General features: G+C 39.1%; 1 protein-coding gene across 3 annotated transcripts; it reads right to left on the reverse strand.

Moving 5' to 3' along the window:
* Window positions 1-4,334: 4,334 nt before the first annotated feature.
* TMEM156 (transmembrane protein 156) lies at window positions 4,335-44,936 on the reverse strand. Of its 3 annotated transcripts, XM_070791304.1 has the most exons (8): window positions 44,725-44,865; window positions 32,855-32,962; window positions 29,566-29,835; window positions 26,623-26,883; window positions 23,302-23,421; window positions 20,625-20,708; window positions 7,212-7,317; window positions 4,335-4,916 (listed from the first exon to the last, which is right to left on the reverse strand). In XM_070791304.1, exons 2-8 carry the CDS (start codon window positions 32,913-32,915, stop codon window positions 4,904-4,906), a joined length of 915 nt encoding a protein of 304 aa, XP_070647405.1. In that variant the 5' UTR covers window positions 32,916-32,962; window positions 44,725-44,865; the 3' UTR covers window positions 4,335-4,903. The 3 variants fall into 3 exon arrangements, with proteins under 3 accessions (XP_070647405.1, XP_019818152.1, XP_019818151.1); XM_019962593.2 differs by lacking the exon at window positions 32,855-32,962 and having other exon boundaries at window positions 7,212-7,314; window positions 44,725-44,936; XM_019962592.2 differs by lacking the exon at window positions 32,855-32,962 and having other exon boundaries at window positions 44,725-44,927.
* Between the last annotated feature and the right edge of the window lie 6,959 nt (window positions 44,937-51,895).

Below are 51,895 nucleotides of genomic sequence, written 5' to 3' on the forward strand. Positions count from 1 at the left end.
GTATGAGATGGGTCAAGGTCAGAAGTGGAACCAGTGGAAAAGTGGGGTGTGCTAAAAGTCAGGCTCAGTGGTGTAGATTGGAAGCCTGGAGTCACACCAGACACCCAGGAACACGGGTTCATTTTTTTTGGAGCCAAGTGCGCAGGGAGCGGAGCAGAACTGGCTGGCTGAAGGAGAGACAGGCAGGACCAACAAGCCCAGGGACATTCCATCAGAAGACTCCTTCAAGGTCAGGTTTACCCAGGCTCCTCTTACTCCCAGGAGAGAGGACACTGGAGCTCTGGGCGGGAGCCGTTTTCTCAGGCACCCCCAAGTGTCTTGCGCCCTTCATCCCATCTTCACCCTGCAGTGTGAGTCCTGGGGGCAGCCCCAGCTTTGCAGCCCACCAGACCTCAACTGGAGCTAGATATTAGTCCAGAGATGACACGCTAACTGGTTATCTTCCTGGAGGTAATGACACCTTGAGAGCTATTGTGAGGAGGAAATGAGTATACATGGCATGTGCCTGGTGTATAAGAAAGCTCAAGAAATAGTTCTTCATCCAACAAATATTTATTAAGCACCTACTTGTGAGCCGAGCGTTCTATCAGCTGCCAGGGATAGTATGATGAACAGAACCAGTCTAGGCAGGGAGACAGACCTTTGTTAATAATCATGAAAATAATTGTAAATGACAGATATGAAAAGGGCATGAGGGCTGAGCAAGCATAGATTTATTGAGGGATTAGGAAAACTCATCTTTCAGACCCTGCTCAGAAGTGGGCTTCCGGAGAAGCCTACCAGATCACCCTCAACTGGCAATGATTCTATCCACCTGTGAATTCTCAGCAGGAAGCATGCAGCCTATGGACACATCTGACCATGGCACCTAGTATTAGTGGCATGCATCTCCTGTCTCCTTCACATCATAGCCTGTGGGCAGACAGCAGGCCATCTACATCTTTCAGTGCTTCACAGTTTCAGTTAAAGTCTATTATTTTAATAAATAAGGGAAATCAGCTTTTAAAAGCTGCCACAATGTAACACAATTCGAAGCTTGATTTATGCTTTTTCTATGCCAAGTTCCCATTGATTTCCAAGTCATTTGTCAGAATATAGTAGGTGATATGCAAGGAAACAATAATTTGGCTTCTCAGAAATCATATAATGTCCATACCTCAGAGAGTGTGACACCCCTAAATTCCTGCTGAAGTATTCCAGATCTGAGCCTGACTCACCTATTAATCAGGGAAATACAAGCAAGAAAAAGTATGATTAGTAGAATTCCATTTGCCAAATCCTCAATCTCTAAATTTTACAATTAGAACCTCAGTTTGTGAGCTAACAACAACAAAATATAGAGTACAAAAAAAAACACCACCTTTATGTGCTGAAACATTCATTCCTGTTAGATTGCTTAATCAGACTCTGCAGTTAAACTCTGAAAATCTACTCAGATAAGCAATTTTAGCCATATATTGACATTAAGAGATTAAGTTCCACCTTAACTCTCTGAAGATATGTTTCTTTCCTACATTCTTTTTTATTTCCTTTCCATTATGGTTTATCTCACGATACTGAGTGTAGTTGACTGAACTACCCAGTGGGACCTTATTGCTTATCCATTCTATATGTAATAGTTTGCACCTACTAACTCCAACCAACCAGTCCATCCTAAAGGAGATCAGTCCTGGGTGTTCATTGGAAGGACTGATGCTGAAGCTGAAACTCCAATACTTTGGCCACCTCATGTGAAGAGTTGACTCATTGGAAAAGACTGATGCAGGGAGAGATTGGGGGCAGGAGGAGAAGGGGATGACAGACAATGAGATGGCTGGATGGCATCACTGACTCGATGGACATGAGTTTGGGTAAACTCCAGGAGTTGGTGATGGACAGGGAGGCCTGGCATGCTGCGATTCATGGGGTCACAAAGAGTTGGACACGACTGAGTGACTGAACTGAACTAACTCCAAATTCCCAGCCCATCCCTCCCTACTTCCTCCCCTTTGTCACAAGACTTGTCACAAGTCTGTTCTCTCTGTCTCTTTTTGTTTTGCAGATAAATTCATTTGTGTCATATTTTAGATTCCACATATTATTGCTGTTGTTCAGTTGCTAAGTTGTTTCCAACTCATGGATAGCAGCATGTCAGGCTTCCCTGTCGTTCACCATCTCCTGGAGTTTGCTCAAACTCATGTACATTGAATTGATGGTGCCATCCAACCTTCTCATCCTCTGTTGTCCCCTTTTCCTCTTGCTTTCAATCCTTCCCAGCATCAGGGTCTTTCCCAATGAGTCGGCTCTTTGCATCAAATGGCCAAAATATTGGAGCTTCAGCTTCAGTATCAGTCCTTCCAAGGAATATTCAGAGTTGATTTCCTTTAGGATTGACTGGCTTGATTTCCTTGCTAACCAAGGGACTCTCAAGAGTCTTCAGCACCACAGTTCCAAAGTAAGGATGATATATGGTATTTGTCTTTCTCTGACTTCACTTAGTATGATAATCTCCAGGCCCATCCATGTTGCTGCAAATGGCAATATTTCATTCTTTCTTATGGCTGAGTAGAATTCTATTGTATATATACAGCACATCTTCTTTATCCATTCATCTGTTGATGGACATTTTGGTTGTTTCCATGTCTTGGCAATTGTGAGTAGAGCTGCTATGAACATTGCGGGTGCATGTATCATTTTGAATTGTAGTTTTGTCTGGGTATATGCCCAGGAGTGGGATTTCTGGGTCATATGGGTAGTTCTATTTTTAGTTATTTGAGGACTCTCCATACTGTTTTCCACAATGGCTGCACCAATTTACATTCTTACCAACACTGTAGGAGGATTCCTTTTTCTCTACACTTTCTCCAGCCTTTATGGTTTGTAGACTTTTTAATTATGGCCATTCTGACTAGTGTGAGGAGATACCTCATTGTAGTTTTGATTTACATTTCTCTAATAATTAGAAATGTTGAGCATCTTTTCGTGTGCCGCCGAAGAATTGATGCTTTTGAAGTGTGGTGTTGGAGAAGACTCTTGAGAGTCCCTTGAACTGCAAGGGGATCCAACCAGTCCATTCTAAAGAAGATCAGCCCTGGGATTTCTTTGGAAGGAATGATGCTAAAGCTGAAACTCCAGTACTTTGGCCACCTCATGCGAAGAGTTGACTCATTGGAAAAGACTGATGCTGGGAGGGATTGGGGGCAGGAGGAGAAGGGGACGACAGAGGATGAGATGGCTGGATAGTATCACTGACTCGATGGACATGAGTCTGAGTGAACTCTGGGAGTTGGTGATGGACAGGGAGGCTTGGCGTGCTGCGATTCATGGGGTTGCAAAGAGTTGGACATGACTGAGCAACTGAACTGAACTGAATGCCTTCTTTGGAGAAATGTCTACCTTCTGCTCATTTTTTGATTGGGTTGTTTGTTTTTCTATTGTTGAGTTGTATGAGCTGTTTGTATATTTTGGAAATTAAGCCCTTGTTGGTCACATAATTTTCAAAAATTAATATTTTCTCCTATTCCATTGGTTGTCTTTTCATTTTGTTTATGGCTTCTTTGCCGTGCCAAAGCTTGTAAGTTTGATTAGGTCCCATTTATTTATTTTTGCTTTTATTTCTATTGCTTTAGGAGACCAACCTAAGAAAACATTGGTACAATTTATGTCAGAGAATGTTTTGCCCATGTTCTCCTCTAGGAACTTTATGGTGTCATATATTATGTTTAAGTCTTTAAGCCATTTTGAGGTTATTTTTGTGTATGGTGTGAGGGTGTGTTCTAACTTCATTGATTTTCATGCAGCTGTCCAACTTTCCCAGCATCACGTGCTGAAGAGACTGTCTTTTTCCCATTGTGTATTCTTGCTTCCTTCATTGAAGATTAATTGACCATAGCTGCGTGAGTTTACTTCCGGGCTCTCTATTCTGCTCCATTGATCCATATGTCTGCTTTGGTGCCAGTACTGGTACCACACTGTTTTGATCACTGTAGCTTTATAGTGTTGTCTGAAGTCTGGGAGGGTTATGCCTCCTGCTTTTTTTCTGGTTTTGCTTTGTTTTTCCCCCTGAGGGTTGCTTTGGCAATTCTGGGTCTTTTATGGTTCCATGTAAATTTAAGGATTATTTGTTCTAGTTCTGTGAAAAATGTCATGAGAAATTTGATAGGGATCACATTAAATCTGTAGACTGCTCTGAGTAGTAAGGCCATTTTAATTCTTTGGAAGATATTTTCCTATTTTTCAAAGTTAAGAACTGTCCTTTTGTTTATATGTAATTTTAGTGTAATTAATATTTATAATAACTTGACATTAGTGATAGCTATAAAAAGATGACTACCAAAAGAAACAAAGGAAACATGTTGTTATTAGATTTAAATATTCATATATTTCACTTAAATTCATTTTATTTTGGTATCTTTGAACTTTTTAAACATCTCAGTGCCGAAAAGAGGCAAGATTTACAGATGCAAGCAAATGTATAAACAACCAACCCAGAACTTCTTAAGCAATTTGTAAAATAGGAACAATCCATCTGTTTAAGAAAACACATTAAATCAGGATCTGCAATGTGGGATGGTGAGAGAAAGCATTTTCATCCTCAACCTTGTTTTTGGTATCTCAAAATCAAATTTGGGGGCTACTGTAAGCTGTATAATGGTAGATAAACAAAGGAAGTAAGTGTTCTCTTTCCATGGGTTTCATCAGCTTGTTTCTCATGACTCATAGTTCCTTTCTGAAAAAACTCTCTTTCCTTTGATCTCCTGGGTAAAATGAGTGCTATTGAGTTAGTTCCTATCAACCAGTCAGCATTTCTACTGGTTCCTATAGTGCAGCCTCAGCTGTACCAAATATTTACCAGTTAACTCATTCCCAGAATAGAGTTATGAGTACTCTTCAGAAGGCTTCAGTCCAAATTGCCCAGAGGAGTTCATAAGGATAGTCTGAAGATTTAAGAAACAAAGGCAAATATTATTCACACAAAAATACTGTTGACCTGAAAATAATTAGTGGAAAAAATTTTAAAGCCATTTATTAAAACTATGTCTTATAAGAACACAAGAAAACTTCCTAAAGTCACTGATTAAAGGCTCTTTCCAATTCTTTGTTATACCACGGAGCCTCCTTTATGGCCCCAAGAAGACAGTGTGGTTAGTGGTAATAAACTTCTCAGCCTAGGAGCCAGGAAACCTAGGGTCTCTTCCAGCCTCTGCCACTATATTTTTGGGGCTTATTTTCCACTTCTATAAAATAAAAATGCAAGTGTTTATGCACTACTAGAGAAACACAGAAGTTGGAATTTATCCATTCACTTGACAAATACTCACTGGACATCGGTTAAATACTAGGCAACATGTGAAAGGGTCTCCCCTTTATGCTCCCCAAGTTCCTGTGAGGGCCTCTATCACGTTACTTGACACTCTATTGGAATTAGGGATTCCCTCATCTAATTCTTCCACTGACTGCTGTTATTTTGCCAATGAGTAGCAGAATTTTGGAGAAGGAAATGGCAACCCACTCCAGTGTTCTTGCCTGGAGAATCCCAGGGATGGAGGAGCCTTGTGGGCTGCCGTCTTTGGGGTCACAGAGTTGGACACGACTGAAGTGACTTAGCAGCAGCAGCAGAATTTTTGGCACACAGTAGGTACTCTAAAAGTATTTGGTGAGTGAACAAAGGAGAGTCTTCCTTCATATGCAAGGCTGAATATCCCAGAATGAGGACCTCAATGAGAAATATCAAGCATAACAGCCAGTAACATTTCATTAAAACATTATGACACTATCGTCTCCCTAGGAATTTTGCCCTAAGACCCAAGCAGGCAGACCTGACTCTCTCTAGTCCTGAAGACAGAGGGATCCTTGGCACTTAGTTTCCAGTTTGGCGCACTGAGCCACCTATGCTGGATCCCCTTGGTTGACTCTCCCGATCTGCTCTCCCTTTTGTCCACCTTGCTTGGTGCTTGGGAGACCAGCCCATATGAACTGTCTCAATCTAGCTCCAGAGTCCCCCGGCTCTGGTTGGGTTTGGCCAGTGGAGAGTACTCGACATTGAGAAGAAAGAACAGTCAAATCGGGCTATTAATTCTCTCTCCTCAGGGCAACCACAGGCTGTTGTGTCCATGACCAAAAGCCACCGCTCCTATCAGGCAGTCCTGCGCACGTATTCTTTCTGCGTGTGTACGTGTGTCCCTCTCTCCCTGTCCCTCTGAGTTCCTTGTCTCTTTGGTCTTAGGGACAGTAGCAGTGCCCCACTGTCACGAGTCCTAGGCTGCCACACTGTCCTGTTCTGGTTTTCCCACATGCTGACTTAAAAGGCCCTTTATGAAACTCTCCCCAAATTATTCAATATGAGTATATCATCCATTTCCTGCCAGGACCCAGGTATTATAAACTAAGCATCATAAAAGAATACTAAGAAATGCTAGTTTCCCATTTTGTCCCAATTTTTATACCTCTTACAATGGTCATCAATAGTGCCTTTCACAAAATAGCTACTTAATAAATATTTGCTGAATGAAAGAAAAAGATTTCTAGGACACTTCTGATCACAGTTTTGTATTCAAATGCATGGAAATCAATGTGCATTCATCCAGGTTAATAAAATACAAACTTTAGGGAAATTTTTATTTCAGTAGTTGAGGGTCAATGAGTAGTTCTACTTTACAAATTTACATTCTCTCTTTTCTCATGTTCTGAGTGAAACAGTGAAGCCTGCTGGACTTCTGACTCAGTCCCAGGGAACCATGCCAAGAGATGAGCTGACATCTCAGGGCACATGTTGTTCAACAGACTAAGAGATTAGTTTACTGGTCCTTACTAGACCTTGGAGGAAATAGTGATTTTATTTCATGCTATCTAATTCATATGAACCAATTTTGAAAGTTCATCACATTCTATCTCCTATGTGCTACATGCATGGTAAGCCACTTCAGTCATGTCAGACTCAGTGACCCTACGGACTGTAGCCTGCCAGACTCCTCTGTCCATGGGATTCTTCAGGTAAAAATACTGGAGTGGGTTGCCATTTCCTCCTCCAGGGGATCTTCCCAGCAATTGAACCCGTGTCTCTTATGTCTCCTGCATTGGCAGGAGGCTTCTTTACCACTGGCGCCACCTGGGAAGCCCTCTATCTGCTACATCCAGACAGGAATGCAATTTGAAGTTAACTATACCTCTTTGGATCTATTCGAGTTTATAATAAATAGCCAAATCATGGATAAAACTGAAGCATCACTCACCGTGTATGTTGATCTTGCTGAGGCACCGCGGAAGTAACTTCTAGTTCTGGTATTGGAGGAAGCACGTCCTTGACTGGAGTCATCGGCAGCCTCTTTGTGGTCTCTGCTACTTAATAAAGAGAGCTGTTCTAGTCTTTATTTAGTCAACAGCAATGCAAAAGCAGACACAGTATATTCTACTGTAGTAAGAGAACTATGCCCTGGGTCTAAATAGGATTTTGGCAGTTTCTACCACTCACTCAATTTCCTGTCTGCAGCTCTGACACTTTTCACCCATTTCTCTCAACTTTGTATCTTCCCTTTCATTCCTCCTCTCCCACCGCCTTCTGGGCACAAGATCCGAAGTATAGTGAAGGAAGAGCAAAGTAAAGAAAAAAACTTAAAGTACAACATCAAGTAGCAAGAAAAAATTTTGGTTTAGAAAGTACAAACATTTCCCTCTATCGTATATTGTTTAAATATGTCCCTAAGAAGAATATTAATGACATCCTTGATTTCAGGGACAATTTTACCAAAAAGCAAATTTACAGATAATGATAAAGTCTAGCCTGCTCTGCTATGACTCTGTGACTTTATGTCCGACTCTTAGCAATCCCATGGACTGCAGCCTACCAGGCTCCTCTGTCCATGGGAGTTTTCAGGCAAGAGTACTGAAATGGGTTGCCATTGCCTTCTCTGTACATTCTTTTACACATGGTCAAATTTATTAGTGATTTCGCTGAGTTTTGTGTCATGATTAGTTTTGCAGTTCATTATAAATGAATTCTATTGTTTCTTCTATTTTGTGGTTTCATGTTACCATTAAAATCATTAACCTGTTTGAAATTTACTGAAGTGTTAATGTGAGCTCTGGATTAAGTAAATTTTTTTTTTCCTAAGTGATTATTCAGTTGTCCCAGCATCATTCATTCAGTAATTTTTTGTTTTCCTACTAATATGGTAAGCCATTTTCATCATTCACTAAAGTCCTGAATTTTCTTATGTTTCATTGGCTCTTTTGTTGGTAAGGGCCAACTGCACTCAGGGGACTAGATGTATCAGCCTTATTTCTCTCACACTGAAAATCTCCAGGGGTCTGTGCTTTTTGTCTTTTTAAACCTGTACTCTCAAGGCTGGTTGTGGTAGGAAGAATTCTACAACAGCCCCCAAGATTCCCACTCCTGGTGTACATGGTCCCCTTTAATTCTCCTCCCTTGAGCATGGGCAGGACTGTAATAGGATCTCATTCCTGTGACTAGGTTACACAAAGATGAAGAGCTTTTGTAGGTTAATTAACATCCCAAATCAGTTGATTTTGAGAGAATCTATCCTGGGTGGGTCTGATTTAACGATTTGAAAGCCTTTAAAAGAGAGACATGGCCTTCCCTGCCATCAGGGAGGATCCCTCACTGGGCTCAAAGAAGCAAGCTGCCATGTTGCGAACTGTGTATGAAAGGGGTCCTATAGCAGGGCTCTGCAGGTGGCCTCCAGGACCTAGGGGTGGTGTCTGGTGGTGAGAACCAGTTAAGAAGCCAGGGCCTTCAGTTTACATCCTCAAAGAAATGAATTCTGCCAACAACATGAACCACCTTGGAAGGAAACCCTTCAGATGACAACACAGGCCAGCTCGCATCTTGACTTCAAGCTTATGAGTTCCTGGAATGCAGCAGAACAGTACCCAAATTTCTGACCCACAGAAACTGTGAGATAATGAAGGTATGTGGTCTTAAGCCACTAAGTTTGTGATAATCTGTTACACAGCAATAGAAAACAAATAAAGTGATCAACAGCAGAGACTTGGCCTGAAAATCCCCAGCGGTGGTAATTTAAAGTGCAGGCTCTAGAACCCTGCCCCAGACCTACTGAATTGCCATCTCCCTTCTTCATGGCCAAGGGGGCCTTTGATGGTTGATTCTGATGCACATTAAAGCTTCAGAATGAACTTCCATGTGAATAATTGTATGACATCTTTGACAAGGCATCTTTTTTTAATTTTTATTTTATATTGGAGTATAATTGATTAACAATGTTAAAGTATATGGCAAAATGATTCTGTTATACATATAGCTGTTTCTACTCTTTTTTTCAAACTCTTTTGCCATTTAGGTTATTGCAGACTATTAAGCAGAGTTCCCTGTGCTGTACAGTAGGTCCTTTTTGGTTGTCTATTTTAAATATAGCAGTGATGTTGAAGCTGAAACTCCAATACTTTGGCCACCTGATGCAAAGAGCTGACCCACTGGAAAAGACCCTGATGCTGGGAAAGATTGAGGGCAGGAGGAGAAGGGGACGACAGAGGATGAGATGGCTGGATGGCATCACCGACTCGATGGACATGGGTTTGGGTGGACTCCGGGAGTTGGTGATGGACAGGGGAGGCCTGGCATGCTGCAGTTCATGGGGTCACAAAGAGTCGGACACGACTGAGCGACTGAGCGTGTATATGTTAATCCCAAATGCCTAATCTATTCCTCCCCACTCCTTCCCTGCTGGTAAAATATCTTATAACCTTCCAAAATTTGAGATTTAGAGAGAATAATTTTTAAAGGTTAAAATCTCAAAAGAGCCTATTCATGGAACCAAATAATTATCGAAGAAAATTATCAGAGTCCTTTTGGTTTGAAAGTCAAACTGCTCGTCATTTGCTTATTTATTCGGTTTCCTGATGTTTTATAGTGTGGTATAACCATAATTCAGAAAGTCATTATTTGTCAAAATGACAGCTAGTTCAAAGTAACTCTCTAGTGGTACATTATCTTCTTTTTCTCCTAGTATCCAAAGTCATGTAACTTTTATGCTAATAGGAAAACTTCAGAAAAATTGATTAAAAGGTAAAAAGGTAGGATATCTGTCATTTTAATACCTTCTTCAGAATAGCTAAAACAGGTGATATTTTTTCTAGTTTTACACTGAGAAATAGCTTCTTTCAAATCGTATTCACTCAGCAACACTACTTAATGCAGCAGAAGCAGTCTGAAATATTTTAAAACTTCATAAAGGTCTTTTCATGAATTTGTCAAATCTCTGAACCAAACATTTCTTTGACTTTTTACAAGAGCCTCAGCGGAGCCTAAAAATTTAGAAAGAACCCTGGTCTGAGTTTTGACCTGACTGAATCTAGTGAACAAAATGGATTTCCAACAGTAGAAATTTTGATTAAAAATAAAACCACATGCTTTATGTTCTCAAATAAAGCCCCTATCACTCCACCCATGACAATGGCCAGGGTGACCTCTGATGATGTTTCTTCTTCTTTTTAAAAATTTTTATCACTTTTCAAAATGCTTCATTTCTGTGATATTTAGTCTCTAACCTCAGCTTGTCTTTCCAAAGTAATTCTTGATTCCCACTGAGTAACAGAAATTTATGAGGTGTTTCCTTCACTTTGTTCCTGGTGATCTTCATGTGAAAGACAGGGTACATCTCCACACTGAAGAAACATCTAAAACGTCCCCATCCTAGTCAGGCTCTCTTGGCTACTAAGGGAAGTCGCCACATCAAATATTTTATCTTCTCTTCTGTAAAAGCACTTGTTCAGCTAAATTTTACTTGGTTACTGAATTGGAAAGCCAAAAGAAAAAACAAGAACAAAACAAATTTAGGTGTCCTATGACCCTCTGTGACCTCTACTTCCCCAAAGGAGAATGTATCCAGTTTTGTTGTAATTCCTTATTTGTCTGCCTCCAGGGTACAAAGTTTGTATTTTTTGCTCAGTTTACTCCCCAGAACTCCATCTTGGAGCATGACACATAACAGGTACTCAATAAATACGTGTTGAATGACTGAAAGAATGTTATTTAACTTATCTGTGCGTGTGTTTCTTTAAAAAAAAAAAAGGCTGTGGGTTTAACCTGAACAAAACCTCTGAGGTGCCACCCAGGAATTTGGAGATAAGGAAAACAAGAGCGCCCTGTGAGAGTTAATCTATAAAATCAACCCATAATCAGAGCACAAACATGCAAAGGTATCTTCAGAAATTCAGTCAGTTCAGTTCAGTCGCTCAGTTGTGTCCGACTCTTTGCGACCCCATGAATCCCATCACATCAGGCCTCCCTGTCCAGCACCATCTCCCGGAGTTCACTCAAACTCACGTCCATCGAGTCAGTGATGCCATCCAGCCATCTCATCCTCTGTCATCCCCTTTTCCTCCTGCCTCCAATCCCTCCCAGCATCAGAGTCTTTTCCAATGAGTCAACTCTTCATGCCCAAAGTACTGGAGTTTCAGCTTCAGCATCATTCCTTCCAAAGAACACCCAGGGCTGAACTCCTTTAGAATGGACTGGTTGGATCTCCTTGCAGTCCAAAGGACTCTCAAGAGTCTTCTCCAACACCACAGTTCAAAAGCATCAATTCTTCAGCGCTCAGCTTTCTTCACAGTCCAACTCTCACATCCATACATGACCACAGGAAAAACCATAGCCTTGACTAGACAGACCTTTGTTGGCAAAGTAATGTCTCTGCTTTTCAATATGCTATCTAGGTTGGTCATAACTTTTCTTCCAAGGAGTAAGCGTCTTTTAATTTCATGGCTGCAATCACCATCTGCAGTGATTTTGGACTCCCAAAAAATAAAGTTTGACACTGTTTCCACTATTTCCCCATCTATTTCCCATGAAGTGATGGGACCAGATGCCATGATCTTCATTTTCTGAATGTTGAGCTTTAAGCCAGCTTTTTCACTCTCCTCTTTCACTTTCATCAAGAGGCTTTTTAGTTCCTCTTCACTTTCTGCCATAAGGGTGGTGTCATCTGCATATCTGAGGTTATTAATATTTCTCCCAGCAATCTTGATTCCAGCTTGTGCTTCATCCAGCCCAGAGTTTCTCATGATGTACTTTGCATATAAGTTAAATAAGCAGGGTGACAATATACAGCCTTGACATACTCCTTTTCCTATTTGGAACCAGTCTGTTGTTCCATGTCCAGTTCTAACTGTTGCTTCCTGACCTGCATATAGGTTTCTCAAAAGGCAGGTCAGGTGGTCTCGTATTCCCATCTCCTTCAGAATTCTCCACAGTTTATTGTGATCCACACAATCAAAGGCTTTGGCATAGTCAAAAAAGCAGAAGTAACATGTTTGTCTGGAACTCTCTTGCTTTTTCCATGATCCAGCGGATGTTGGCAATTTGATCTTTGGTTCCTCTGCCTTTTCTAAAACCAGCTTGAACATCTGAAATTCACGGTTCACGTATTGCTGAAGCCTGGCTTGGAGAATTTTGAGCATTACTTTCCTAGTATGTGAGATGAGCACAATTGTACAGTAGTTTGAGCATTCTTTGGCATTGCCTTTCTTTGGGATTGGAATGAAAACTGACCTTTTCCAGTCCTGTGGCCACTGCTGAGTTTTCCAAATTTGCTGGAATATTGAGTGCAGCACTTCCACAGCATCATCTTTCAGGATTTGAAATAGCTCAACTGGAATTCCATCACCTCCACTAGCTTTGTTCGTAGTGATGCTTTCTAAGGCCCACTTGACTTCACATTCCAGGATGTCTGGCTCTAGGTGAGTGATCATACCATCGTGATTATCTAGGTCGTGAAGATCTTCAGAAATTACCTCTAGGCTAAAACCTGTTAAATGTTAAAAGTGCTGTGTGAAATGAGCCAATTAGGCTTCCTCTAAAACAGGGAATAAGGCCTCTTAAACTATGTTGGCAAAAGAATCCACTTGAAGACCTGGCAAACAAGCCTTGGCTGGGATTTGACTTCCCACGTGGTTCCAAGAAGAGAGGACACAGGTGTGTGCCATCAGAAGTGTTTTGGTCCATATTTCTCTCAGCTGAGTTTTCTCTTTGGGAATTAATACTCTGGTCTTCTGGTTTTAATCAACTGTTGGTGTGAGCTGGGTTACACAATCATAGATCCTGCTGCCATTGCAGGAGGCTGAGCCAAGAGGCCTGAAAGAAGGCACTAGACCAGGTAAGTTACCTCTGTGAACCTGTGTGGCCTTGTGGGCTGCGGCCCAACTGGGCTTGGGCCTCGCCTGCCATGTTCCTTCAAAGCGGACCAGGTACTGAAACGGAACTATCGAGATCATTTCCTTGTGACTTTGGCAAAGCTAGTGTGGCTGCCTTAAGGAAAATAAAGGTAAAATGAGGCAATAAAAGTACACTTTGATGTACTCTGAAAAAATAGAAAGGACTGCTAAGTGCAACACAAAGTATTTTTACCAGCGTCTTTTAAAGCTCACCGGAGGACACTGCTCAAAATTTAGTGGGACCTGTGTACGCACTCAGCAGGCACAGGCTGTGGTTAGCTAACCTCCAAAACGACGAGCTCTGTGCTTCCTTCTCTCCTTAACACTTTGAGAGATTCAGCCACAACTTTGTGGAGATAATGGCAATAAATGTCTAACCTGTTACCCACAGAGTACTCAGTTTCCTCCTAAGAGCGTCTCTAAAAATGGATGAATTCAAGTTAATCCTCACAGATTACTTTGGGCAAGACAGATGTGGACGTTCTCAGATGGTTCAGTGATTCTTATTCAGTTCTCTAAGCTGGCTTCAAAAAAACCTTTCAGTCTTAATTATTTTTTCTAATTGCCATCAGTTCAGTTCAGTTGCTCAGTCGTGTCAAACTCTTTGCGACCCCACAGACTGCAGCATGCCAGACTTCCCTGTCCGCCACCAACTCCCGGAACTTACTCAAACTCATGTCCATCGTGTTGGTGATGCCATCCAACCATTCATCCTCTATTATCCCCTTCTCTTCCTGCCCTCAATCTTTCCCAGCATCAGGGTCTTTCAGTTCTTCTCATCAGGTGGCCAAAGTACTGGAGTTTCAGCTTCAGCTTCAGTCCTTCCAATGAATATTTAGGACTGATTTCCTTTAGGATGGACTGATTGGATCTCCTTGCAGTCCAAGGGACTCTCAAGAGTCTTCTCCAACACCACAGTTCAAAAGTATCAATTCTTCGGCACTCAGCTTTCTTTATAGTCTTACTCTCACATCTATACATGACTACTGGAACAACCATAGCTTTGACTAGATGGACCTTTGTTGGCAAAGTAACATCTCTGCTTTTTAATATGCTGTCTAGGTTGGTCATAGCTTTTCTTCCAAGGAGCAACCATCTTTTAATTTCATGGGTGCAGTCACATCTACAGTGATTTTGGAGCCCCCCAAAAGATAAAGTCTCTCACTGTTTTCATTGTTTCCCTATCTGTTTTCTATGAAGTGATGGGATGAGATGCCATGATGTTAGTTTTCTGAATGTTTAGTTTTAAGCCAGCCTTTTCACTCTCCTCTTTCACTTTCATCAAGAGGCTTTTTAGTTCTTCATTGCTTTCTGCCATAAAGGTGGTATCATCTGCATATCTGAGGTTATTGATATTTCTCCCAGCAATCCTGATTCCAGCTTGTACTTCATCCAACCCAGCATTTTGCATTATGTACTCTGCATGTAAGTTAAATAAGCAGGGTGTCAATATACAGCCTTAACTTACTCCTTTCCTGATTTGGAACCAGTCTGTTGTTCCATGTCCAGTTCTAACTGTTGCTTCTTGGTCTGCACACAGATTTCTCAGAAGGCAGGTCAGGTGGTGTGGTATTCCCATCTCTTGAAGAATTTTCCACAGTTTGCTGTGATCCACACAGGCAAAGGCTTTGGCATAGTCAATAAAGCAGAAGTAACATATTTGTCTGGCACTTTCTTGCTTTTTTGATGATCCAACAGGTGTTGGCAATTTGATCTCTGGTTCCTCTGCCTTTCCTAAATCCAGCTTGAACATCTGAAGTTCATGGTTCACATACTGTTGAAGCCTGGCTTGGAGAATTTTGAGCATTACTTTACTAGCATGTGAGATGAGTGTAATTGTGTGGTAGTTTGAACATTCTTTGGCATTGCCTTTCTTTGGGATTGGAATGAAAACTGAGCTTTTCCAGGCTTATGGCCACTGTTGAGTTTTCCAAATTTGCTGGCATATTGAGTGCCTCACTTTCACAGCATCATCTTTTAGGATTTGAAATAGCTCAACTAGAATTCCATCACCTCCACTAGCTTTGCTCATAGCGATGCTTCCTAAGGCCCACTTAACTTCGCATTCCAGGATGTCTGGCTCTAGGTGAGTGATCATACCATTGTGGTTATCTGGATCATGAAGATCTAATTGTCATAGGAATATAGAATTTCAATATTGCTATGCGTCATTCTGACCTTTCCATCACATGAAAACATGAGCACTTTTGTGCAAGCCCAAGATAGCTAGTAGCCTTTTAGTGCTAATAGAACCAATTATGGTGCCTTAAAATACATTTCCATTATTCAAGGTGCCAACTCCCTACTATGTTCAAAGCTCCATCTGTTTTTATTAACAGTGATCCTAAAACTACTCAGCTGTTCCAAATCTGGCTGGTGAGAGAATCAAATGTGGATGGGGGGGGGGGGGTGGGAATGACTGCAGAATTATCTAGAATTAGCAATTAAAGAGGGGGAAAAGCTTCTTGAACAGATAGGTGCTAATATTCCGAGCCATTGACTCAGTGTCTGATTCAATGACACTGCAGGTATCCTTAGTACTCCAAGGAATGAAACTGATGAAGTGTTTAACCATTCTCCTTTTGTTATTTTGGGTAGGCATTATCAAAAGTTATAGTTTGGGAGGAAAAGGTCTTTGTAAGATGACAGCAGCCATTCTTTCAACATAGACAACACAGGGTTGTATTTATTTCACAAATATTTATTGGGTACCCGTAATGAACTCTTCTATACACTGTACTATGAGCTGGGGATGCAGCAATGAGTATTATCAGATAGTGTCCTGATCACAAGGTGCTAACTGGCTCACAGGAGAGACAGTAAGTAATAACGGAAACATAAAAGAACAACAGTGATAATTGCCACAAAAAGATGTGTTATGTTATGAGGGTGTAGTTTACTTTGTCCACCAAATCTGAGACACTTCCCTGAGAAAGGGTTAGTTAAGCCAAGATTAACAAGATTAATGAAAGGCAGGGTTGGAGTTAATCAGACAAAGGCAGGGTGGGAAAGGGGAAGGTTTGCAAGGGAGGTGGCGACTGGGGGTAGGATGGGTCAGGCAGGGGAAGTTTTTGCACAGATGAAGATGTTTATCTGCAAAATGTTTTACCCTGTTTTTTCAGACCTGGCACAAATGGCTGTCACATAGAGTCACTCAGTGAATGAATAAATTCTCTTATTTAGCCTATGGATTCTTCACTCTTACGAATTTCCTTCTACATGTAGAGTCACCCTCTGCTTCTTGATCTGTTCTGTAACCAAGCAGATGGCTATAACCTTTACTGTTTTATGAACCTAAATCTGTATTTTAAGAGTCATAAATATTATAGTTAAGCAAGTAAAAATTAAATTTTCATGTTATCTTGCTTGGTTGCTGGACATCTGGTACCAGTAGTTTATCTTCTGCATAAAATTGAAACCTGCTTAATCTTTATACTGGCCTTAAACATGTTGCAAATTATAATTTTACACTGCCATCAGTTTTATTGGGGAGTAATATATATTACAAGGTCATCCGCCTCCTTTTGGCATTTAGCAATTCTCATTCATGATGACATTTCATTTTCTTTGCTTTGTGGTTCTTCAGAACCCACCCACATTAACTGTCAGTGCTGAAATGTTACTTTTAGGATGACTCACACTGTCTCACACACACTCCTGCTAAATTATAGAGAAAATGTTTCATCTCGGTTTCCAGCTCTTTTACATCTAAAGAGTAAGAAGAGTTTTGATCTGAACCAGCAGTAAACTTCCCCGTTCATCATTGTCATTAAGTGATGTGCTGAAAAGTGCAACCACTGGTTAGAACCAAGTTTGAACCCTGACCCTGCTAGGATCTGGCAGTGGGTCAGTTACTTTAAACTCTTTTAGCTTCCATTTTTCTCATCAGGAAAGAAAAAGTGAGGTTCTTATGAAATGATATAAAATGATGTGTGTGAAAGTACTGTGCACATCAAGGGGGTTACTGAGTTTGTATAGTTTAATTAGCTTCCCTTCTCCTAAGGAACCAGGGGTTGAATCTCCTGAATGGTGGCCTCAGCTCTGTGAAGGCAGAGACTGCACTGTGGTACGACCACTGTGTCGGCAATGCTTAACACTGTTTCTGGCTCAAAGTGTTCAATATATTTTTGTTGAATATTTGAAAGTGAAGAATTTCAAGTTTTAAAGATCTCACCATTTTTGATAGACATAGTCTGGAAAGAGATGATAGAACTTCCCTGGCTGACCCACACAGTGGAGGAGGCTCAACTCCTAGGAACCTGCTGTCGTGCACGTAGATATTTATTTGTTGGCTGTCCAGTATATGGCCATCTCAGGGGCACTCTCAAGTATGCAGGAAGTTAGAGGGGCAGACATCCCCTCGCCCTGCTTCCTGGTACCCAGAGTACCAATCTGTGCCTTCATTCAGTCAACCAGATACCCCTCTGTGGAGCTTGTAATCCTGGACAGTGATGCAAAGTGGCTGAGTGGTCAAAGGGGAGCTCTGGCAACCCAGAGGGAGCATCTGGTGTGGACATCAGCAGAGGCATTCTCAACAGACCATTCCTATGGGGTAACACCAGTCGTGTTTTGGCTGCCTGTCCCCTCAACTCCTGCACAAGCTTAGATTACCAAATGTTCTTGTTGCTTCCATGCGTTCTCTACTGCTCTTCCCATAAATTTCCTTTCTGCCAAATCAGCCAAGTTGGTTTCTATTGTCTGCACCCAATGATTCAAATACACTACCCTGGCCTTCATCTCCCAAGGGAGTCAACTCATTAAGCACTATTTTTATGGATGAATCTCCAAGTTACTTTTGCATGGTTCTCAAAATTTCTTCAAAATGTTTTTTATCCTTTGATATCCTTAGCAGTTCTACAAAGTGCATTTTACGTTCTTTAATGAAATGAAATTATGTTCCCTTGATCATTCCGTCTCTCCATTTGTTTTCACCTTTCCCCACCCCCAAGGTTCATTTCTCATTCAACTGCTCCTTTTACTCTACACTCATTTCCCCTTAGGGTTTGTGCAATTTAATAAGCTTTTATTGTGCATGAACTACATGCCAGATACTATGCTAGGGACAAGAATCCAAGATGAATAAGACAGAGTCATCACCTGTGTGAAAAGAATATAGTCAAGTGAATAAAATGTAAAATAGATGAATGCCAAGGCAGACAACAGAAGGCATCACACTTCCCCCAAGCAAGAGAGAAAATATTAGAGACACACAGAAGCTTGAGAATTGATTCTGTGCGACTTCTCTTTCTGTAGCGATGAGGCTTATTTATTTCACCTGTGTTCACTCTGCCCCCGGCACGTGCCAGGCCCCGTGCAGTGCAAGGGTGCTATTTCTCTCTTATCTTCTTGAGGGTGTGAGCTATCTATATCTCTGTGTGTATGTGTGTCACAATACTTACTTTGTAATACATGAGCAACTGAAGAGACCTTCTGGAACGTACAGGCAGGGCTGACAGCAAGCTGCTCTGCTGAATGTGACTATAGTCACTGCTCTCTTTGAACTACATTTTTTTTTTCTTTTTCACTCATGTTACTGCTTCTCCAGAGGATCATGCTGGCACATTTTTTCCCCTAGATTCTCACTGTTGCTGATCATCCATCATTACAAAGAGAGGCCTTAGAAACAGCACTCGGGGGAGACATTATTTCCTTCCCATTTCTCTCTCAGAAAGAGCAACTTATCATGGAAGGGGGGAAACTGCATTTAAGGTTAAAGGAATATTTATAACAAGAAAGCATCTGCTTCTTCCTCCCTTTAAGATGCTAAGCTTCCAAAGACCTCTTGGTTTTAAAAAAAGGCCATCACCCCTTGGCCCACTCTAAACATTAATATTATATGCCTGGTAATAAAGTCAGAGGATTTTTAATGAGAACCATTAAAGGGAAAGGATGGCTGAGGCAGAGTTCTCTGGTGCATGAAAATCACAGGCTCATAAATAGAACCTGTGAGGTGAGTCTTGTGGTTAGCTAGTACTTTAAATTTGTGCTTCCCCTGATTATACAGGTTGACAGGGGAACTACTGACTTTTTCTCAGACAAGGCTACAGGGTTCAGAATTATGACTTAAAATGAGAAAGTACCAGAATTCCTAAGTCAACCCAAAGCCCAGGAGCACTGGGTTAGAACATGCCTGGCCCATGAATGGCAGGCACAGGCACCGGGTAAGAAGGGCGAGCAGAGGCTATGCCACAAATAAACATTACTTTCGCCATTTGAAACCACCCTGTGTTGTCTGTTTCATTCATCAAACAAAATTGGCACTGACCGCATGCAGTTTTCATCAACCTTCCCCTCGTTTTTGTTGTTGCTGTCCAAGTCACCCTGTGTGTCTGACTCTGCGACCCCACGGACTGCCGCATGCCAGGCCTCCCTGTCCCTCACCATCACCCAGAGTTTGCCCAAGCTCATGTACGTTGCTGATGTCAAATGATGACTTAGCTAATGCTTCTTATTTGCCATAGGTTAACCATTTTACTGCTAATGATGAGCATAGAAAGTCTAAGTTTCTTTTTAATTGAGCTCTTTAGGGGCACCCAACCCAATTTTTTTTCTCAAATTAGGGCTCTGAGAACCTCCCAGTTTAAAAAGCTAAGAAAGTTCCCAGAGCATATTTTCCAGTGAAATGCTGTGCAAATCTCCATGTGGTTACAAATGTAGCTGTGGTGAGGGCTCAGGGTTTGGTTTCCTTTTGTTTTTGAAAATTGTTTACACAGCTGACATGAAGCTTCCTTATCAAACTTCTCACAAAATGTGAAGGCACCTGCTCCCTGGCTGTGCACCAGGAGCCGTGGTAACACCAGTCATAATTCTCTGGTTTTCTGAGTCGAGGACATTATTTCTCCTTGATGAAGAAGTTTTGCCCATGTTGTATTTTCTCTCTCTCTCTTAAATATGGTTTGACAATTTGAATTCAGAAAGAGACTTCACAATTAGAAGAATGAGATCGAACCACAGCATCTGTGCTCACAGCCCCCTCAGCTGCTCTAATTAGGATTCCCTTATTCTGTTTCTAGCTCTCAGGAGAGGACAGGGGACTTTTTAATTGGGGCTATTAGACGTTCTCCTTGTACAATGACACCCTCTGCTAAGTGAAGACTCCAGCAAAACTATGCCCACTCTGCAATTACTTCTTGCAATTCCAAGGAATAATGGTATCTTGTCTCATTTAAAAATAAACCTGAGGCTTATTCCTTATTGCTTTCTTGCCTCTGCCTACTCACATGAATTTCTTCTTGCCAATTAAGCCAACTTTCCATTATTTAAGGAGGTAGTTTTTATCATAACTGTCCCCTGATAATAAGACACATTAAACTGGATTTCATTTGCTCATGGCTCCTTTCTTCCAGCTACAAGACTAATTTAAATGAGCTCAGATCACTCGATCTTGTGTCTATAGTGAAATGGTGATGCATTGGAATTTCATAGGCAGTGCTCTGTTTGGATATCACAGAACTCACCTGAAATAACCCGCACGTTCAATGTTCGTAGTTTCTCAGAATCACTTCCTCGTAAGAGGGTAGATGTAGGTTCATATTTATGACCTATTCCAAGAAAAGATATTAAATATTTAGATGATAAGCAAGCATATTCTTAATATATATTCCCCTTGTTGGTCCCAAGGATTACCAAGGAAAATAGGCCATTCATAGCAGAGCCCAGAGTAATAAGACATTGAACTTTTTCTTATTGTTATTTTCCATTTAACAAGTAGATACTTTCTAAAACCAATGGCTTCTCCACTGCCATAAATGCAATTGTGCATCTATTCTTATATGCAGAATATTATTTTGTTATGTATAATAGATATGATATACAGAATATTTGACATATATTTAATATTTAATGTCCTAAATGGCATGATAATTTTCACTACTTCATATGTTGGATTTGCAAGGCAAGTTTTTGAAAGCCAGTGATCCTGTCATTTAGGTAGATATTCCTAAAAACATAATGTCACTCCCCACTATTGATCTCTTTCTAGACATTTTCTCTATCTGGCTTATATCTCTCTCTTTTCTAATATGTAAGTTGGCTTAAAGCTCAACACTCAGAAAACTAAGATCATGGCATCCAGTCCCATCACTTTATGGCAAATAGATGGTAAAACAGTGAAAACAGTGGCTGACTTTATTTTTCTGGGCTCCAAAAATCACTGCAGATGGTGACTGCACCCATGAAATTAAAAGATGCTTACTCCTTGAAAGGAAAGTTATGACCAACCTAGACAGCATATTCAAAAGCAGAGACATTGCTTTGTCACCAAAGGTCCATGTAGTCAAGGCTATGGTTTTGCCAATGATCATGTATGGATGTGAGAGTTGGACTATAAAGAAAGCTGAGCGCTGAAGAATTGATGGTTTTGAACTGTGGTGTTGGAGAAGACTCTTGAGAGTCCCTTGGACTGCAAGGAGATCCAACCAGTCCATTCTGAAGGAGATCAGTCCTGGGTGTTCATTGGTAGGACTGATGTTGAAGCTGCAACTCCAATACTTTGGCCACCTGATGCGAAGAGCTGACTCTTTGGAAAAGACCCTGATGCTGGGAAAGATTGAGGGCAGGAAGAGAAGGGGACGACAGAGGATGAGATAGTTGGATGGCATCACCGACTTAATGGACATGGGTTTGAGTAAACTCTGGGAATTGGTGATGGACAGGGAGGCCTGGCGTGCTGTGGTTCATGGGGTTGCAAAGAGTCAGACATGACTGAGTGACTGAACTGAACTGAACCATTCATAGACAAATAGATCAAGAAACTCAAAACTATGTACTATTGCAAATGACACACATTTATTTAAAATAAGAAAAGCTAGAAAGATCCTGGGTCTTAATTCTAATTCTGTCATTTTATTACTGTATTACTTAACCTCTCTGAGCCTCAGAGGTTTTTTTAATCTATAAAATAAAAGAAATAGAACATGTCCTATCTATATACTTTGAGAATCTAGTTTAAAAAAAAAACAAACAAACTCATGGGAATGCTCTGCAAATGTTTATTCTACAAATGAAGAATATTGATGATATTACTGACCAATGTGTTTAGGACCTCATATACTAATGTACCAATGACAAGATGATATGAAACTGTCTTCAGAAATATCTCCAACAAACACTTAGCCAAAATAATTAATGACACTTTCCCTCAAACCTAGAGGGAACTGTTTGCTCTGCCTACTAACATGGCCTTGCCTGGTAAAGAACACAAGAGTCTTGGGAAATACTACACCCAGCACAATACTACTATCCTTTATTGAGAACTACTTCTTATGTAATCTCTTTATTTCAATCCTTACCTCAACCCTGTGTAAGAATGGTGATTAATTTCATTTTACAGAGGCGGAAAGGAACACTCAATCATGGTAAGTAATTTTCACAAAGTTACATAAATAGTAAGTAGAAGCACTAGGATTCTAAACTAAGTACCCGTCTCCAAAGCCTAATCTTGTAATGATACACTTTATACTATCCTTAAGAGACCAACTACTCATCAGGTTTAATATTCAGCCAGTATGTTCACGGGCACACACCAGAAGGGTAGGGCCAGTATATACATGGGAACACACCATAGGACTGCAACAGTAATTGACAGTCGATATCTGTTCTGATAGGTAGATGCCCTTGTCATACTTAATCAGTTGTTAATTCTTTTTAAATATGATTCCTACTATCCTTATTTCCAACTACACATCTTAGTGCTTCACAGTCAAAAATCTATTTTCTCCCCCACACTTATTATAGATTGACTCTTGCTCATACTCATCACCTAGAGCCTAGAGCTTAAGACCTCCAATTCTGAAATCCTTTATCACCATTCCCTATTCTTCTACCCCTCTTCTGCCTCACTTCCACCAAGCTCTGCTCAATCTCCAGTCCACAAACTCCTTCCAATTAACCCAGCCTTTCCTCCCCCTCCTAATCACCTGTCTGGGCTGGAGAAAGACACAGGAAACTCCGTGAGTGCTGGCACTGTCTGACCTATGCTTATGTCCCTTGAGTTACCTAGAATCACCACTTAAATACACAGATGCCCAGTAAGTGGTAAATTGAACCAAAAAAAGAAATGGAATCTACAGATAAGATTAGGAACTTCTGGACACTAAATAAATTATCCCAAATAGTGAATTTTTCAGTACTTACTCTGCCACTTCTGTACTCTTCTGTGGCCTTCAAGTATTTTGTTGACAATGAAGATGAGCAAAACTATAAAAACTAATAGAACTAGAACATACCAAGTGATCTTCATGGAACAGATAGAATCTACAAAGAAAAATGTAGCAAAAATACAGTAAAATGGGATGCAGCAGATAAGAGGCACCATGGTGATACAGCTGGATTCTACTGTGTATCCTGTCCATAACTGAGAAGTTGAATATATAACCCATCACTGTCACAGGGTCACTTGCTTTCCTGAGTTCTTTCCTAACATGACCAAGTGGTCTCCAGGGATCCGCTTATTGATAGTTTCAAAATTCTAGAATTAATTTCACTTCCAGGTTATGTCGATGCTAGTTTTGCCGTCACTAGGTTGGAATCACAACAAGCAGAATACCAGCATCAGAGCCACTTGCGATTAACAATTTGACCCTGGGCCAAGCAACCAAAAAAATGTGCCCTCAAATCAAAGATGCAATGAGTAAGATGAGGATGGGGAAGAAAGGGAAAGACAAAGAAAGAGGCGGATTGAGGCATGTAAGAGGCCTGAGTAGATGATTAATCAGACCTCTTTTCCTACAGGGGCTCACTTGGTAATGATCAGATCAAATGCAACATTAGTTACAAACGTAGTTACCCTTGCCCAGATTGAATAAGGATACAGGTAAAAAAAAAAAAAAAATTGTTCATTCAAATGACAGTGAGGCAACAAGGAAGGAAAATCATCATCAGTGATAGTTTAGCAAGATCTCCTTTCGTCCCATAAACACACACTGGCCAGTAGCCCCAGATATCAGTAACTTAAAGGAGACTGACTTTCTTATGTCCAAAACACCATTGTCTACTGACATTCTAAACCAACCTATGTACCCTCTTCCTTGCATGTAAATCACAGGTAGTACTTATTCACCTTAGCAGGATATATAACTTGTTTTTACCCTTGGGTGACTGTCCTTCTGGGGCTCACGATCTGGGTATCCCTTTCACAGGCCCCTCCACTCCATGTGCATTTGTCCGTTAAATCGTCAGTCAACATTTATTTAAAGAAGAGGCTGAATGGAGAAGGTAGTGGTTGACTTGGGATGGCAGCACTCAGCCTCCCCAGCATCATTCCATGCTGTTTAGTGGCCAGACTTCCACACCTCACTCAGCAAAATAAAAGCATGCAGTTAACTGGCACAGAAGATGTACGGTACCAGCAGGCCAAGGTGGGCCCAGTACCAAGGTAGCATGGGCAATGATCAGCTATGAAAAAAGAACTGTGCATTCACCAACATCATACTGCAATAGCAAAGTGTACACCGTTGGGACTAAGCTAGCCAGTGTACCCACCAAAGCACCAGTAAGAACAGACGAGGGTGTCTCCCTACACTCCCTGTGGCCCCCTACCCCCATCCCTGGAACCATCTTGGAGAGGACCAAGGGGAAATGGATAGAAATCTGAAAAAAATCTAGAGACAGGTTAAATTATTGTTTCAGAGTAAATTTACCAGACTAAACTGAACTTAGCTTCCCCTGCCCACTGGCACATAGGACTTTGAAAGGAGATCAAGTTAGTCTTTGTACAGCAGAATAAAATATAAATAAAATTTCTCTCTTCTACACATGGCGAGATAGGTATACTTTTTCCCAAATATGACACTACATAGTTGTATACCACTGATAACTTCCTGATTTATGTACCCAAAAAAGCTGTCAATTACTACTTCATTTTGGAATTTATGAATTTTCCCATTAACACAAAAATTCTCAATATGGCAATGCTTATTTCTTCTTAATGTTTTAGAAAATATAAAAAGCAACTAGATAGATACATAAATGGACATTGAAATAAACATAAGTTTTAAGTATCTGTCATCCAAACCTCTCTATATTTCAGATTTCATCATAGTCACCTTCTCTATATGGCTTTTTCAGAACCTCCACCCTGATTCTCCCACCATCTGTTCAGATTTTCTCAGATTGTCTCCCACCCTCCCTACACATAGCCACACCTCGAAATACCCTCTAAATGTAGAGGCTGTAGGGCCTCAGGCAAACTAACTCACAGGAGAAATTTATTTGAAGTCTTATATTTCACTTTAAAAATGCATATATATCATATGTTTGTGTTTGCTTTAAGATAAATATAATAGTTTAAATGGCCTCTAAAATGATTAAAGCTTTATAAAAGCATTCTAAGGCAATCTGAAACACTTCATATATTTGGAAGATCAGAAAACAGAGTAAATTATTCTAACATAGCACCTGTTACACTGATGACATTTGACCATTTACACTTCTCTGTATCCTCAGTGCCTGGCACCCTGCTTGGCATACAGCAAGCACTCACTAAATGGTTATATCATGAAATGCTCTTCAAGAGTAGAGTTTATGGATCAAGTGAGGGCACCTTGCTTAGTAGTAAGGATCAATTGTAATACTATATATCTGATCTGATATAATAGTATATACTATAGAAAATATATATAAAATTATATAAATACTATATAAAATCACTAATAAGAACATACTGTATAGCGCAGGGAACTTAATGAACTGTGGTGTCCTGAATGAAAAGGAAGTCCAAATGCATATAATATATGCATATGTATGGCTGATTCATTTTGCTGTATAGTAGATACACAACATTGTAAAGCAACTATACCCCAATAAAAATTAATTTAAAAAAGAATCAATTGTGTTAATTCAGAATAGGGTGACTAGGAAGGTAATCAACCTTAAATAGAATTAATATATATGTGAGTTTTATCTTCCAGACTCCTACTTTTCCCTCGGAGTCCTCCAGTGACTCAAAATGCTTAATCTATACCCCACCTATCTTCACAGGAGTACATCAAAAATCCCTTTTTCTCAGGTCTGTTTCTCAGCTCTAAGCAAGGACATGTTAAATCAATTCAGACTTTAATAGCATATCACAATGTACATATATATTTACATTTAAAAAGAAATCTCACCCTTTAATACACAAGTGTGATAGTATTACTTCAAACACAGATAATAGACACTCCCAGAGTTATCCTAGGGCGGAGGGTCTTTGTAATGTTTCTCAAATAACAACGCATAGATGCCTCCTTTGCCTCTGAGTACAGCTGTGCTCCACAAAAACACATTTTTGTGTGTGTTTTTGAAAAATAAACAGGTAAAATAAACAGGTAAAAGGGCTAACATTCTTTCTAGCCTTGTTATTTCATCAATAAAATTCTTCAACTATTCAACTTAAAGTGAAGCTTACATGGTAGCCCTTACTTAATTTTGTGTCTGTATTCTACTCTCCTTTTCCCTCTAATTTCCTTTAAAACTTACTTTTTGCATCCATTTCTAAATGGAAAGAAATGTTTATACAATTATGTGGGTGTTCCATAATTCTACAAGTACGGTTTATAGATGTTGCCTCAGTTGGATCTTCCTCCTTGATTGCTGACCTTCCAGTGTGGGTTTTTAGATTACAGGTAAGATTATATTCCTCCAGGTGGTCAACTGTAGGAGTTACAGTGAAGTTAAAATGTTGACAAGGTGAGTGAAAATTATTTGACTTCACTTCCATTGATCCTCTCATGATAAGAACTAGAAAGAGATTAAGAAAATGTTATTCACAGGCAAAAAAACAGTAGTACATAGTAAGAAAACACACACAACTCAAAGCTAAATCTCTTCCTTCCTATACAATAAGAAAAGAGTAGAAACAAGAAGTTATCAGCCTAAAAGTAACAATTAAAGTGCTTACATTTTTTTAAGAGTTTGAAAACTAGGTGAGATTGAAATACACTTGGAGCCTCTCAAAGGAAAAAAAAAAAACATTTCCCTGATGACTTGTGGGACAGATTATATTTACCAAAATGGTCACAGCATTATTTCCCATCCCACATTATACTAGTTTTCTAGGGTTGTCATAAAGTAGCATAAACTGGGTGACTTACACAACAGAAATGTATTGTCTCACGGTTCAGGAAGCTACACTTTCAAGATTAAAGTGTTGACAAGGTTGCTTCCTTCTGAAGGCTGCGAGGAAAAATCTGTCCATGCTTCCCTTCTAGCTTCTGGTGGTTTGGTGGCAGTCTTCAGTGTTCCTTGTCTTGTAGAACATCACCCTGATCTCTCTCAAATTTCCTGCCCCCGCCCCCACTTTTTTTTTTTTTCAATCAGGATGCTGGTCATAGTGAATTAGGGCCCACCCTAATGACTTTATCCATGGGTTTCCCTGGTGGCTCAGATGGTAAAGAATCTGCCTGCAATGCAGGAGACCCAGGTTCAATCCTTGGATTGAGAAGATCCCTTAGAGAAGGGAATGGGTACCCACTCGAGTATTCTTGCCTGGAGAGTTCCATGGACAGAGGAGCTTGGCAGGCTGCAGACCATAGGGTGGTAAAGAGTCAGACACGACTGAGCGAGTAGCACTATAACACATTAAACTGAACTACTTACATCTGCAGCAACCCTATTTCCAAATAACGGCATATTCTGAGACACTGAGGTTAGAACTCCAATATAATTCAACCCATAACACACACGTTAACCTAAAACTTTGCCACTCCACCATAAATAAATGGAGTCTAATACTTTTCCCTTTGAATCTCTGTGGAAGGATTTACCTGCTTGTAACCAATCAAATGCAGAGAAAATTACATCGTATGATAAGGCCAGAAAATATGAAGCAATTTCTACCTTGTTTTTTGGATCCCTAATGGTGGAGCCTTGGGCCACTAAGTAACAACGACTTAAAGCCATCATGCTGTGAGGAAGCCCAAGCTAGCCCTAATAGAAAGACCACATAGAAAAACTCTGAGACTACAAGAAGAGAGAGAAATGCCCAGCTTGCCTGTAGCTGCTCTAGCCCACCCCTGTGTTAGCTCCAGTCACTGTCTAACTCCAGCAGTATGAAATGCTGCAAGCCAGAAATGCCCAGTTATGCCCATTCTGAATTCTTGACCCCCTCCCCAAAAAAGAGAGAGAGAGAGAGAGAGAGAGAGAAAGAAAGGAAGGAAAGAAGAAAGAAAAAAGTTAAATGATTGCTGTTGTTAGAGCCGCTCAGTTTGGGGGTGATTGCTACACAGCCATAGCAACTAGAATAACTTATCAATGTACTGCTTTACTTTTCAAGGAGGCAAAGAAGTAGAATCTGTGAGCTTCCAATTCTTAAAACACTTCATTGTTCTCTATCATGATGAAGGTATTTCCCCAAATTGCTTTCTGGTGAATTTGACCCAGAAGCCTGCAATAGTTACAGTATTACTTGAATGTGTGTGTATGTGCTTAGTCGCTCAGTCATATCTGATTCTTTGGGACCCCATGGACTGTAGCCCACCAGGCTCCCCTGTCCATGGCATTTCCCAGGCAAGAATACTGGAGTGGATTGCCATTTTCTTCTCCAGGGGATCTTCCCAACCCAAGGATCAAGTCACTGTCTCCTGTGTCTCCTGCATTGCAGACAGATTCTTAGAAAAAAGACTTGCCTATTGTACTTTATCTGAAGTCAATGCCAAGAAATTTTGTTTCCATTTTGAAAGAATGGGAAAAATGCCAGTATGGGGGTGCCCAGCAAACAATCTCACTGAATAGGTATAAGCACTAAATTTGATGCTTGGGCTTGGGGCCACCAGTATATTTTATAGCTGTAAATTAATTATTTAATTTCTCAGTGATAATAAATGAAAGGTTTGGTTAGATATTATGGATAATACATAATTATTCTTTTATTTGTTTATTCATTCATTAAACAAGTATCTTTTAAGTGCCTCAGTTCAGACATTATACTAAGATGTAGAAATATCATAGTGAACAAAGACAGGATTCCTGCTCTTGAAGGCTCACTGGATAGTTAAACAAGTAAAAAGACAATTCATGTACAGTGGATGAATATTAGACAGAAGTAGGTACAAATGCATTGAGGATTCAGTGACTCCTTGGGGAATCCAAATATGATTTTATATGAGAACCTACAAGTTTACTTAGAAGTTTTTCATTACTTTTGAAGAGAGCATGCTAATTAACCCTTTAGCTATCACATGTACATGGATTATAGCTGCATTTTGCTGTATTTTAAGAATGGATATTTTGTTTTTGATAAATCAAAGTAAACCAAGAACAAGTTACTGTCCCAAGCCTGTAAGTCATTCATCAAGCACAACACAGCTGAGTGTTTCAGGGCCACTGGACTTAAAATTGGAATATATTATTAATACTTTTTTTTCACAGAATAAGGTTATTTATCCTTGATAGATTTTGTTCTCACTTTTCTTTCGCATTTACCTTTTGATGTTTGTTCCTGAAAAATAAAATCAGTGTTTCCTTTGGACTCACAAGCCAAACATGAGAAGCATGTCTTGAGTTCACTTGTGATATCTTGGCAAATCCTGGTGAAGTTTTGAAAGTTGGAGTGATTTAGAAAGATTCCCGTAATAGTCTGAGTTTCTTTTATTGGTTGCAGAAAAGTCACAAAAGAAGCATTTATAGAGAAGAATGAATAGCTGAAATTCTGTTGTAAATATACTTCCAGACATGATAGTTCCAACATGTTTCCTACAAAGAAAAACAAATTTTTGACTATGAAATTTTGAGGTTTTGGCATTCAGATAAATACCCAATATACTGCTCAGTTATCTTAGGCAGATCAGTACATTTGAGTTTATCAGCAGCAGGACTTGGTTTTCACATGAAACAATAATATCTACTGTGTTTAAATATTTCTTATTAAAAATCTGTCAACACTCCCTATTAATTTTCAGAGAAGAGAAGTCTTTGCTGAGAAGTTCTTGGAAATCCTAACATTTTAACCATTTTCTCTTCTAGGAAAGTTTTAATGGACAAACCTTATTTTCCTCTGAATCCATCTGTTTCAAAATAGAGTCTCACATGAATTGCATGGAGTTGAACAGGGAATGGAAAACCTGAACAGAATCTCTATACTCGTTTCTGAAGGCTGCTGTAACAAATTAGTACAATCTTGCTGGCTTAAAACAAGAGAAATTTATTCTTTTACAGTTCTGAAGGTGAAAAGTTCAATGACAGTATACTGGTCTAAAATTCAGATGTCCCCAGGACCACACTCCCTCTGAAGACTCTAAGAAAGAATCTGTTCCTTGCACCTCTTCCAATTTGGGGAGACTGCTGGCATTCCTTTGCTTGTGGCCACAACACTCATCTCTGCTTTCATGGTCACAGAGCCTTCTTCTCTATACCTTCATCTTCTGCCCCTCTATCTATATCAAATCTCCCTCTGCCTCTCTCTCATACAGAAACGTGTGGTTGGATTTAGATCCCACCTGGGTATGGCAGGATAATCTCCCATCTCAAGATCCTAAAATTAACCACAAATACAGAGACACTTTTTATTTATAAGGCAACTTTTACAGGTTCCCAGGAATTGACACCTGATATCTTTGGGCAACCATTATTCAACCTACTTGAATCTCCAAAGATGAAATTTAATAGATGATATCATAATTTTTATATTTTGTCTGCAGACAAGTGTCAGATATAGAATTAATGGCCTAATAGAAAGAAGACTGATTTTAAAGCAAACAACTAATCTCAAAAATATACAAGCAACTCCTGCAGCTCAATTCCAGAAAAATAAACGACTCAATCAAAAAATGGGCCAAAGAACTAAATAGACATTTCTCCAAAGAAGACATACAGATGGCTAACAAACACATGAAAAGATGCTCAACATCACTCATTATCAGAGAAATGCAAATCAAAACCACAATGAGGTACCATTTCACGCCAGTCAGAATGGCTGCGATCCAAAAGTCTACAAGCAATAAATGCTGGAGAGGGTGTGGAGAAAAGGGAACCAACCCTCTTACACTGTTGGTGGGAATGCAAACTAGTACAGCCACTATGGAGGACAGTGTGGAGATTCCTTAAAATACTGGAAATAGAACTGCCTTATGATCCAGCAATCCCACTGCTGGGCATACACACCGAGGAAACCAGAATTGAAAGAGACACATGTACCCCAATGTTCATCGCAGCACTGTTTATAATAGCCAGGACATGGAAGCAACCTAGATGTCCATCAGCAGATGAATGGATAAGAAAGCTGTGGTACATATACACAATGGAGTATTACTCAGCCATTAAAAAGAATACATTTGAATCAGTTCTAATGAGGTGGATGAAACTGGAGCCTATTATACAGAGTGAAGTAAGCCAGAAAGAAAAACACCAATACAGTATACTAAAGCATATATATGGAATTTAGAAAGATGGTAACGATAACCCTATATGTGAGACAGCAAAAGAGACACAGATGTATACAACAGTCTTTTGGACTCTGTGGGAGAGGGCGAGGGTGGGATGATTTGGGAGAATGGCATTGAAACATGTATAATATCATATAGGAAATGAAGCACCAGTCTAGGTTCGATGCAGGATACAGGATGCTTGGGGCTGGTGCACTGGGATGACCCAGAGGGATGGTACGGGGAGGGAGGTGGGAGGGGGGTTCAGGATGGGGAACACATGTACACCCGTGGTGGATTCATGTTGATGTATGGCAAAAACAATACAGTATTGTAAAGTAATTAGCCTCCAATTAAAATAAATTTAAATTAAAAAAATAAAGCAAAAGCAAAAGACTCTAGTGCTATATCTGTTATTAACTGAGATGCTTGAACAATTCACTTCATCTCCACAAGTCTCATTTTCTTATTAGCAAAATAGAGATAATAACCAGATCCTGCTAATCTTGTGGGGTTATAATAGCATCAAATGATGCAGTATATATGAAAACAAGTGTGTATTATTAAAATACAAGCCCATATCCCAAAGTAAAAATTAAAAATTCATCCTTTATTTATGATGGATTAAGATTTAATCCACACAAGTAATTGAAGCTCACCATGTAAAAACTGGGAATCCCTACGTAGCAGTAATGGTGAACCAAGGAATAGGTAACCTCTCTTTCAGATATTCTCAGTTTGACAGCTATTTACTAGGATGAGAAAATATTAATAACTGACATGCTCAATTCCATCTTTATGTGTCTTTCTTTACCATTTTTCACAATCATTTGGGGCAAAATACATTTAAAAAATTTTCTAAATAATATGGAGCACAATGAAAGACTTGCTTCATTTTTAAGAGTGATTACTCCTAGTCATACATCCTGATTCAAACTTAAAAGAAAATGAAACTATTGATTGATATTAAGGCACATTTTCTTACTCGTGGAATTTGTACTTTGATCGTAATTTCATAATTGTTTCATTACTGATGATTATATTCTGATGATTTAATAAATTAAAGGTTCATTTACCAGCCCTCTGTGTTTGAAATTGTTTCTGTAATATTTCACAGGTAATTTACAGCTATAAACACATTTCATACTTGAGTTGCTATAAAAGTTTTGGGAGGCATAGATTGTATTTTACTCAAATATGCAGTTTTGTTATGTTTCAATATATTTCTAAACAAAGCTGTAATCAAATTAATAACTAATTTAAAAAAAAACTGTCTTCAATAACTGTTTCAGTAAGATGATAGGAATTCACTATCTGATGCAAATCTGTAGTTTATGGCTTTTCTGTATTACTAAAACACATGAAAAACATATTTCTTGCCCTCTTTCCATTTTCCTCACTGATATTTTTCATCTTATGAAATTTTCAACTTCTTGAACTTGATATTCTTATATTATAACCTAGAAGGGAGATAGAGAAATTTTTACTGTCAATATTGCAGTCTTCTTATCCAATAAATGACAAAATGGGCTTTCTAGAATTGATGGTATACCCTTTATATTTGGCTGTGAGGTCATTTTATGATGGGTTCCTAATCTTAGTTTTAAATAATTCAATTAGGAAAGAAGTAAATATAGGACATATCCTTCCCTAGTATAATTTTAAGAAATAAATGAATTCTACTCAGTCATATTTTGTTATTGTGGGTCATAATCTCATCTTCATAAACAAGGATTTATGAATTTAACTACTGCTATTAATATTGCTGAGACTCAGACATCTAAATTCTCACTTCCAGAGATAGAAAAATGCATACCAGAATTACTCTAGTACTAAGACTGCAATCCCTCAAGGTAACGATATAGAATACTAAGTAGAATTAGGAAAATAAGTTACAGTATAAGACAAAGGCCAAGTCAATTATTTTTTCTTTTTAAAGAAAAGCAACGAAAACATGAACTATCTTTATTTTCTTTTTGAACTTTTATTATAAATATTTATCATATATAAGTATATATTAATATAAAATATATTACTCCAGTTAAAGAATAATAAAAATAAATGAACACCATGTATCTATTACACAGATTAAGAAGCAAAATATTAGCAACATCTCTGAAGTACCCTATCCCACCCCTACACACTCCTTGTTTTCCAAAGTTTAAAGACCATCATTAAAATGTGTTTATCACTCCTTTGCTTCATCTTAGAGTCTTCCCAAAATGTATATATTCCTAAATAACATTGTTTCATTGGCAAATTATATACATATATAGGGATTGCTGCTGCTGCTAAGTCGCTTCAGTCATGTCCGACTCTGTGCGACCCCATAGACGGCAGCCCACCAGGCTCCCCCGTCCCTGGGATTCTCCAGGCAAGAACACTGGAGTGGGTTGCCATTTCCTTCTCCAGTGCATGAAAGTGAAAAGTGAAAGGGAAGTCACTCAGTCATGTCTGACTCTTAGTGACCCCATGGACTGCAGCCCACCAGGCTCCTCCATTCATGGGATTTTCCAGGCAAGAGTACTGGATTGGGGTGCCATTGCCTTCTCCATATATAGGGACTATACTGTAGGTTTTCATCTATGACTCGCTTGTTTTGCTTAATGTGTTCTAGTAGTGTTGCTGCATATTGCTGTACTAATTATTTGTGGTATCTTTGAAAGAATATACTACAATTTATGTATATATTCTTCTGACTGAGCATTTGAGGTGTTTCTATTTTTGCTGTTCTGACTGAGCATTTGAGGTGTTTCTATTTTTGCTGTTCTGGATAATACTGCTTTGAACCATAACTCTCATGTGTTATTGGTAGGAATGTAAAATAGTACAATCACTTTGGAAGATATTTTTATGTTCTTTAAGTTAACCATACACTTAGCATGTGACCCAATAATTCTACTCCTAGGAATCTACAAGAGAGAAATAAAAACATATGTCCACACAAACGCCTGTATATGAAGCTTCATGGCACTTGTAAAATTTATAATGGCCAAGGACTGGAAACAATGCAAACAACCAACAACTAGTGAATATATAAATAATTCCTGACATATCCACACAATGAAATACTACACAGCAACAAAAAGGAAGAATGTGCTGATACAAACAACAACATGGAAGAATCTCAAATGCTTTATGCCAAGGGAAAGCAGCCAGACTCAATTCACTACATACTAATATGATTCCATTTTATGTGAAATTCTAGAAAATGGAAAACAGTACTGATGGTGGGAGAAGGGTTCTCTTACGAAGGAGAACGAGGGACATCTTGGAGATGCTGGTAAGGTTTATATCTTGATTGTGGTGGTGGTTACACTGCTGTAAAAATTTGTCAAACCTCAACTTTACACTTAAAAGTGGCACATTTTATCATATGTAAATTATATCTCAATTAAGTTTATTTTTAAATAACACTACTATGAATATTCATGAACATATCTCCTAGTACGCAGTTACAGAAGTTTCTCTAGCATACACACTGAATGAATTGCCAGGTATTCAGTATGCTCATCTTGGATTTCACTAGAAAATGCCAAATCATTATACCAAGAAGTTGTACCAATTTGTCTTCCCACCTGCAGTGTAGAAAGGTTCTCATTGACACGTATCTTAGCCAAAGCTTTTCAAGTTTTGACAATTTGGTGAATGTTAAATGGAATCTTATCATGGTTTAAAAGTTCCTACTTTTTCTATTTTTCTAGTAGATTATCATTTTCTTATTAATGTTTAGGGGTTTTTAAACTTTCCTCTTTGCAATTTTAAGAAGTTATTTGCATTTTTATCAAGATATCTTCTCATCATTTGTACCTTGTTTATTCGTTTTCTTTATGGTCTTTTAGTTAAAGGAAGCTCTTAATTTGAGTATTTTAAAATGATCATTTTCTTTACAAATTGTGCTTTGCATCTTGTTTAAGAAATCTTTCTCTTTTAAAAAGATTTTCATCCACATTTTCATCTAAAAGTTTTGAAGTTCTGCCTTTTATGTGTAAGTTCTTAATCTATCTGGAATTAAGACAGTATGGAGTAAGAAACCAAGTTAATTTTTTCCACATGTGATAATCAATTGTACTAGCAATTATTAAATAGTCTATCTTTTCCCCACTATCTGTAATGACATCTCTGCTGCTGCTAAGTCACTTCAGTCGTGTCCGACTCTGTGTGACCCCATAGACGGCAGCCCACCAGGCTTCCCCGTCCCTGGGATTCTCCAGCCAAGAACACTGGAGTGGGTTGCCATTTCCTTCTCCAACTCATGAAAGTGAAAAGTGAAAAGTGAAAGTGAAGTCTGCACAGTCATGTCCGACTCTTTGCGACCCCATGGAATGCAGCCCACCAGGCTCCTCCATCCATGGGATTTTCCAGGCAAGAGTACTGGAGTGGGGTGCCATTGCCTTCTCTGAATGACATCTCTATAATCCATCAAATATCCACGTATGTATGTATGACTGTATTTCCGGGTTCCAAATTTTGTTCTTCTCTTGGCAAAGACATCTGACAGACTTAATTACTTTTGCTTTATAAATCTTTTATGTGTGCTTAGTCCCTTCAGTCGTGTCCAACTCTTTGCGACCCCATGGACCCACCAGGCTCCTCTGTCCACGGGGATTCTCCAGGCAAGAATACTGGGAGTGGGTTGCCATTCCCTTCTCCAGGGGATCTTCCTGACCCAGGGATGGAATCCAGGTCTCCCACATTGCAGGTGGATTCTTTACCATCTGAGCCCCCAGGGAAGTCTTTATATCTCATAGGAAAAATCCCCTAACCTTGTTCATTTTCTTTGGGAATGTCTTAGTGATTCTTGATCCTTTGTTCTTTCCAATAAATTTTTAGAATCAGCTTATTAAGTTTGGTGAAAAACCCAGTTGTGATTCTGACTTGAATCTCAAAATCAGTTGGAGAAGAAAGATATGATACTGAGTTACTCCTATCACTCTTTTCTTCCTTTCTTACTCTCTACTTTTATAGGTCTTCTTTGATATCTTCTAATAAAGTTTCCAAATTTTCACCATCAAGGTCCCATATGTCTTTTGCTAGATTTCCCCCAGGTACCTTAATTTTTGTTGCTATTGCCAACAGTATTTTTTAAGAAATATGTTTTCTGTTTGTTAGCGGTAGATGGATATACAATTGACTCTTGAATATAAATTTTATTTCTTATCACTTTGTAAACTTCCTTATTAATTTTAATTTTTCCTAGAAATCTTTTGAGTTTTCTATATAGATACGCTTTGTGCTTGCGCTCAGTTGCTAAGTCGTGTCTGTCTCTTTGTGACCCCATTGACTAGCCCCCCAGGCTTCTCTGTCCATGGGATTCTCCAGGCAAGAATACTGGAGTGGGTTGCCATTTCCTTCTCCAGGGGATCTTCCTGACTCAGGGATTGAACCTTGTCTCCTGCATTGGTAGGTGGATTCTTTACCACTGAGCCACTAGTGAAGACCATAAATATGTTAATTTACTGCAAATAATTACAACTTTATTCCTTGCTTTTCACTCCTTACACATTTTATTTCTTTTGCTTGTCTTACTGCACTGACTAGGACCTCCAGTACCATAATGAACAGAAGTGTTGAGAGTGGACATCCTTGTTTGCTCCTGATCTTAAGAAGAATACTTATGATGTTCATTACCGAGACTGATATATAATCATTTTTAGATATCCCATTTCACTTTAAGGAGGTTCTTTTCTATTCCTAGTTTGCTGAGTTTTTAATTATAAAGACTGATGAATATATTAATTGAGTGCTCTTTCAACAAGTATTGAGATGATTATATAGGCTTTCTTCTTTAATCAGTTAATATAGTGCATTACATTATTAGATTTTCTAATGCTAACTCAATCTTGCATTCCAGGAATAAATCTAATTTGATCATTTTTATACATTGCTGCAATCAGATTCTTAATGTTTTGTTTAAAGGTTTTTAATCTATATTTAAAAATGGGATTGGCTGTAAAGTTTCCTTTTTTGTACTGTCTTTGTTAGGTTTGCATACTAAGATACACTAGCCTTAAAAAATAAATTGGAGGGGCTTCCCTGGTGGCTCAGTGGTAAAGAATCCATCTACCAATGCAGAAGACACAGGTTTAATCCCTGATTCAGGACGATCCCACATGCCTTGGAGCAACTAAGTCAGTGCACCACACTATTAAGCCTGTGCTCTGGAGCCAGGGAGCCGCAACTACCAAACCCACATGCTGCAACCAGAGAAGCCTGAGTGCCCTAGAGCCCAGGCTCCACAATGAGAAAGCAGCCTCAGTGAGAAGCCTGCGCACCACAAATACAGAGTAGCCCCTGCTCGCCACAACTAGAAAGTCCAAGCAACAAAAGACCCAGCCCAGACAATAAATAAATAAACGTATAAAAAAAAATAAACTGGAGAGCTTCCCTGGTGGCTCAGGGGCAAAGAATCCACCTACCAATGCAGGAGACATGGGTTCCATCCCTTGTCCAGGAGGATCCCACATGCCACGGAACAACTAAGCCCATGTGCCACAACTACTGAGCCTGTGCTCTAGAGCCTGGGAATGCCAACTACTGAAGCCCACCTGCGCTAGAGCCTGTGCTCCACGACAAGAGACGCCACCACAATGATCAGCCCGCACACTGCAACCGGAGAGTAGCCCCCACTCGCTGCAACTAGAGAAAGCCTGCAGGCAGCAACAATGTCCCAGCACAGCCATAAATAAATAAATTTTTTTAAATTTTTAATAAATTGGAAAATGTTTCCCTTTTTGTATTTTTTCAAATGGTTTATAACAAATTATATTTATCTATTCAATTCATTTCTTGAAAGTTTGGCAGAACTTACGTATAAAAACATCTGAACCAAGTGATTTTTCAGGGAAAATTAAACCATTGGTCAATTTTCTTAATTATTCTACAATTCTTGGATTTTCCATTTCTTCCCAAGTGAGTTCTGATAAGTTATATTTTTCTAGAAATGTGTCTTTATGTTTTAAATTTATTGACTTACAGCTATTCTTAATAATCTCATTATAGTTTTAATTTCTATGTTTCTTTTTCATTACTAAGTTAGTTATTGTTCCTTCTCTTTTTTGATTATTCAGTTTTAGCAGGCAGAATAATGGCCTCCCTAAGATATCCACATCCTTATTCCCAGAACCTGTGAATATGTTACATGACATGGCAAAGAAGAATTGAGTCGAAAGATGGAATTCAAGTTGCTAATGAACTGTTCTTAAAATAGAGAAATTATCCTGGATTATCTGGGTAAGCATAATGTAATCATACATGTGATTCAGATGTGAGAAAAACTCAACAGGCCATCACTGGCTTTGAAGGTGGGAAGAAGCCACAAGCCAAGGAAAGCCGGCAGCTTTTAGGAGGTGGAAAAGACAAGAAAACAAAGGTATTCTTTCCTAGAGCCTCTGAGAAGAATGTAGCCCTACTAACACTTTTATTTTAGCCCAGTGAGACCTCTGCTGGATTTCTACTTACAGAACTCTAGATAATATATTTGTGCTGTTTGATGCTACTGTTTGTGGTCATTTGTACAGCAGCCATAAGAAACTGAAACATCAATCATTCCAGAAGTGTTTCCATTTAATTAGAATTTCTAAAGAACCAACTTTTGACTTTATTGATCCTTTCTTTCATATCGTTTAGTTTCATTGACTTTTGCTCTTGTCTTAATTATTTCCTGCCTTCTACTTACCTTGGGTTTATCTCACTTTTCTTATATCAAAGAATTTAAAACTGTAAACTTTCTTCTAAATACCTGCCATTTTTATCATATCCCGCACTACGGAATTTTCCACTGGGGGGAAAATAGCAGAAAAATGATTCAAGGTAAAGAGATGGATATCTTTTAAGTAAAAGATTCTGTGAAATAAATTTCAGAGGCTGTGCAGCCCAGAAGTTCAAGGTTTGTGGTGAAATTTTATGTTTCAAAAATGTAAGATGAAGGGGTCCCCTGATGGTGGTTAGGACTCTGTGCTTCCACTGCAGGTGGTTCAGCTTTTATCCCTGGTCAGGGAGCTAAGATCCCGTAAGCTGTGTGAAAGTGAAAGTGAAAGTCGCTCAGTCATGTCCGACTCTTTGCAACCCCATGGACTATACAGTCCCTGGAATTCTCCAGGCCAAAATACTGGAGTGGGTAGCCTTTCCCTTCTCCAGGGGATCTTCTCAACCCAAGGATCGAACCCAGGTCTCCTGCATTGCAGGCAGATTCTTTACCGCTGTGTAGTGTGGCCCCCCAAAAAGTAAGATGAGGGTAATCATGCCTGGCCTACCTAAATCAAGAGATGGTTGTGAGGGCCTGATGAGAAATGCTTCCTTTCAGAAAGCATTTTATTTTTATTTTCTTTATAATATTTTTTATTTCCTTTATAATATGACTCAGAAATTTCACTTAGTCACAAATACTCATTGAATGCCTTCTAATGTGGCAGATACAAGATATTCAGAGAGAACATTTATCTACAAAGGCAAATGAATGAGACAAGTAGTTAGAAAGCTTCCCAAGCAAGGGTTGTTGGTATTGTAACCTAGCCTATGAGAGAATAAAGCCAGTTCTGCCCAAGCAGTGAAAAGCATTATTTTTTTTTTGCCATTATATACGTCTAAGATACATATATATATGAATCCGTGTTCATTAGTAGCTATTTAAAAACTATAATGATTCAGAAAATTCAGCAAGAAATAAAATCTTACAACAAAGTAAATTTATCCATCTAGATTTATTCTTTCTTCCCAAAGATTTTCAAAATAGTCTCTCTTGAGAACAATACTTCACCATTAATGAGTTGAAGTATTTAATAAGCTAAAATAATTTATTATATGTAAAAAGTATTTGGTATATAATACCTGTATGCTGTGCTGTGCTAAGTCGCTTCAGTAGTGTCTGACTCTTTGTGATGCCATGGACTGTAGCCTGCCAGGCTCCTCTGTCCATGGGATTCTCCTGGCAAGAACACTGGAGTGGATTGCGATTCCCTCCTCCAGGGATAGTACCTGTTTAAAAACTAAGATCATGGCATCTGGTCCCATCACTTCATGGGAAGTAGATGGGGAAACAGTGGAAGCAGTATCAGACTTTATTTTTGGGGGCTCCAAAATCACTGCAGATGGTGATTGCAGTCATGAAATTAAAAGACGCTTACTCCTTGGAAGAAAAGTTATGACCAACCTAGACAGCATATTAAAAAGCAGAAACATTACTTTGCCAACAAAGGACCGTCTAGTCAAGGCTATGGTTTTTCCAGTGGTCATGTATGGATATGAGAGTTGGACTGTGAAGAAAGCTGAGCACTGAAGAATTGATGCTTTTGAACTGTGGTGTTGGAGAAGACTCTTGAGAGTCCCTTGGACTGCAAGGAGATCCAACCAGTCCATCCTAAAGGAGATGAGTCCTGGGTGTTCATTTGAAGGACTGATGCTGAAGCTGAAACTCCAATACTTTGGCCACCTCATGTGAAGAGTTGACTCATTGGAAAAGACTCTGATGCTGGGAAGGATTGAAGGCAGGAGGAAAAGGGGATGACAGAGGATGAGATGACTGGATGGCATCACTGACTCTATGGACATGGGTTTGAGTGGACTCCGGGAGTTGGTGGTGGACAGGGAGGTCTGGCATGATGCGATTCATGGGGTCACAAAGAGTCGGACACGACTGAGCGACTGAACTGAACTGAACTGATGTATGCATAAATATGTATTTTTTATCCTTTTTTTTAATGGTCATGATTATATTCCAAACCTGATTGGGTATTGCTGATTGAATGAGCAAACCGATAAAAAAATAAGGATATATTTTTCAAGGACTAGGATAACAATTTTTCAAAATAATTGCAGTTATCCTTGATTACACTGGTCTTTATAATAAAGACATAAAATATGAATATATGCTCATATACTTCAGGGTTTATCCTGTCCTTTATAGGGATTTAAGGTTCTTTTATCCTTTGTTTTCTTCAATTCACTGCTCACTATACTGCCATTTCCATCAGGAAGTGTGAAATGGAAGGGAAGTGAAAGCTGATAAACATAGTATATGTGAGTTTGACTCCTAAAAGTAAGAGAAGAAGTCAAAACAACAAATAAAATTAGGTCTGTGGTGTTTTCATCTGTACTATTCCTGGTCCTCTTCACCACAATCTGGAATATACTCACATAACTCTATAATTTCTGGCTCCAAGAGTTTCTGAGATGTCAGTTTGAATACATTTTATTTGAAAATCAGTAACAATTCCTTCTTTTAGAAAGTGCTTCTAACGTAGCTAAGGAGAAATATTAATTGATCATTAGAACTCTGACAGTTGTTTTGTTTTGTGAATAAAAATGAAGAAACGCCCTCCCCCCGAGAGGACTGGAAGCAACTTTTACGTTCCCATTGTGTCTTTTATATTGCTATTTCCATTATTACAGTATTGTATTTAATTATTTATCAGTCAGTCTTCCCCTTGACTGAAAACTTTTTGAAGGAAGAATTGCCTTTCGTTTTTATAGCCTTGGGTTCCTAGTACTGTTAGACACTATTTGTAAGTGAAAGAACAAATAAATAAAAGATCACTGAGATTTATATGAGTTAACCAGAGCTCTGTTTCTCTTAAAGACTGTAAATCCACCCAAAGTGGGTTGATAAAATGTCTCTTGTTTGGAACAACCCAGGTTTCTTAACTTCAAGAGGCTCTGAATAAAAATATATCCACTATCTTTTGTATCTCTGTTATCTAATGCAATATAAGAGTATGAAACCATTGTATTAACTACTATGTCTTAGTGTAAGATGTCTTTCCAATAAACTGAAAGCTAGAATATGCTCTCTTGCCAGTGAATACCAATGCAGAGTTATTACAAGTCCCAAATATCATTAAAGAAGTTCCCCTTCCAAAGAAGTTAGACTAAATAGCTTACACTATGTAATTATAATAATTGAATATTCTGAGTAATGATTATTCAGAGACTCAGATACATTCTTGATGAAAAATGATCAAACAGAGTGCTCTATTTTTAACTTGGGTCTTCAGAGGGCTTATTATTTCGAAATCAAATCTATTAAACCTTGTGAATACATTATTCCTCATTAAGATTCCTTTTGAATTCATTTGACATGCTAAAGACAGTGTATCAGTACATAATTTATAAGTAAAAATCATTTTATAATATTTATCTTAGATATTAAAGTGAATAGAACATAAGAATGAAAAAGAGACACAAGTAACTCATAGGGAGAATAAGACTACAGGAGAACTCTCAAGGTAATTTTAGTACTTCTAGAGGCACCCCACTCCAGTACTCTAGTCTGGAAAATCCCACGGACGGAGGAGCCTGGTAGGCTGCAGTCCATGGGGTCGCAAAGAGTCGGACACGACTGAGCGACTTCCTTTCACTTTTCACTTTCATGCATTGGAGAAGGAAATGGCAACCCACTCCAGTGTTCTTACCTGGAGAATCCCAGGGACAGGGGAGCCTGGTGGGCTGCCGTCTATGGGGTCACACAGAGTCGGGCACGACTGAAGAGACTTAGCAGCAGCAGCAGAACATTCTTATCTTACCATCTAAATAATCTTACTAAATAGCTTATTTTGCAAAATACTTTGGTTAACAAGTCAACTCATTTCATAAGGAGCTATTGTTGTGGTTAAAAATTGCCACCAAATAAAAAAGACAAAACAATTGTGCATCCTTAGTTTAATCAATATAGAACTGTATAAAATGAGTCTATATAAATTTGCTCCTGGTGATCCATAAGCCATTATAAGATATAAAGCATTATTATTATACTATCATATGTGTAAAACATTTTGCCTAATCAACTTTTCACTTATGTGCAAAATTCCTGCTACCACAAAACGGTATCAGGACAAAATGGTGGTTTTCAAATAGTTTTGTTTTTTGGCCCCAAGGAGAGTTCCTTCAAAACAAAATTCTCAAATAAATCCATCACTCCAAAAAGAGTGGGAGAAAAGTTTGACATTGCTTTTGGACCAGGGAAAGAGACATGGCTATTTTAAGTTTTAGGAAGCAGTAAATGTAGTATTGAAAAGCTACTGTAAACAATTAGGAAACTGAGAGTACAAAGTTGTTATCAATGATGGTAGATTATTTGTCAATACATCTGCCCCCAAAAGAATAATTTTTAACATGCTTTTTTAACATGCTACTTGTCACAAAACACTAACCAGTCATTAACAGATCAATTAAAATATATGCTATGATTGCTTAATCTAAGCAACATAATGCCAGAAAACCAAGAGAAATTTAAAAATTTTAATTATTCACAAAATGTACATTCACAGTGTTTATTAAGCAAAGAAATTATCTGCTACTTCACATCACGTATATGCAATATTAAATAACCCTTGCAATATGACATTAAATGTAATTAACAACAGCATATTCATCAAGTCACTTAGTATATGTATATACAACAATAAATAATCATTGTAAAAAGTCATCAAATACAAGGTTTTCTCTGATTTTAATCAGTTCATATGATAACTTTTTAATGACCAAATACAGCATTTTCTTTTTAATTTTTCTTCTTATAAAATGCTAGGAAGCACAATTACCATTCAAACAATCATGATAATATATTTTCAAATCTTACTGACATATAAAAGTAGTTTAAATTTACATCTATTTCTTTTCCTACTCTAGGTCTCAGCAATATCACAATTTTCTGAAATATAAACAGAGATAATTTTACCCCATTATTCTCTAGTTACAAATATATACAGGTATATAGCCACTTAAATTTTTACCCATCTTATTTTAGCTGTATTTTGAAAAAACGTCTTTATACTTTTTTTTCAAAAAGTAACAGTGAGCAATTTGTGTGCAATAGTTGTAATGGAAAGGAATGCAAGCATTTTTAACATAGTAAATGTTACTTTATGTATAAAGTAATTCCAGGATATGAAGGCATATTTAAAGCTGTTTTGAAGGAAACTTTAAAAGAGCAAAATCATATGGTGAAATTATTGTAAATTCAATGTTTGAAAGTGAGACTACAGATTTTAAGTATTTCTTTTCATTTTTTTCATTTCATTATTGCATGCTACAATACCTAAGTACTGTAAGTAAGATTACTGTACCAGGTAACAGTCAACTAAAATTACAATCTCATTTTATTAGCTTTCCAGACATAGAACTTCAGCGCTCACATCACGTAGCCAAAAATAAGGCCTTTCCTGTAACCATTAACCAATATAATTTTAGAAAATTAAAAAAGGAAAAGTAAATTGTAATTACTCACCTTTTGGTGCCTGGAAATATTCTGGCAAAATTAAAATGAACATGATCATTATGGCCAAAAGTAATTTAAGGAGGGCTGTTTTTGTCATGTCTCTTCACATGGTACGTGTGTTCCCATCAAGTATACCGATGGCATCATTCTTCCTGGTTTATGTTTCATCTCTGCAGCACTTGAAGTTTACGCAGTTTACCTCGTGCTCACTTCCTGTTGGGTAAGACTTTGTAAAAAGGAGACCTAGAACTGAGACTTCTTCATTTTGAGTCACTTTCCACTAAGAAGACTGTTTTGTAACAAGCACTTTCAAACTGTCTTCCAAATAAGAAAGAGTGAAGAAACAATGTAAGGAAGTAAAGGGGTTTGTCCTCATCTAAATCTGAAGCTATTTTCCTATGCTTACCGATCTGTGTGAGTAAATATAAACCCACAATATACTCATCAAAAGTGAAATGATGAATGTCTATTATGTCCAGTTGTAAAAACATCATTCATTCATTTACTTATTGATTATTGAATCCCTTATTTATTTATTTGCCAGGCCACAAGCTTACATGTTCTTAGTTCCCTGACCCTTGGCAGTAAAAGTATGGAGTTCTAATCACTGGATTGCCATGGAATTCCCTGCTGCTGCTACTGCTGCTGCCAAGTCGCTTCAGTTGTGTCCAACTCTGTGCGACCCCATAGACGGCAGCCCACCAGGCTTCCCCGTCCCTGGGATTCTCCAGGCAAGAACACTGGAGTGGGCTGCGATTTCCTCCTCCAATGCATGAAAGTGAAAAGTGAAAGTGAAATCATTTAGTCGTGTCTGACTCTTAGCGACCCCATGGACTGCAGCCCACCAGGCTCCTCCATCCATGGGATTTTCCAGGCAAGAGTACTTTTGTTTTGTTTTTGTTTTGGAATGGGTTGCCATTGCCTTCTCCAATTCCCTATTAACCCCCTTTTAAGTGCTAGCCACTGTCCTGTGTTCTGGTGTTCAAAAAAAAATATGTCTAGAAAATAGTAAATAGCACAAAATATAAGGATAAACTAAAGACTTTTACTTTTCTACACTGTATGTGTGTGCGTGCTCAGCCATGTCCAACTCTTTGAGATTCCATGGACTGTAGCCTGCCAGGCTCCTCTGTCCATGGAATTTTCCAGACGAGAATACTGGAATGGGTTGCCATTTCCTTCACCAGGTAATCTTCCCAACCCAGATATCAAACCCGCATCTCTTGCAGCTCCTGCATTGGAAGGTGGAGTCTTTGCCACTGTACCACCAAAAGCAGTAAAATGGGACTCATTAAACCTAAAGCAATGTGATTACTGTTACAGAACCCACATGTTCAGTTCCCATTAAAAAAAAAAAAAAAGATCTTTCATTATGACAATCCAAGTGAAACAAAATGCATTGTCTTAGAATATTAATAAAGAGTAGGCAAAAATCATGGTGAATAAAGAATAGGTACAAACAAGTACTTTTTTCCCCATGTTCTTGTTTTCTGACTTTAAAAAAGAAAAGTGGTACCAGGTATCGCCAATCTTTCCTCCCGCTCACTTCATCTTGTACTCTCACCACCCATCCATTTCCATTTATCCTATTTCTTATTCTTACCCACCCAGCCCTAGACTTTATGGAACAGCAGCTGAGCTGGGGATAGGAGTCAGGAAGCAAAGGTTGTCCTGTGAATATATATTGTGAATATGAATTAACTGTTTTTCTTCTGATTGGGTGCAACAAGTTGATGGGCAAATTGGAATCATGGATTAAGGGACTTTAGGACTTGAGTCTAAGAACAGTCAAAATTGGAGTATGACTTCAAATATAAGACTTATCTTTGAACAGTAGTAAGGACCATTCAAAAGAAGAGAGGAATTGATGAGAGTTATGGCCTGCACCAATTAATGGACTGAGACATACCAGATTACGGGTCAGGCAGTGTCTCCAGCAGAGATGCTGGTAGGGATGGGTGGGAAACACCGTTCATTAGTTCTCACAGGTGTCACCAAGTGCTCAGTGGAGCCTCTACTTCCCATTTTCACCCTGTTTTGATTCCCTCAGACACTCTAAGTCTCACTTACGAATACAAACATTCCAATCATAACTTTACCAATGAAGATGAAATTGATCAAGAAAGTATTTAATTGACATAAAACCATTGTCAGTTTAATTCCTGGATGAATTTCCTTATAAGAGCAGTTAAACCACTTCTATGTTTTTCCTCTATAATTTTGATTTTATTGAAACTACTTTTTGTTAGTATCTGTCCTTTTCTATGAACAACACTGCTTTAGTTCGTTTACTAATTCTTTCGTCCTTAATAAATTCTATGGATTTGTGAGTTTTGTGCATGTGTGGTAGTATTTCTTCTAGATCTACTTCTTTCCTCCCTACCCTCTTCTACCCAATATGAACATAGGCTGGTAATCCTATCCTAGAACACCTGGAAAACAGACTTCCCTGGCAGCTCCATGGGTGCTTTGTCAATGATGGGCTGTTTCATGTTCTCTGCAGCTGGCTTTCTCTGGTGCTGTACAGATGGTGGATGCCAGGAGACCAGTCCAGGGTCCCTTAGCCCCAGGTCATACCTGGCTGCTCTGAGGATGTAGGGGATCAGGGTCTCATGTGCATCCGTGCATGCTGCATGCTCAGTCGTGTCCAACTCTTTGCAACTCCATGAACTGTAGCCTGCCAGGCTCCTCTGTCCATGGTATTTTCCAGCAAGACTACTGGAGTAGATTGTCATTTCATACTCCAAGGGATCTTCCCGATCCAGAGATTGAACCTGGATCACTTGCGTCTTCTGCCTTGGCAGGCAGATTCTTTACCACTGTGCCACCTGGGAGTGTCTCATAACTGGCCTACAATCTATCTGCTGGATACCAGTGTGTCATCTCCGATTCAGAAAATCATGAGAAAATTATTATATGCCCACAGATATTTCAGGAATCTTTTATTGTCCTCAATTGTTCTCTTATATTTTCATCTAATTTTTATAAATACTTTTGATCATTTTGCCTTCAGTTACTAACTGCTCAAAGGGTTAGCAGAACAATAATCAACAAGTTCCAAGTATCCCCTGGGTCAAATCCTCCAAGATTCAATAGCAAGGGTGAAAGGGTTGAAATATCTTTCTTTTTTCTGACTGACATAATTTGTCCATTGAAATGTTTTATTACAGAAACTTGCCAGATAAAATGCATCACTAAATACTGGCATTTTAAACACCACCAATCACTAAAATTTAAGAATTAGGCTGCAGTTTCTTGAAGGTAATCCAATTTAAAATGATAGTGCCTTGATTGGTTGGTTGGTTTAGTCACTAAGTTGTGTCCAACTCTTGTGACCTCATGGACTGTAGCCCACCAGGCTCCTCTGTCCATGGGATTTCCCAGGCAAGAATACTGGTGTGGGTTCCCATTACCTTATCTGATAGTGCCTTAGAAATAAATAAATATGAATTGTGCTCACTTTGGATTTTCAGTTCAGTTCAGTCACTCAGTCATGTCCGACTCTTTGCGACCCCCATGAATCGCAGCACGCCAGGCCTCCCTGTCCATCACCAACTCCAGAGTCCACCGAAACCCATGTCCATTGAGTCGGTGATGCCATCCAACCATCTCATCCTCTGTCGTCCCCTTCTCCTCCTGCCCTCAATCTTTCCCAGCATCAGGGTCTTTTCCAATGAGTCAGCTCTTCGCATGAGGTAGCCAAAGTATTAGTTTCAGCTTCAACATCAGTCCTTCCAATGAACACCCAGGACTGATCTCCTTTAGGATGGACTGATTGGATTTCCTTGCAGTCCAAGGGACTCTCAAGAGTCTTCTCCAACACCACAGTTCAAAAGTATCAATTCTTTGGCACTCAGCTTTCTTTCTAGTCCAACTCTCACATCCATACATGACTACTGGAAAAACCATAGCCTTGATTAGACGGACCTTTGTTGACAAAGTAATGTTTCTGCTTTTCAATATGCTTTCTAGGTTGGTCATAACTTTCCTTCCAAGGAGTAAGCATCTTTTCATTTCATGACTGCAATCACCATCTGCAGTGATTTTGGAGCCCAGAAAAATAAAGTCAGCCACTGTTTCCACTGTTTCCCCATCTATTTGCCATGAAATGATGGGACTGGATGCCATGATCTTAGTTTTCTGAATGTTGAGCTTTAAGCCAACTTTTTCACTCTCCTCTTTCACTTTCATCAAAGGCTCTTTAGTTATTCTTGACTTTCTGCCATAAGAGTGGTGTCACTACATATCTGAGGTTATCGATATTGGGATTTTTCCTCCCCCATTTTGTGACAATTTCCAAAGCACCTTCACAAATATTAGATTATAAAACGAGAATGACTACAAATCTGCAGTTACTCACCCACTGTGGACTCTACCCTCCTACTTCAGTGAAGGAATAAAACATTAATAAACCTAAAACCCAAGATATTGTTGATTCTGCTCTAGTATTAAACTTCCGTAAGTTTATATTTCATATCTGAGACTCGGGTTCTGGAATTACTTTAGTACGTCTATAACTCTAATGGAAATAAGTCTTAATAATTTTATGTTGTGTGCTAGATGCAATTTTATTTTTTTAATGAGAGAATCTTTTATCTCAAGGAGCTGCTCTTACCAGAAAGAGCAACATAGACTTTAAAAATATATAACCATGACCCTGGTGGTCCAGTGGTTGAGAATCTACCTGCCAGTGCAGGGGACATGGGTTCAATTTCTGGTGTGGGAGGATTCCACCTGCTGAGAGGCAGCTAGGCCCATGCACCACAACTAAAGAAGGCCAAGCGCCTAGAACCCGTGCTCCCCAACAAGAGAAGCCACCACAGTGAGAAGCCTGAACACAGCTAGAGAGAAGCCCCTTTCGCCGCAGCTAAAGTAAGCCCTCATGCAACAAAGAAGACCCAGCACAGCCAAAAAGTAAATAAATCAAAAAATAATAAGAAACAGTCTTAAAAACTATGGTTTGGATTTAAAGTCTGTGTAGTTATCTCCTATCATATGAAATACACACTTGTAATACTTTACATGAACAATATTTTTTCTATTTTTCTTTGTCGAAATTACCCCCAATTCCTTTACTGTATTCTGTGGAAAGATCTTTTTGAGGTCAATAAAAACAATGTGCTCATGTGTTCAGCTGTGTCCAACTCTTTGCGACCCTTTGGATAGTAGCCCTCTGTCCATGGGATATTTCAGGCAAGAATACTGTAGTGGGTTTCCTCCTCCAGCGGATCTTCCAGACCCAGGGACTGAACCCACATCTCCTGTGTTGCAGGCTGACTCTTTACTGCCGAGCCATCAGGGAAGCCTACCCTCAGTCTCTTCACTATATTCTGTGGAAAGATCTTTTTAGGTTAAAAAAAAAATTATCAATGACATTTATTGAATATTTACTATGTGCAACTACACATTCTTGACCAAAAACAATTAGAGTATCAATTATTTCTCCAGGAAAAAAAAAAAAAAAAGGCACGGTTTATTTAGGATCAGCGAAGAACTGCAATCCAGGCTCTGCAATCATGGCAAGCCACAAGCAAGTCCCCAGCAAAAATGAAGAGGAGAACTCTTTTTATAGAGTGGGGAAGGAAGCTGGGAGGCTACAGTAAACAAAGAGTGTGTAACTTTTCATTGGCTGAGTTGGGACAGTCTCTCATTGGCTGATCGATTGTCAGGTAAGAAGAGGGGTCATTCTGTGTTTTCACTGTAGGATATGAGAGTTCCCCTCTCTGATCTCCTCACTCTATTTAATTGAGGTTTCTGTTGATTAATGTTGTGATTTTCACAACATTATTGAGTATTTTATATGGATTATTTTATTCAATTCCCAGCAACTTTCTAAGTGAGTTTCTACTGTTATTCCAATTTTATAGGCAAAGAATATGAGGTATAGAAAAGTCAAATAATATACTTAAAATCACATTGTTAATAAACAGTCAAGCTAAGCTTCAAACCCATCGAGTCTGACAGTAGACTGTGCTCTCAACCACTGTGCTATATACCCAGTTTCAGACTGTGTGAGAACATTTGTCTGTCAGAAAAGGGTCATTTATGAAATAATAATAACAGCAAACACAAATATAGCCCCTTCTGTGTGCCAGACACGGCTCTAGTTTGGGGTTTCTCAGGAATGGCACTACCAACATTTAGGGCTGGATAATTCCTTGCAGGGAGCTGTCCTGTGCATCGTAGAATGTTGAGCAGCAGATGCCATTAGCAACTCTCCCCACCCCAGTTTTGACAACAAAAAACTCTCTCCAGACAATTCAAGAAGTCTCTGGGGTGGGCAAAGATAGTTCCCAGTTGAGAGCTACTCTGGTAAACTCTTCACTTACTTTAAGTCATTTAATCCTCATAACCCCAGTATAAAATAGTTACTAACATTACTTCCATTTTACTCACTTCAGACCAGTTCTATACACAGCAATCTAATCATCCAGAAAGCGAATGACTCATAATTTGGATCAGTCTAATTACTTCTCAATGTATTACTTGCAGATAAGCCATCTACTGTGGCAACACAGCCATGCTTGGATTAACACATTTTGTGGGAGGAAATAATTTTTATTAATGAGATCTGCCTAAGCATAAAGAAGTTTGGGAGAAGCTCCAATGTCCTCATTCAGTTTGCAGTTCATTCAACAAATATTTACTGAACAGTTCCATGGCGTCAGGCAGTGTTCTGAACCCTAGAGATGAAGTGGTAGATGAAGCAAAGTCCTGGCACTTCCATTCTAGTGGGTGTGTACATTCCAGGGACAGACGACAGACAAGAAAATCACAGCAATAGTTTATTTTCAAATAATGTTGTGTTCTGGGGGAAAAAAATAAGAGTGATGTGCTAACAGAGAGTTGGGCAAGGTACATGTTGGTTTGAATAAGGATGTTAAAGAAGGCTTTCTATCATTTCTTTTATATGGCACTAAGGAAAAGCCCATGGACTGAGGAGCCTGGTGGGCTGCAGTCCATGGGGTTGCTAAGAGTCAGACACGACTGAGCGACTTCACTTTCACTTTTCACTTTCATGCACTGGAGAAGGCAATGGCAACCCACTCCAGTGTTCTTGCCTGGAGAATCCCAGGGATGGGGGAGCCTGGTGGGCTGCCGTCTGTGGGGGTCACACAGGGTTGGACACGACTGAAGCGACTTAGCAGCAGCAGCAAGGAAAAGCAAAAGTGCAGGAACA

The sequence above is a fragment of the Bos indicus genome, chromosome 6, assembly GCF_029378745.1.
Source record: "Bos indicus isolate NIAB-ARS_2022 breed Sahiwal x Tharparkar chromosome 6, NIAB-ARS_B.indTharparkar_mat_pri_1.0, whole genome shotgun sequence".
In the NCBI taxonomy this organism is placed as follows: Eukaryota; Metazoa; Chordata; class Mammalia; order Artiodactyla; family Bovidae; genus Bos; species Bos indicus.

Coding starts and splice junctions, on each gene's coding strand:
- TMEM156 (XM_019962592.2), bottom strand. CDS start 44,812: ATGACAAAAACAGCCCTCCTTAAATTACTTTTGGCCATAATGATCATG. Junction 26,884..29,565: donor TCAGGAACAAACATCAAAAG/GTAAATGCGAAA, acceptor ATCTCTTTCTAG/TTCTTATCATGAGAGGATCA. Junction 23,422..26,622: donor TTTAGAAATGGATGCAAAAA/GTAAGTTTTAAA, acceptor TTTTCTTTGTAG/ATTCTATCTGTTCCATGAAG.